Raw genomic sequence first — 56,155 nt, forward strand, 5'->3', positions numbered from 1 at the left:
GCTCGGGATCAATTTAAATAATAAAAAATATTTTTAAATTTAAATTTAATTATAAAAAATATATTTTAATATAGGCTTTTTGGGCTGGTGGAGCCAAAAAGAGGCACAATTCTATTCGATACCATTCTACTTACATAATCGAAGTTATTTTTAGCATTAAAGTTTAATGGGATTACAAAGATATCATTATACAGACATACTTAGTAACAATGTATTTCCTTACTATTAAATTTTAGGTTTAAGTTGACTATTGGAGTTATGGATGAGACCACTACAACTTTTTTTTGTGCTATTAGATGAATCAAAATTTGTTCTTGCAAGCATTAAGAAGTTTGTTTAACAAGTCCTTATTAATTCACAAAATTAAGCAATTAATCATAATTGATTTTATTAAAATTAATATATTATCTCTTTTACAATATATAAAAATTATATTAATATATAAAAGAATTAATTTATAAATTAAAAAATTATCTCTTTAATATATAAAGTAAATGTATAAAATTATTTTAAATAATAATATTTCAATTTTTCGTTTTAACATATTTTTCTATATTTTTCTTTCAATTTTTTCTATGTGTCATCAAGTCTTTTAAAATTTTTAGTATTAAATTAAAAATAAATGTTATTTTAATTAATATGTGAATCATACAGGAAAGAAACTAGTTTATATATAAAGAAAACATAGGCATGAATCTAAAAGAAAAATTAGATTAAAATTAGCAAGAAGTCTTTCAACTCATCACAAATTTAGAATTTAGTTCTTATACTTTTATTTCTAGAAATATGATCACTCACTCCTCAAATTTCAAAATCGATCCAACTATTAATATCTTTAAAACTATTTTGCTAAATCATTTTTTTAGTTACATATCCACCTAGTAGGGCCTTTTTTTATTTCAAAATGTTACACAAAAATTAAAAATATTAATAATTTGACTTAAATTTTAAAATTTAAAAGTAAAAAAAATAAATTTCTGAAAATAAAAACTATATAAAACCTATGATACAAAAGTTTTGTAAGACAAAATAAAACGATAAACTATATAAATAGTCATTTAATTATTAGTATGTTTTGTTTTGGCCACTCAGTTTAAAAATTTTTATTTTAGTCGTTAATATTATCGAAATTTAATATTTTAGTTACTTCTCCATTAAATCACTAGCAAGATGTTGACGTGACTTCTTTTTTATTGGCATAATAAAAAGTCTTCAAATGTTTACACGCTCTATTAATTTGGTCCTAATGCTAAAACATTTAATAAATTTAACCTCACTTTACACATTTTGTTAATTTAATCTTGATTCTTAAAAATTTCAAATATAAAATTACAAAATAAAAACTTTAAAAAATAAAAGTTTATTTTTCGATAAAAATACATATAAAATTATAAAAATATTTATAAATAAATATCTATTTTTCTTATTTTCTAACATGAAATTTATTTATTAAAATATTTTATAAATAAAACAATTTAAGAGAAAAAAAAGCCATGAAGAAGACTTGAGTAGATTCATCATTTCTCTTATTTTTTTCAACATTAATGACCACCATTTTTAGGTTGGATAATAAACTCTAGCTTGAGGCTGAAAATGGTAAAAATTGATGCTTTAGGTTGTTGCCCAAAATGAGTTCGTTGCATTTGAGGTTGTGTTTGAGGGTGGGTATAATTGGGGATATATAGGTAGGATGACGTCTTGAAGACCTAGTATTTGAAAGATCAAGCTAATAGCTCCACAACTGGTTCCTAGTTTGATGACATGACAGTGGAGGATGTAGAAATCGAGGAGTTTGGAGTAAGTTGATTGATGCCGGTGGTTGTGACGAAGGCGGTACTTAGCGCTTGACAAATTTGGCAAAAACTAATGAATAAGGCGAGACCTATAATAAATAGATTATTATTTGTAAAATAAAACTAAAAAAGAAAAAGGAAAAAATTAAATTTGATTCAAGTCTTTTTTGGGCTTTTTAAAAATATTTATTCATAATACATTTATTTATAATTTTGTGCTTATTTTAATCGAAAATGAACTTTTAAATAATTTTTATTAATAAATTTTATTTTAAAATTTTAAAAATCAATACTAAATTGAAAAATGTGTGAAATTGAAAGTTGAATTATTGAATTTCTTAAAATTAGAATAAAATTGATAAAATAGGGATAAATTTTTATAAAAACCCTAACTTTCATTTTTTTCAAAGAAATAATGTTGAAAGTAAGTGAGACTATAGAGCTGAATGATTGATAGGGTCTAGTCCACTGCCACCCTTGATGCACTTATATAATTAAAAGATGCTGTTACATGATATCTTAATGTTGGTGCTTTTGCTATAAGATTATTGCACCAGGAAATACACAAATTTTACACTACATGGATAATATTCTTTGTATATACATTGCACAGCAGCAGTTCTGGAACTTCAAACCAGGACCAAGTAAAGGTTATTAGACCTCAACTTTCATATGGGATACTTGATTTGACCCTGCATTAATACAATAATGAGTCTACCATGAATGACTTATTATATAATTATGTGTGAGATTATGAAATTTTCTTACCCTGGAAGTTTTCTCATTGTAACCCCATTCCTGGCTAAGATTTTGTGAAAATGAAATTAGCTACGGGGAAGTTAATTGGAGGTAAATGGGTGTTGAAGTTGGGGCCATATTGCAGTATCCATTGGCTTCACTGAGCATTGGGTCATTGTCCCATTAGAAACATTGCTATGCAGTGCAAGGTTTTGCTGCTGCTGCCCAAAAATGGCTGATGCCCAGGAATCTATTGTGGATATTGGATTTGCAAAATTGTTGTTTGATTGAAATATCTGAAAAAAAGAAAAGGGAAATTTAAAGAACTAAACATTGTTCTTTAGAGAAATGAAATAAATATATAATTGTTGACATTAAAGCTTAGACTTACATCCTCGGACATGACACTATCCAGCTTAAAATCCAGTCTGCTATTAACTGAAGCTAGCTTCATTGAGAGGAACTTTGCATGGAAAAAAAAAATGATCATAACCATTAGTCATGAAAATTTGTCTAAAGAAAAATTTTTGATCACTATATATGTTCATCAATAAATGTTAATCTACCTCAACTTGTCTCTGCAATGATTGAACGTATTTTATAATTTCATCCAGCATAACTGCTTTTCCAATGACCTGCAATTAGAGGGTTTGATCAGTAAGTTTTCACTTATCACAATGAAGGCATTTCCAAATTACCTTGTTGCAACCAGGAACAAGATCTTGCAGAAGCTTCATTCTTTCACTAATTTTCTCTCTACGGACCTGATCAAGTGACAAATTTATATAGCCTTTGTTAAATGCAAGAAAAACCCAGTTGGTCATGCTTGAATTCAGAACAGTATATATACGATTCTCACTCTTTCAGCTAAACTATGGCTGTCGGTTGCTTCACCCCTTCTTGCTCTAACATGAATATAGTCCTTGGGAGGTTCTAGAGGCTTAGTATTGGTATTAGTGTTGCTCTGTTTTTCATTTGATTCTTGGTTTCTTTCAGACCCCTGGAAATGGATATAATTTTAGTGTCTTAAATGTTGAAATAAATTTTCTAGAGTTGCAGTTTTGAGACCTTAAAGTCTATTATACCTTTGCAGCAATTGTTGGTGAAGCTGAAGTTTCCACTGTTTTTGTTCTTTTCCTTGAATTCCAATATTTTGAAGCTTCCAAATCAGCATTGGGATTCAGTAATGATTCATTTTGAGAAGTGACAAACTTTGATCGACCCTGCAATGGAGAAATGTTGTTGTTGTTCCCTTGAAAACCACCAACTTGAGATGGCATTGAACTCAGGGGAAAATGGAAGTGTAGACCATAATAATCAGTTGGTTGTTCACAATGTTGGGAGCAATTCAGCTCGGTTGCATGAATATCCATGGCGGAAGATAGGTAGTAGGAAGCTGATAGGGAGGGTTCAACGTGGAATGGTGGTGCATTGAGGGAAAACTGGTTGTCCATTGAAGAAGGAAATGTTATTAGGTGAATGTGAAAATCCAGATGAAGAAAGGGGCAATTTGAAAAAAAGAAAAAAAGAGTTATAAATAGTTTGATAGTTGAGCTTTGGATTCTTTATGTTTGGGAAAGAGAAAAGAGGTGAACTGTGAATGGAAATGAATGTGCTGTATTTGTGAGATCAAAATGATTACATTACTCTTTTATATATAGAGAAGAGAAAGAAGAAGATTGGTTAGGTAAGGAAATGCTAAGGAGAAATAAATAAAGAAAAAGAACGAGGAAAAAAAAAAGGGTTAGGATCATTTTACTTTTAATTTTATTTTTTATCGATCAAGTGCTCTGAAATTATTTTATGGATCATTCCTATTAAATTATTTATGGTTTTTTTTAAAAATTATTTAATGATATTTCAGTAATTTTTGTCATGTTATTAACACATCTTTTTTTGTAATTTTTTTATCCCGAACCCTAAACTTTAAATCCCAAATCCCAAATCTTAAACCTTAAACATCAAACGTTAAACCTCAAACCCTAAATTCTAAACCCAAACTTTAAATTATGAACCCCTAAACCCTAAGTTTAAGATTCAATATTTAGTGTTTAGGGTTTAAGATTTAGTGATTGAGTCTGAGTTTAAGGTTTAGGATTTAGAGTTTTGTGTTTATGGTTCATGTTTTGGGATTTAAGTTTTAAGATTTAAGTTTGAGTTTGGGGTTTAGGGTTCAAAAGTCAAGGTTCAGAGTTGAGTTTGAGATTTATGGTTCAAGGTTTCAGAGTAAAAAAAAATCAGAATTACTTGTTAGTGACATGAAAAAATTGCTGAAATGTCATTAAATAATTGGAAAGGGATTGTGGATGATGTGCTGGAAAGAGTTCACAAAATAATTGCTCCTATTAAGACACAATCCAATTAATCTATTCACTATTAAATAGTTCAAATTAATTTTATAATATTAAAAAGAATTAAATAAAGTTAAATTGGAATAGGATTAATATTTATTGTTTTAAAATGATATGATTTTTTTCATTTACCATTCAATTCCAAATTGAACATTTCGTCAACAAAATCATAAAAAAATGTAAATTTTAAAGAAACTAAAAGAATATTTTTTCATTTTGTAATTTTTGCAACGGAACATAAAAATGTAGATGTGACAGTTCAGTCAATTTCCTTTTAATGAGATAACGGTTGAGAAATTATTCTAACAACAGTGACTAAATTAACAAAAAAAATTAAAATAACGTAAATATAAACAATTTAGTCAATGATTCATATCGTTCCTATTTTGATAGCTCTAAATTTAATCCAATCAATGGTACACATAGTACCAATTTAATCACTAACTACGCACTTACGTAACCATTGACATATTTTGATTACATGGAATTAAATTTTTATTGAAATATGATATGATTTTAAAATGAATTAATTAAAATTAAATTAAAAGAAAAAATTCATGTGAATATCTACATCATGAATCGAATGAAAGCGCTTCTATTCTTTAATTTGGTACCTAAACTATGAAAGTTTGGATGGTTATTGTAGGATTCATTTTTAAAAGAAAGATAAATTTATGGAGTAGAAGATAATGAGTGTTGTTGATGAAGAAGATGGAGTTTGGTTTTTGTTATTATTATTTAATTTTAGTTAAAAATAAAGCTTTGGTGTAATTATTCTTTAATCCCTTCAAATTGTTGTATAAAAAAGTTATGTGACCAATTGTGCCATGGGTCACATTTTAATTGTAAGCATGCCATATCAATGAATTTTTCACTATTTTTTAATGTCAAATTAAGGAAATATTCAATACCACAGCATGTAATCTAAAAATTCAGTCAGACTCTTATTTGAGCATATTTGAAAGTTTCAGGCCTATATTTGAGCATTTTGAAACGTTGTAATCTTATGTGAGCAATCCCTAGAAGATTAGACCTTATTTAAATATTTAATTTAAATATTTTAAATGGAAATAATTTTTTTGTCTATACCCATTATTGAACTTGATGTTTTTTTTTCCAAAATTTCTCAAATATTAATTAGATTTCGTATTTGGACAAATAATCTAACCTTTAAACCTATTTAGTATTTGTGAGAATTTTTATTCTTTTTTGGACTTGATAATTTTTGGGGGGGCCTTAATTTGATGAATAAATGAAAATGTATGAGAAATAAATTCAATTGAAAAGGGAAAATTCCATGGCTGACCCGGCACATATATTTGCTTAAATATTGGTTATTCGTCTCTTTCTTTGAACACACTTGCGTTTTTCCTTTTGGATTTAAATGAAGCATCAAGTGTTTGCCAACCCTTGTGATCTCTCATTTATGTTCTTCACTTTATACTATAAATAACAAAAAAATTTGCATTCTTCATCTAAAAATCTAAGTGTTATGCGAACGCTACAGTATCTGATTTTATTATCACTGTTGTTTTTAAACTAACCGTGGATAAATGCACCGTCCATCCAAACTCAACTTAATTAGGATTATATAAAACTTATTAATTCAATTGTTAAGATGTATAATCATTTTACTGCCTTGTAACTTAATACAACATTTATTCTTTGTGTACAAAAATTCTTCTTATCTTTTCAATCATAGAAACAATCATAGAAACAGTTGATGTCTTGGTTGTTGGTTTAATTCTTCACGCATTCGTATTTCACGATTAATTATCTATACAACCTTCAGCTACATACTCTTTTCATCAATCAAGGTGTTCTCACTCTATAAATCTACGGGGCTCTCGCAAAGTCAAGAGATAAAATCCAAATCTAAGACAATATCTTCAATTGTTAAAGGTAACATCAGCTACCTAACACACGAAAAAATCGAAAAGTTTTCCTACAAGAATCAATTCCCCTTAACATAACCCATAAATATCACATACGAAAAAAATTATAAAAACTATATACAATTTTTAATATTTTATATATATGTAGAAAACAAATTTAAAATCCACTTCTCAATTTTATCTTTCCAAACATAGCATAAAAATTATCTTGAAAGTTGGAAAAAAATGATGAGGAACTGAAGAGGACATGGTTAATTTTAATAGATAATATCAACTCAATCAGAATAGATATATATTCATGCAGGATGTGTGAAATAATAAAGGTGGTCAAAATTCAACTACTACTACTACATTAAATGGTGGTCTTGTGGCATGGCTGACCAGGCAACTCCCACGGTCCTATCACATTCAACTACTATCTCTACTTCCAACTTTTTTGTTTTCTATTATTTTGCCAACACTTTATAAATTGATTATATCCCTCTATCCTACTATCTGCACCATCCACAAAAAGGTGGTCAGCTCGAGTTGATATTATATAGGAAGCTCAAAATCATAGGTTTATAGTTCCAACTAGTTAATGTCTTTACTGCATATATTAAAAAAGAAGAGGGGGAGAGGGGATGCAGTCAGCAGCTTTCGAAGATAAAATGTGTACAAATTAAGGGAGAAAATGATATAAATTATTAAAATGTGAAACGAAAAAACTTTAATCACTAGAATTTACGGTGAAAGACCACCTCTATCAACATAATAAAGGTTTTAGTCTCAATATCAATAAAATATTATGATATTTTGACAATTAGTTATGTCACAACTCAAGCATAACATATCTAAAATGATTGTAAGTACTTAATATGATAAGAAAATAAGTTCCGAATGGTCCAAAGTGGTGAGTAAAAATCGACGAAAGAATCAAGCATTCACCAAACTAGAGAAAACGACGATAAAATCATCCCTAAAATCTCTTGTAAAACTAGCAAAACTGAAAAACGTGTTATAAGAACAGACAAAAACTTCTAAAACTGAAGACTTATTAAATAATAAAAATATAAACAAATAAAATATAAAACTTAAGTTTAATAAAAAGTGACCGCGAATACTATTTGCTTCCTTGAGTTGGTGTGGCTTATCCATATTTGCTTTAAAGCAATGGGAATTGGGAGGGCAAGACCCAAAATTGACCAATATATATTCCCAACGCACGCCACGCATTGCGGGATAAGAAGTTCCCCTGAAGCCCCACCCCAATCAGATCTCAACTTTCCTTTTTGGGCTTCGAGTTGGGTCAATACTTAAATGTAATGACTGCTGAGTTTTGGTTTTATAATAGTTATAGTTTAGGGTTTCATAGCCAAGTTTTGATGGAAGCACTAAATTTGGGTCAAGGTTTACAACGAGCTTAATAATACTAATTAGGAACAGAACTCACCAATGGGCCTTAATGGATTTTTGGAATGAAGTTGGAGAGGTAATTTTCCAAATAGGGAAGATTAAATGATCACATCCTCTACAATCTACATTTGGATTTCAACACCTCTTTTGCCCACCTTCACGTAATGCCCCCGTCCTCATATATAACGACAAAATCCCTCACTTAATTAACACCACTCTCTATTTCAAACCCAACCCAAAAATAGATTAAAACAAAACCTATTAACCCCCCCCCTTTTCATGGATGAAGTGATTGTGTAATTCAATAATTGTATTTCTCAGGGTTTGCGTTCAATCGAATTGGATAAATTTTTTTTGAGTTGATCGAGTTCATAGGTTCTATTTTATTATTATAGTTTAATTTAATTCTAATTTATTTAAAATTTTTTCGAATTGAGTCAAGTGAAATAAAATTCAAGTTAAGTCGAATCAAGTGAAATTATTCAATTAAATTAAAAATTAAATACATCAAATAAAAATATCGTTACAATATAACTAATTTTATGTTAGAGCACATAAATTTGAAGCCATATATATTTGAAAAAAATTCAAAGAAAAATATTAAAAAAGATACTTGAGTATGATAATTTTGAATCGTTAATTAGGTTCTGAAATTATTATTTTAGAAAATTTTAAAATTTTAATTTTTAGCATTTTTATAATTTTTAAAAATATAAATTTTGGAATTTTGTAAATATTTTGAATTTTAAAATTATTTTGAATTTTTGAAAATTATTTTAATTTTTTTGTAATTTTTGTTGTGGGAGAGACCAATTTACTTATTTTCAAAGTTGACAAGGACCAAAAGAGTATTTACACTAATCTGTTATTCGAGTTATTCGAATTGTGAAATTCAACTCGACTCAAACTTGAAATTCAAATCGAGTTATTTGAGTTAACTCGAATAATACGAATAACTCAAATAACTCGATTCGATTAACTTGAAAATTGAAAAAAAAATTTAATTTTTTCCAATCAAATCGAGTTTTACTCACCCCTAGTATTTATGCAGCTAGAAGCAGGGATGAACAAAACTCGATTAGATTCAAAAAAATTGAAAAAAAAAATAAATTTCGAGTTAATCGAATCGAGCTATTTGATTTTTTCAAGTTTAACTCGAATAAGTAATTCGAGTTCGAGTCAAATTGAATTTTACAATTTGAATAACATATTGGTGTAAATACCCCTTTGATCTTGTTAGTTTTGAAAATGAGCAAATTGATCTCTCTCAACAAAAATTATAAAAAAGTTCAAAATAATTATAAAAAATCCAAAATTTGTAATGTTTAAAATTTTAAAAATCTAAAAATATATAAAGTTAAAAGTTTAAAATTTTCTAAAATAATAATTTTGAAACTTAAATAAGTTAATAAACTATTGAAATTTATTATACTAAAAGGATCTTATTTTTCTTATTTTCATTTTAAAAATTCAAATATCTATAGTTTTAAATTTATGTGTTATAACACGAAATTAGTTATATTGTAATAAAATTTTAATTTGACATGTTTAATTTTTAAATTTAACTCGGACAATTTCACTTAACTCGATTTGAAAAATTTCAAATCAATTTAAAATAATAAAATAAAAATTGTCAACTCAATTAATATAAATTTTTACTTGATTCGATTAAGCACTAACTCTAATCGGAATCCCAAAAGCACCATTCTGTTTCTCTCATCACACAAACAAACACTACAATCTTAGGGGAAAGATGAGTTAAAAACTGATGCGTACATACAGGGGACTATATTCTTTTGACAAGTTTGTATATAAGTGGCGCAATGATAGTTGTCCCTGCCTGATGGGGATTAGGGTTATGAACACATGGAAATTATTGCATCCCATTCAGAAAGCTAAACTCCAAACTCCATTTTATCCACTGAACTCATGCCATCCATCCATCCATTCATTTATCACACTCTCTATAAAGCTATAAAACAAGCAACACTATGTATCTTTGTCCTCAATTCAAGGCAAACAAAAGATTCCCATCACTCACATGTCTTGGACTTCAAATTGAAACCTCCAAACAATGACATTTTTTACCCACTTGACGGCTATTACCTGCGTGGTAGATTTATAATTTAAAAGATTTAAGTAAATTAAGACTAAATTGACATAATATATAAATATTGAGGGTTAAAATTGTTATTATGTCAATTTTAATGGTGTACTTGATTGGGTGAAAAAGTAGAAAGAAAATAATTTTAAGCGTGCTTAATTAGAAGAAAAGTGAAAGGAAATACGATCATTTTTCATCCTGATGTATAAAAAAGTACTTCTTTCAAATTAGAATGATGAGATGAGAGAAAATAATAAAGACGTGCATGTTAGTTGAAAACTACGCATTTTTCAAATGTTTTATTTTCTTTCCTTTCGTTTTTCAACTCTATCAAGCAATGGAGAGAAAGAAAACTACTTTTTCTTTTCGTTTTTTTCATATTTTCTATCACGCACACATATGAAAAGACAAATTATATTCTCCATCCTTCTAGTTTTCTACCCCTTTAATTTTTCATCCTTCCAATTTTCTTTCCACTCATCCAAGCAAAGCCTAAAAGCCACCACTATTAACCTATTGGCGACCCAAAAAAGACAAAAATAAATAGTTGAGTGATTATTTTGTAATTTTTCATATAATTAGATGACCAAAAATGAAATTTATTTGTAATTGAATGATTACTAGTATAGTTTACCCAAAATTTAATGTCCCTTAAATAAAATTTTGGATCCAAATCTTATAGACATGAAAAACTATGTTGAAAATTTGTTGAAAGAAATAATTATAAACCCCAAATATAAACTACTGAAACAGACTTGTAAAATGTCAAAAAATTAATAATATTTATTTTGTTTTAAAAGTCTAATTCGACTTAACATAAAATTTGATGAGAATACTCTTTACCCACACAATAATTATATTTGAAAATATGCAATTAAAATCGTTCTAAAAAGCATGTTATAATATATATATATATATTCTTTTAATTATTCATAGTCTCTCTCTAACTCATAAATAAGAGTATAATGTGTTTTTGATAATGTGCTTTAACGTACTCAAAACGTTTTTCTGTATTGACAACAAAATTAATGCCAATCAAATTAAACGATAATTATTTGAGGATGATGTTACTTTCATTCTTCTTTCACATGATGTATCATTAATTTCAAAGATCCTCTCTAGTACATGATCCCATAAAAACTATATATTAAAAGACTGTTTAATTATTCAAACACCTAATCATTAACTTATATTAAATGTGATCCATTCAGAAATAAATCATTTATTTGGATCTAATTTATTCCAATTATTTTTTTGATGTTAATCAAGCAACTGTGTTTCTATTATTTTAATAAACATTGCCTAATTCCCTTCTAACATTTTTACAGCATTTAATTAAGAATCTCAACTTTACATGATTTTGAAGATACACAAAAAATGTGAGAGATTTGGGGGCTAATTGTATCAACCCAAAGTCTTTTCACCTTAAACTTAATGGTTAAGTTAAGGGCATAATTGTCATCAGCAATGGGATTTGACTTTCATCTTCAGTGCTCCCAAGATTTTTCCACTTTTTTTTTTTTGTTTTCTATTTAAATTTTTAATAAATTAATATTTAGTCATATTAGTGGAGATGATTATAGTTGTTGATCTACTCTAAAAATTATAGGATTTGAGTAAAAATATATGATTAAAAAGTAAATTTGGACAAAAAATAAGACTTGTTTTCTAAACCGATTGAGTCTTAAATAATTTTTTTGGCTCAAGCCCAACTCAATTTGCAAAAAAATGTTATTTTTTACTATTTTAATGTCATTTCACTATTATATTGTTATTTTTATTGTTATTATTTAGATATTGTATAATTCTTATTTTATTATTAATTTTGTTACTAGTTTAGAGATATTTGCTTGTTAAATTACACTTATCTTATAAATTTATTTTAATTTATTGAAAATATTTATTTTAATGTTTTTAATTTATTTGATGTTTTATATTTTTAAATTTATTTTATATAAAAATAAATTAAATTAAATTTAGTATGAATGGACCAAACTGGATAGAATTTGAATAAAATTTTAAACTTATTTTTCGGCCAAATTAAATTGAATCCAAACCTATAAAACAGATTTAAAATTTTGTTTACAATATGACCCGACTATGATCACATCTAGAGATGACATATATATAATAAAACGTGATTAATACATAATTTTAACTTAATAGTAGTAATGTATTAAAACCACTATAGGAACACGTGTTAGCAAAACTCTAATATAATAACCATTTTATTTTATTTACATTTAAATAAAATAATATTTAATAGAATATTAGTCTATTAAGTCCTAGAAATACATTTTTAGCAATGCAGATGGTCCTTCCTTGAGATTTGAGGAGACCCTAAACTAAAAATCAGCCGCGATTTCTGTTGAGAAAACTATGGATCTTGACTTTGACCCAAAGTTCTATAAGTAATTGGTTGGGACTACCTGCTATTGGTGTTCTCCAGTTCAGCTTATAATTCCCTCAACCCCTTGCATAATTTCCTACCTCGTCTGACATGTACCGCCATCTCTTGCCACTGTGTGCCACGTGTTATAACTTTCATTTCATCTACTTGTACTAGATTGATGTGAACTTATGCCACGTTTCCAACGAAACCATTAAAATTTTATGTTTTAAATTTTATTAGATCGGGTTTAAGTCAAGCCTATATAAAATTTTATATTCATTTTTAAACTTCGACTCAACCTAGCTTGAAAATAGACTTAAAATTCTACTCAATTTTGACTTAAATTAAAAATATTAAATTTGAATTATATTAAATTTTTTAGATTACCTTTTATATAAAAATAAATTTTAAAAATAATATATCAAATATATTAAAATATTAAAATAAATATTTTCTAATAGATTAAAAATACATTTAGAAAAGGCTTTATATTTAAATAAGATTAAGAAAGTTATAACTTAGTAAGCAAATATCTCTAAAATAGTAGTAATATAATAAGAAAATGACAGTAAAACAATAACAAAAAATAAAGTTGGAGTCGAACTGAGCTCGGGTAAAAAAAATCCTACTAAGACCTAATTTATTTAGAAAACGGGTTTTTTTTTGTTCAAACTCATTTTTTAGACCTATATTTTTACCTAAATCCATTCACTTTTTAGACAAACTTAAACGGGTGGCACGACCCATGACGAGTTATACTAAACCTCATAATTAGAAAAAGAAAAATATTTAAAAATTTTAATTTATTATTAGCATTATTTCACTATATATTCAAAAAAAATAAAATGATATTTATTTAATAAAAATAAAAGGCAAGCGTGTTGCCAGCTGTATGCATGTTGGCGCATGTGGGTCCTTCATGCATTATGAAGTACATAATTTTTCTAAAAATTAATTTGGTTTGTTAAATTCAGCCAAATAATGTGTTTACATCATAATTTAAATTTATCATTCATCCACACGTGATATATTTTATACTTTACTCATCTTAAATGTCCAGAACCATGTTTTTTTAAGACCAAATCCGTTTCAATGTAATTGTTCTTACATGTTCAACAATTTTCAAAATTAGGATGGCTAAAATTTCTCAATAAATAAATTTTCAAAAAAATATCATGCAGAAAATATAAAATTATTCCGTGCATTAGTTGTAGGTATTAATTATAAACTATTAAATTTATTTTAAAAAAATTATACATTTTCACAAAAAATTATAAAATAATATATTTTATACGGATTCAACTTTTGACGTATGACTCTTTTTGTGCTTAATGAGGACTTGTGGTGGGATTAAAGTCGTACAATCTCTAGCACTGTAAAATTACATTTTTACCCTTATTATTTGGAAAGGGCTTAAGTAGGAATAGATTCAAGCTTGAATACAAAAGGAGCTTAATCGAGTTCGATTTTGTGTACGAAATTTAATAAATGAACTTGATTGAGCTCAAGCTCTAATAATCCGATTAAATTTTAAATCAAACTCAAATTTATAAATTGATATTCTATCAAACTCGAACTGAGTAGTGAACTTTAAATTTTGAGTTGAACTCAAACTTGCCGCTATTCGAGTTGAGATTGAATTGGTTGCATCCCTACTCATATTTTATAAAAACTAAGAAGTTAGTACATAATTTCTTGGTAAACACAATGAACTTAAACTATAGGTTTTGCTAATTTATTATATAAATCACAGAACCGTTTATTATGTTTAACTAATTTTTCATGTAAATTATAAAATTGTTAATTCTCGTATTAATAAATTAACGAAAAGATTTAGCAATTTATCAATTTTAGTAAACTAGAAGAATGAATTTCATAATCAAGTTTTTTTTAAATATATAAATATAGAAATATGAAAAATAACATAAATAAATATATATAAAAACATACGTGGCGAAATCCCAATTAAACGCAAAGGTGGACAGAAAGGCATTAAAGCGGCGAAGAAACCTCCCACACTGCTAAGGGAAAAAGTTGAAAATGAAAATAAAAACATAAAACAATTATTAATAAAAAACAAAATAAATAAATAAATAAAAATGGAGTGCGGTGAGCAGTAAAAAAGAAGAAGAAGATGGCAGAAAAGTATTAAATTGTCGTTGTTTTTTTTCCTTTTTAATAAAATATCCGTAGTTCAGAATAGAGAAAAATGAAACAGAGTATTCTCATTCTCTGTTCTTTTCTCCATTGATAAATTTGTTTAACGGCTTTGATTTCTTTTTCATTGGGTGGGATGGCGAAAACGGGGGTGTTGAGTTCGGATCCAACGGTGAGAGCGAAGGCAGTGGAACTGAAGAAAGAATTGCAGAGACTGGTTAGGACTATCGTCGACGACGATGAATACAGCATCCATGCCATCGATCGAGCTAAAGATGCTCTTTGTGCTTTGAGAGGCCTCATTATGTTCAATAAACGATCCTCGCCGGCCACCTTTAAGTTACGTGAAGCGGTGCCCTGTCCTGAAGAGTTCAAATGTCCTCTTTCTAACGAGCTTATGAGAGATCCTGTTATTTTAGCTTCTGGTCAGGTAATGAATGACCTTTGCTTTTGGATTGGTTTCTTCAAGATTGAAAGGAAAAGAAAGCGATACTTTGAGATTTCATTTTTGGGTCTTTTCTTGATGAAGGTGGTTAGTTGGTTTCACTGTTTGGTGATAAGAAAATGTGGGTGCATGAAAATGATTTTTAGGTTGACATTCTTTGTATATTTTTCTTGTCTGCATTTCCGGTTTCAATAAGAACTAAATGGCCACTTACGCGTGATTCAGATTAATTAGTTGAACTTGAAGATTTAGAAATACTACTATCTGAAGATTTCAATCCCTTTTTTTCTCAATATATATTTACTGTACAATATTTCAATATGGCGAATGTTATTGCTCGATCTTTCTGTTTTAGAGACTTGAATTCTGGGAATGCAAGAATTTGATTATATAATATACTGAGGATTCAAGTTCACCAGTTGGATTGGTTGTTCTAGTTTATGTTAAAAATGGATTTATTGACTCTTTGTGGAGCTTGGTTCTTGATTTGGTTTCATTTGGATTTGCAGACATATGACAGACCCTTTATCCAGAAATGGCTGAATGCGGGTAATAGGACTTGCCCTAGAACCCAACAAGTTCTTTCTCACACGATTCTCACTCCCAATCACCTGATCAGGGAGATGATATCGCAGTGGTGTAAGAGTCAGGGGATAGAACTGTCGAACCCTGAACAGTGTGGTAGGGAGGAGGGCATCACGGAAGCAGAGTGTGACCGTTTCTTTTCCTTGCTCGACAAGTTGTCTGCTGCAGTGCCTGAACAGAAGGAAGCAGCAAAGGAGCTTCGTTTGTTGACAAAAAAGGTGCCTTCATTCCGAGCTCTTTTCGGTGAATCCGTTGACGCCATCACTCAACTGCTCACCCCGCTTTCTAGATGCAACTCTCAGAGTGGTGTTCACCCTGATCTCCAGGAAGATGTGATTACGACACTCTTGAACCTTTCGATCCATGACAGCAATAAGAAGCTTGTTGCTGAAACACCAATGGTTGTTCCCCTTCTTATGGAAGCACTGAGATCTGGAACTATTGAAACAAGGAGCAATGCAGCTGCGACCCTTTTCACTCTATCAGCACTTGATTCTAACAAGGTTCTTATTGGTAAATCTGGTGTCTTAAAACCTCTCATTGACCTTCTAGACGAGGGTCATCCGTTGACAATGAAAGATGTTGCTTCTGCAATATTTAACCTATGCATTATCCATGAGAATAAGGCAAGAGCTCTGAAGGATGGTGCAGTAAAGGTCATTTTAAAAAAGATTATGGATGGTGTGCATGTAGATGAATTATTGGCTATCCTTGCAATGCTTTCGACCCATCAAAGGGCTATTGAGGAAATGGGGGAGCTTGGAGCAGTTCCTTGCTTGCTTCGTATTGTCAGGGAGAGCAATTGTGAACGGAATAAGGAAAATTGCATCGCAATCCTGCACACCGTCTGTCTTAATGATCGAACCAAATGGAAGGCACTAAAGGAAGAAGAGATTAGCTACGGAACAATATCTAAGCTTGCTCAAGATGGAACTTCGAGATCCAAGAGAAAGGCTAATGGAATTCTCGAAAGACTAAGAAGGGCTATTAATATTACTCATACTGCATGAAGATATCACTCGGTGCAATATCGCCAAGTGCATCATCTGTAAATTCTGTTTCCAACACCCGGTCACCACTTCCGCGTATCAGCAATCTGATCTTGTAAATTCTTGTCCCTCATCAGAGTTTTAATCTCTGGTTTAATGGTTAGCCGCCGCTGTTAATAAAAACGTTGGGAGCTTATGTTTATGAGATGTTCTCTTTGTTTCATCCAATAACTTGTAAGTTGTTTTCCTTTGCATCCACACACACCTGTTCTTATTTGAATACAAATCATGCATTAGATTCTCTCTTTTTTTCTTTTCTTTTTTTTTGTGTAGATCCAACAGTTTGTACACAATTCACATGGCCATTTTTAGCAGCTTTTTGAATTTTACTTGCCATATATAAACTTGAACCCTTTTTTCTACACTAGTTGCATGATATCTCATCCTTCATTCTTGGATTTATGGCAGAAAGATTTAATCTTCTAAGTTGTGCATTGTCCTTAGTGTTGTCCATAACCAATTCATCGTATGACGACGTAGATACTTTGAAATTTTGTTGCATTAGTACATGCTGACTCTTATCACTCGGAGGAATGAATGGTTCTTAGATATGGAAGGGGAAGAATGTGTCCATATTGAATGGTTTGTTGATTTCTGGTGTTGTGGTCCAACCAATTGGCAGCCTGCCAAAGTCTTCAATGTAACAGTTACCGCCCTAAATAGAGCGATGCAGAAGCCTAGTTCCTTCTTGTTCTCGTCTCCTTAACCTCCTTGGTTGAAACTGGGTTTATGATAGTGACTTGTATCCATCATTTTCATAAATGTATTATTTCATTGCATTACTTGAAAATCCTGAAATGTTGGTGCCCAAAATTTTGAAGATAATGGTAAAAGTACAGAGAGAGGTCGTTAATGGTGTATGGTCGTTAATGGGTCTACCATGTGCCCTGCCAACTGCATTGGTCGATACTTGCTCCTAGCCTTACAAACTGAAACGCGCATGCTTTGTCTGCCCGCTGCTCGCATACCCTTCATTTACACAGGATCCGATTGGTGACTGCTGTTTGTATCAATAAAATATATCAAATTTCAAGGTTTTGGCTTAAGAAACTTGGGTTTTCATGTTTAAATCTCACTATGTATGGTTTTGAGTCATAGTTTAAATCAATCAATGTTGTTTGTAGTTATCTGGATGATGATGATGAATCATTGTTGTTGATGTGATACACTATAATTGGTTCATGTGCTGGCTTTTCTCATTGCAACTTCCAAAGCATTTGTGAAAGACATGAATATAAATAAATATCCTTACATATGTAAGAAACAAAATCATGTGTATTGAAGTGACCTTACTGATAAGAAAGCAAAGAAAAGGAGTGAATTAGGTAGGATTGCAGAGTCTTTTCTCACCCATTATCCACACATAAATGCAATTTCCTAACTTTCCCTTTTTCTATATTTTAACTTCCTCTGGGTTCTCTAGGAAAAAGCCTTCTCTGGCTTTTACTCAAATTTATCCCAAAAAATATTCTGAATTTTATCTTTCTACTTTATAGAAATTAGGAAATTAGTTTTATTGTGAGTACACACATCAATTACTTTTACTACTCTTAGATATCCACCGTTGAAATTACTTAAAATTGAATCTAAACTCTCATGCCTCACAACTTAATACTTTTATTACTAGGTTGTTGGCATGAATTATTAAATTTGTATATTTGAAGTAAGCTAATTAATGATAACATTTCGTATTATTACCCAATTAGACTGATCAAATTGTAATTAATTATTGTAAATACACTAATTCTTTAACTTTTATAAAATACATAGATAAAGTTTACAATTTAACCTTAAAAAAGTCTAAATTTGATCTTCTTCCTTTTTTGAAAACTGATCTTAGGTAATGTTTGGTATGATGAAAAGTAGTCACTTTCTTAGAAATTTAATCAATCGAAAAGTGATTCTAATGCTTGGTATGTCAATTTTTATTTACTTAGAATTTAACTTTCCCATGAACATGGTAATATGGTTTCCATGATAAAATGTGGGAAGAAAACTTTCCCATGTAGATTGGAAAGTTAAAAGTATTATTAAGACAAAATTAACCCTATTTTATATTGATTTATGGTATTGATCTGTTGATAAACCTAAAAAAAGAAACAGAGAGAAGCTATTGCCTGCTTCCTTTATCCTAACTCTTACTATTTGATTTTCTCTATTACTTTGATAGATTCTTCTAAATATTATATATACATAATTTTAAATTTATTCCAAAAACAAGTTTTATATATACATGATTTTTTATGTGTATTATTAAGACAAGAAACAAAATTGCTTTCAATTAATATTATAAATTAAAAATTAATTAAAATTTATTATTAACTATTTAATCCAAATATTTTTTAAGAATAAAGTTTATTATAAAAATTAAATACAAGAATATTATCTTTTATTTAATAAGGATAAATTCATAAATTACCATTACACTCCTAGGAGAGTACTTAGTGAATCAAATGTGCAACTTTCTTGGAATTTTAATCAATACGTTCTAATATATACCAAATGTTGTAAAGTAACTTTCTCAACAATCACATTCTATCGGAATTATAACATGGAAAGGCACCAAACGTTACCTTACAGCCATGAAAGAGTAGTTTGATTTGGCCAAAATCTATGGTCTTCATCAGCCGGCATAGATGATTTAAAATTTATTGTTTGCATATAAATTATGGAATTGTTGATTTTTATGTCATTGATTTAACGAATATGTTTAGCAGCATTACCTAATTGAATTAACTTTTTAGTTTTCATAAAATATAAAGACTAAATTATAATAAATTAAAATAAACGGACTAACTTATCAATTTTAGTAAAGTAGAGGGATGCATTTGAGAGTCAGAACTATACAATTTGAAGTTCAAAAGAATTTATGCACATTAAATAGAAATTAAAATGTCAAAAATAACAACCACCACACTGAATACTAGACATTTTCATACTTGGACATAGAGCTGATCATGGGCTGGGCGGCCCGGTCCGGCCCGGCCCGAAGGACCGCCCGAAAAATGGGAGGGTTTGGGTAAAAATATAGGCCCGAAAAATGGGCTTGGGCAAAAAAACGAGGCCCGTTTAGAAAACGGGCAGGCCTCGAGTAAGAGTTTTTGGCTCGGGCCCACTTTACCAATTATATATTAATATATATTTTTTATTTTATTTTAATTATTTTAAATTTTAATATAACTATTTTTATTATATTATTAATTTGTGTATTGTTTTAAGAATTGTTTGAGTATTATTTTATTTGTTTTAATATTTGTTTTATGTTTTTAAATATTTTTGATTTATTATATTTTTAAATTTTTATTTAATGAAATAAAAAAATTTAATATGGGCCGGGTCGGGCCGGGCTCGGGCTTAGTAATTTTATTTCGGGTCGGGCTTGGGCAAAATTTTAGGCCCATATTTCGGGCCGGGCTCGGGCCTAGTAGACGGGCCTAAAAATTTGTATGGGCCCAGTCCGAACCCGGCCCGGCCCGGCCCATGATCACCTCTACTTGGACAGAAGTAGGAGGATTAAAAATTGAGTTTAAGAAAAAAAATTAAGTTCATTATTATATAGGCCGAGCTTGAGCTTCAACCTTCAAGGTCTGAGCTTGGCTCGTTTTATATTTTTATGATTTTTTTATGTATAAATATACTCAAATTCATGTTCTCTTTTTGATCATTGCAACAATAATGTCAAATTAGACCTACTCATGGGTTGGGTTCCTCGGCCTGCTCGAAATGTAAGAGGGTTTTATAAGCCCGAAAAATAGGCTTGGACAAAAAATAAGGCCCGTTTTAAAAATAGGCCGGGACTAGGGTAAGGCATTTTTGGCTCGGGCCTAGCCCAGCCCGATTTCACTAAAGGACAAAAAAATCTATTTTTTAATATTATTTTCTTGTTATTTTCTCCTTATTTTGCGACCATTTTACTATTATTCTGCTACTATTTTATTGTTATTGTTTGAATATTGTATAAAACTTATTTTATTATTAATTTTGTTATTATTTTAAAGACATTTGTTATTTTTGTTATTATTTTAGAGGCATTTTTTGTTAAGTTGCATCTATCTTAATCTTATTTAAGTATAAATATTTTTAAAATTTATTTTCAATTTGTTAAAAATATTTATTTTGATGCTTTAGTATTTTTGATGTATTATATATATTTTAAAATTATATAAAATTAATATGGCCGAGTCGAATTAGACCCGAATTTTAATATTTTTATTTGGATCGGACTTGAGTAAAATTTTAAGCTCATTTTTCAAGCCGGACTCGACCCTAACAAATTAGCCTAAATTTTTAATTGAGTCTGGCCCGACTCTAACTAAAATTTAATCATATAAATATATAATTATATAAAACTACGTAAACATTAAATAGCAGACAACATGAAAACATTAAATAGTTGAGAAACAGCCAGACAAGAAATTGACGCACAAATTAATTTGAAACAAGGAATTAATTGAAAACATTAATGATTTTGATTTTTAAACTAGTTTTTCTTTAATTTTTTTTCCTGACTACGTAGTAAGTTATGATACGGGAATTAACAGTTAGGGTAAAATGGACAACGATTTAATAATTTAGGTACTGATTTTGATAAAAAATTTAAGTACTAATTTAGGAAAATTAGTATATTTTAAGTAACATTTTATTATCTAATGTTTTTTAAAAATTTTTCCAAAAGAGACATTGATATTCTTTTTCATGTGGGGGAATCATTATCATATGATCATAAGCACCCTTAAATAATAGTGATGAAAATTAGCTGATGGGTTACTTTCAATGACAACCCATTATACCAATCAGATTTAGGATATGGCCAAACTTCACAATCTATGCATTTTCGACCATGAATAGTCTTTTTTATTGGACCATTTATTATTATTATTATTATTATTATTATTATTATTATTATTATTATTATTATTATTATTATTATTATTAAATGTGCAAATTCAATAATGGAATTTTAAATTTATCAATTGTTAATAAAAAATTACCCAAAATTTATATATTTAATTGGAGCTGCAACATGCAAATATATAGATGTTAATGATGTCTCAGGGAAATAGCAAAATAAAAAATTAAATTCTGGTACTAGTATCATATTGTTGAATTCATTAAGTTTTATTTTTAAAATATGATATGGTAAACATATTATTATATCTGTGATGTCGTGTCAACTTTTTTATTTTTACAAATTACTCGCTAATAACTTATCATTTGCGTAAAGATTAAAATTTTAAAATTCGAAAAGTATACGAACTTAGAACAATCCACTTGATGAATATAGACTAGTTATTGAATTTAATCAAACGAATTTAACTACTATTATTTGGGTCAAAACTAAAATTTGATAAACTACTAAAATAGTCACTTTTGTTTGCCTTAGGTTATATTTTAGTCATTTACGTTACCGTTTTGTAACATTTTAGTCACTAAGTCATTAATTGCCATTAACAGTGTAACCAGAGACAAATCTAGGGGGTGGCATGGGCCTCGGCCCCCCTAAAATGAAAATTGCTACTTAGGCCATCTATATATTTTTTTAAAATTTTAAATTAGTGAAGATAAAATTATACTTTGGCCCCCTAAAATTATAAAAAATTTGATTTAATTCTTTAAAAATTATAAATATATAAACTATAAAAAATTAAAATTTCATTCACCCCCTAAAAAATTGTTCTGGCTTCACCCCTAGGTGCAGCAATAAGCTGACATGGCATGTTAAATCATCATTTCAAACAAAAAGTTTAGGTTAAATTCTACAATTGGTCCTTATATTTTTTCATTTTCAGCAATTTAATTTTTTTTATGTTCTTTTAACTTTCCTCTTTTGTTTCTCTCTTTGTTTTCTTCCCTTCTTCATTTCTTTTAACATAGCTTTTCTATGTTTTCTATTTGTTAAAACTAAACCATAAGTTTACCTCACTCAAAAAAATTTAAATTGTTCAAAAAAATAAAAGTATAGGGACTAGTTTTAACAAATGGAAAACATAGAAAAACTATGTTAAAAAAATGGAGAATGGAGGAAAACAGATAGAGACGTAGAAGAGAATGGAAAATAAAGGGAAAAAAAATAAAGTTAAAAGAACATAAAAGGGGAAAAAATAAATTACTCCAAATAAAAAAATATGGAGACTGATTATATAAATTAACCTAAAATTTTTGTTTGAAATGATGATTTAACTTTCCACATTAGTTTATCGTTACACCATTAACGGCTTAGTACTAAAATGTTACAATACGATAACGTAAATGATTAAAACGTAACATTTCAAACATAAGTGACTAAAATGTAACCTGAGATAAACAAAATTTATCAAATTAAAAAATATAAAAACTAAATTAATTAAATTAAAATACAGAAACTAATAGCAGAACTTAAGCCAGTTGGAAGTGAAAAGTTGAGCATGGCATTCACATTTGGTGGGCAAATGATTGCTTAGGTTGGATGGAGCTTTACCACTGCCATAAATGAATGGGTAGACTAGAGTGGGTGGGTGGCATAATTGAGTCCACTTAGACCTACAGCCTATATATGGCCCAAATCCATAATTGGTACTTGGACCAAGTCTTGCTGATTTTCCTGGTTGAAGGTTCTGCCTTCGGCCTCTTCTCATTTGGAATTTTCTTGGTGTCTGAATTGCCATCCAGACATTACTGAAATAGTCGCTGTCGCCGCCCTTTTGGGTCAAAATGAATTGGATTCGTCATTGTTGATGCTCGGTCCAGGGTTTCTTTAATCCTTTTATAAAAATAAGGGTAAATTCCAAAAACAGTCACTTTTATTTGTCTTAGATTATATTTCAATCATTTATGTTTGAAATGTTACGTTTTAGTCACTTATGTTATCGTTTTGTTACGAAGTAATCACTCTATCGTTAAGCTCCTTTACCTCCCTAACGACAATCCTACTTGACAGTCTAAATGAGCTTTAAATGCTAATTTGAATATCCAATTGGGATGAGAATAGTTTTTTCCAGTTAAAATGAAAAAAAAATTAAAAGAAAAAGGAGAGGAATGATTTTTCTTTTCTAGTTGAAGGAGTAATTACTTTAAAATTTTTAATTAATTAAAAACTTATTATTGTCTCGATTGAATATCTAAGTTGGCATTTAAAATCTACTTAGACTGCCACGTAAGATTGTGGTAAGGGAGGTAACGGAATTTAATAACAAATTGACTATTTCGTAACAAAACGATAATGTAAGTGACTAAATATAATCTGAGGCAAATAAAAGTGACTATTTTTATAGTTTACCTTAAAAATAATTACTGACGTGGTATATATGTGAATTGCTATGTTAATAAAGCTAACAAAAATTAACTTTTTCATCCGTTTCAAAGTATTTTTACAGACAATACAAGTTTAAAAATTAAAGGAGACGAAATATTAAACACGAAGTCATTTTAACGTTTTCTTTTATAAAATTAAAGGACCAAATAAATTATTATAACTTTATTTTAATAACATTTAGTAAATTATAGTTAAATTAGATCCATGGGAACCACATGGATCAGTGATAATAGACCTACTCTACCACATTTTAAATGCCTAAAACCTTGATAGGTGATACGTTCTTGTCCTGCTCATTTGTAGCTTCCTTACCCTGCTTCCACAAAGACGGTTCATGTCATTATCTTAATGCTGGTTAACTACCTTTACAATTATTAATTTAAATAATCATTTCATATTTATGCACCTAATACTCGAATTTAGAATCTTAAAATTTTAACACCTTCAACTTTATTATTAAATCAAAATTTAAAATATGTGAAATCAAAAAATTCTTTTAGGGGTTTAAACTAAATCCTAATTTTTAATAACAAATTAAAGGATCAAATCAAATTTTTATTATTTTTAAGAGGTCAAAGTATAATTTTATCTTTACTAATTTAAAATTTTAAAATTTTAAAGGGCCTAAGTAGACAATTTTTCATTTTAGGAAGCTAGGCCCCACTGCAAATTTATAATATTTAAAAGAAAAATAAAAATATCGAATAATATTAAAACTAAGTTGTTTTAAAAAGTGTTTAAAATAATTTTTTGTTTACATTTTAAAACATTTTAAAAATTTTATATTTAATGATAAAAGTTAAAAACATTTTAAAATACAATACAAAAGAAAAATCAAAAGTTTTATGCATTTTAAAAATTTTATAAAATTGAAATAATATTTTTAAAAAAATTTACAAGTTTTAAACTTCAAAATATTACTCATAAATTTTTTGAAATTTTTTTAAACAACTAAACAAAAAAAATCAAATTTTAAATAAATTACATAAATTTAAAACAATTTTTTATGATTAGAATATCGTGCATCACATTAAATAAAAATTAATTTAATAAAATATTATTATAAAAAATTAAAATATTATAAACATTTAATTGTATACACTACGAATTTGTGGGAATAATATAATTATAATTATTATAAATTTTAATGCATCCTATAAATAGGAAGAAATAAAAAAAAGTAGTAATTTTGATTTCTTGCGGTCCAAGCACGCACCTTTTCTTCTTGATTGTGTAACTTCTTTGAAACCCCAAAGGTTAGACCTTTAGAAGCGCGTTTCTTGCTGTTTTTCTATATGATAAAAAAATAAAAGTTAAAACTTTATGACTTTACCAAGCAAACACCTGACCACCATCACCACCCGCGGCTGAAACAACCCCTTCACGTTTTCTAGAAGCACCACCACCACCCAATTATTAATTTAAGTCTCGATAAAAAAAAAAGAAAAGAAAAGAAAAAGAGAATCCCATTGATTGCACGACGTCTGGCATTTACCGCCGGAATTGCTCACGAGGCGAAATGGCATTCAATTTTGAAAACTTCCTCTGCAAGAAATTTTATTTATTTATTTATTTATTAAATAAGAAGAAATATTGAAAGGTTGAAACTATTCCTTCCTTCCTTATAAATTGTTTGCCACCAACCACCTCCCCAAAACCCCAGGAAATAAACATTAAACCAGCCGGGTTTTATCAGCTTCCGCCATGATTGACGATCAACAACAACTCAATCGAAGACCACACCATTCGATCCCTACCTTGGATTTAGATCGCTTGGAAATTGTTACGGCTCTAGGACGAGGAGCGAAAGGAGTAGTGTTCCTTGCCAGAGATAAAGTGAAGGATGAGGTTTTAGCTTTGAAAGTAATATGTCGAGATTCGATCGAGAAGAAGAATCATAAAGCAGTCAAGACTAGTAATGGAAATGAGGGAAACGAGTATAGAAGAGTTAGTTTTGAACAGGAAGTTTTGAGGAATCTTAACCACCCGCTTTTACCTCGGTTGCGAGGAGTTTTGGCTACTGATAAAGTCGTCGGTTATGCCATTGATTATTGTCCCGGTCGTGATCTTAATTCTTTGAGAAAGAAGCAGACTGAGAAAATGTTCTCCGATGATACTATAAGGTATAAATAAACTGCTCTTCCTTTTTTCCAGTCTCATTTTTCTAGGTTTGAAATTGAATGAGATTCATTTCACGTTTCAAGAAAGCAATACTTAAAATTATTTTCTTCTCAATTTTTTTCCCCAGGTTTTATGCGGCGGAATTGGTTCTGGCTTTGGAGTATCTTCATAATTTAGGCATTGTTTATCGAGATTTGAAGCCTGAAAATATTATGATCCAAGAAAATGGCCATCTCATGCTTGTAGATTTCGATCTTTCCACGAAACTTTCTCCTATGTCGCCTGAAAAATCAATTCCTCGCAACTCAGTCAGTCAAACGCCCCCGGACTCAGTCAAGAAAAAGAGATTCTTCCCTTTTGTTAGGTGCTGTAACTCCGGAATCTCTCCGGACGACACGGCATCTCAAGAAAGTGTCAACTCGGAACGTACTACTGAGTCAGAACCAGTAGAGAAATCAAACTCGTTCGTTGGAACAGAAGAGTACGTTGCGCCAGAAATCATATCAGGCAACGGTCACGATTTCGCCGTGGATTGGTGGTCTCTAGGGATCGTCCTCCACGAAATGCTGTACGGGACGACGCCGTTCAGGGGACCGAACCGAAAAGAGACCTTTTACCGGATCTTAACGAAGCCGCCCGACCTCGTGGGCGAACCGACGTCGTTGAGGAACTTAATAAGAAAATTATTGCAAAAAGATCCAAAGCAACGGATCACATTAGAAGGAATCAAAGGGCACGATTATTTTAAGGGGATTGATTGGGATCTGATACTGCAAATGGATCGTCCGCCATATATTCCCGCACAATCAGAGGCTGAGATTTCAGTGGTGAACAAGGAAGGAATTAAAGGATTTGATGATGTCGAGTCATTTGTCCAAGAAATATTCGCCAATGGCGAAGATGGTGGGAAGAATAAAGGTAGCAATGATGAGAATCCTAATACTAACGATTCACATAATTTAAACAATAACATTTGTAAACCCCATTATCATCCTAATCCATTCTCTGTATTCTAACTTCACACATCATTCATCATTATTTTGTTTTTTTATACTACAGAATATGAATTGAACATATAATTTTCGTACGTTAAAATCAGTCTCAGATTTCATATTTTTTATTCATAAAAGAAAGGTAGAAGTTGTTTGGTTGTTGTTGCTGCTGCTGTAGCGTGGGATGTGATGTGTTTCCTGAAATCACGTGAATGGTCGTAGAATGCTAACTTTTGACTTAATAAAGATGGCTCAATGTGTTTATTTTAAAGTTTTCCATGACATAATTTTGTTTAATATTTTCCCCAAAATTTTGAGTTCTTCCACCAAAATAATACTAATTAATAACTTGTAGGATTGAGTAAAGAAATTGAAAAAATCGATTGGGTTTTGCATTATTCAATCTGGTTTCGGGTTGGTATTATCATCATAACCGCATAGTTTAGTTTGAGTTTAATTTTTTCATATGAAACTCATTTTATTCAAATCAAACTAAATAAAAAAAATATGTTTAAAGTATGGGTGTTCAAATTTCGGTTTGAATTGACAGTCAACCAATCTAGTTCGGCCGGAGGTTGTTTAAAATTTTTTTTAAAATTTCAATTAACGGTTAATTCAATTCAAAATTAGGTAATTAACCGAACTTAATAAATAATATTATTTATTATATATATTAAGCTATTACTAGTTTGATTAAGTTCGCTAAATTGATCAAATGAACATTTTAATAAAAAACATATAAATTTTAGTTAATTTCGTAAACCAAAATATTTCGGTTTAGTTAATTTTTTGAAAAAATTTGATTCGATTAACAGTTAAAGGATTAAAAAGTTCTATAAATTGATTAATATTAATTCGATTTGATTAACCGATCGATTAACTGTTTGAACACTCCTATTTAAAAGAATAATCATAATAGAATAATAAATTTACCATTTCAATATCTATATAAACTAATTCATTTACCTAAACTGAATCACAATTATCAATTTCAGATACTTTAATTTTTATTTTATATAATTTTAATTTCGGTTTTAAAAATAAAAAATATAAGGAATATACCATCTAAAATAGAGAATAAAACTGGCGCACACTGGGCTATCCTCTGTTCTATTGGCTATTGCTAATGCCTTGGAAATAGAAAATTTACCTTATTTTGATCACTGAATGGCCGAATATGCTTGCAAGAATAAATTAAGAAATTCAACGTGGCTTAACATATACCGGTTAAATATCGGGTTTTTTTTTACCTAAATAATATAAAAAAAAAAAAAAAAATACTGAAATAGGATAAGCTACATTATTTACCAATTTAGGTAAATTCAACAGTATTTTTTAGGTATTAATATTGGTGTTGTGGATTGCTTAGGCGCACTATAATTTTTTTTTTAAATTTAATGATTGTTTTAAATAATGAGGTGCCGTCGATTGCTCAAACGGTATCGTAGGAGCACTGTTTAATTTGCCTAGATTAGTAAATAATGGAAGTTTATCCTATTTTAGCATTTATTTTATTTATTTATATTATTCGGTAAAGAACCTTTAAATATTTTACTCATAAAAATCTTGATTTTATTATTAAATTAAAATTATTTTCAATATCAACCTCTTAAAACAGTAATTAGAATTTTTGAAAAAGAATTAATTATGTTATATATATTTACTTTCAAGAAATTTTAAAATATCTTTCTAATCTACTTTAAAAATATTATATTATTTTTTATTTAATAAACTATTCTCATCAAATTCAAAGATAAACTATAAATTATTTTTAAAATTCAAAATATTTATACTTTAATATTAAAATAAAAAATTTCATAGATAAAAATGATAGGCTAGAGGTTTATTTAATTACAAAAATAGTAAAAAAAAACTTATTTAAACAAAGAATAATTCTTTAAGGGTCTTTTTAATATATTAGCCAAGTTAACGGGTAATTATTGAAAACATTTTCATAAAATAACAATATTATTATGAAGATATTTTTATTGTTTTAAATAATGTAAAATTTTAAAATATATATTTGATGAGATTTGAACCCAAAATATCATTTTTAATGTTTTAATTTTTATCATTTCAACCAAAGACTTTATGTTTAATATATTTGATATATTTACAATATATACATATTTTTTTAGTATCATAAAACTTGATTATGCCACAAAATAAAGTGAATACTTATAATTAAAATCAATTATTACAATACACTATTGAAATATAAGTAAAATATAACTTAAATAGTGATAACTATGTGATGGCATGATAGTCAAGGGTGTTCACCGCCCCAAGAGTAGCCTAGGTTCGAGTTGTGTTAATCGCGTTGGTTGTTCAGGCTTTATTCTGTTATTGTAATTCATCAAAATATATATTAAGACTATTCATAATCCTTTCAACCCCTTAAATAAGAGAATAAACACACTGAAGCGTGTTTAAACTCACATCCTTCTATGCTAACAATAATACTTATACCAATTGAACTATGACTCAATTTGCAAAATTAGGGGTAAGTAGAACTCGATTTGATTAAAAAAAAAGTTTGAATTTCGAGTTAATTGAATTGAGTTATTCGAATCAACTCGACTAAGTAATTCAAGTCAAATTGAATTTTACAATTGGAATAGCTTGAATAATTTGAATAACAGATTGATGTAAGTACCCTTTTGGTCCCTGTCAATTTTGAAAATAAACAAATTAGTTTCTCTCTTAGCACAAATTACAAAAGTAATCAAAATAATTTTCAAAAATTTAAAATATCTATAAAAATTACAAAATTTATATAATTTTAAAAATTCTAAAAAATATATAAAGAAAGATAAAATTTTAAAATTTTTCTAAAATAATAATTTTGGGACATAAATAAGTTAATTAATGATTCAAATTTACGATACTAAAGTATCTATTATTATTATTATTGTTGTTGTTATTATTTTGCTTTGAAAAATTTTCAAATATATATCGTTTCAAATTTAAGTGCTCTAACATGAAATTAGTTATATTAACAAAGTTTAATTTAATTCGAATAATTTCACTCAATTCGATTCGACCTGAATTTCATTTCATTCAACTTGATAGGATAATAAAATGAGACTTATGAACTCGATTAACTTAAAATTTTTGATTTCGATTCAATAAGAGTGGAGCCTACTAAAATTTTGTAGCCATATAATTTAATATTTACTTCTCAGGGAGAATGGTGTATCAAATGCAGTGCATTGTAATAAAGGTTGGTCAAGTTGGAGAGTAATTAGTGCATGATTTTAAAACACAACTGAGAGGTGCTCCCATGTCCCACCACCACCCTTTATTTCCTTTCCAAAGAAACCCTGCAATATGCATTTAGGCACTTCCTAGATGATATTTATGTAAGAATAATTAATTCGGTCAAATATATATATATTTTCTAGAATAATAACATTTTAAGTTGTTGAAAATTTTGATTCCAAACCTCAAAATTTGGTAGGGAATATTGGGGATTTTAAATTGCAGCAATTTTAGCGGCGGGCAACAGCAAATGGCAATAGGTCAAATATACACAAACCATCAGACTGGTCCAATTCGAATGATGAAATCCCAGAAAAATTAGCATCTACATTCTAGAAGCTTGAAAACTTCCCAGTTACAACCTTAATAGCAATAATAATTGTAAATAATTTTTTTAAGGTGAGGGATTATTACAATCTAACAAAATGAGAAGTCGTGGAGAGATGAAGGGGAAAATAGTTGTACCAAATTTTAAAAAACAAGTGCGGTGACAGATGGCAGTGTTGTAGACAATAAGGGTTGAGAATTATAATTGTAGAAAAAAAGTTGGAGAGAAAATTTTAAGGTGTTAAGATCTCCCTAAATGAGACGCTCAAATTTCTATTTATAAGCTTTGGAAAAGGAAGTTATGAAGAGAAGATGGGCATGAATGTGCTAAAAATGGTTGGTAGTGAAATTGGAAGTGGTTACTTAAATGGCTATAATGACGATTAATGAAAGTTGTGCCCACTTGAAGTATTTTAGCAAGGAAGGCTTTTAAGTGCCAATGCAACGGATGTTCATTAAAGAAATAAGAAAAAAATACTTGCATTCCCAAAAAAGAGTTAAGAAAAAATTTTCAACAATTTTCGTATATGAGCTTATAAACCATATTCTCAAAAGTGAAATAATCCAACAATCCTGCTAACCTTTCAAGATTATTTCTAAAAAACCATTCTCAACATGAAATTGTTCTGAAAAATATTCATGCAAGGAACAAAATTTCTCGAAATTATTACTGATTGGATAGTTAGTAACAAAAAAAACAATTATCTAGAATAATAAATTATCCTTACTATCTAAGTAATTGGACATTAGGGGTTCATCAAATGTATGAAAAATCTTTTGGCCACACTTTATAATTTGTAAAATATATAAATAGAATTAGATGGGTAGAGTTGAGAAGAGGGAGGCAAGGGCAACCAACTATCATTTCTAGGAGTTAGTTTAACATGTGGTTTATGTTGTATTTAAGAAATAGGTATAGCCCACATGGTTTAATGGCTTGGGAAGCAATCGCTGCCTAACAAGCTATCTTTTATTATATAATAGGAATAAGGTTAAAATGTGTCATGACGTTATGCATTTGTGTAAAATTTGAGACTAAATCATTGTATTTTTAAAAGTTAAAAAATTTCAATTTTTTGATTTTCTTAATTTGAAAATTCTAATTCAACCATTATGGTCGTCAGTAGTTTTTGTCAAAATTTATCAATTTAGTATGTTTATTTTATATTAATCATATGCTATATCATATAATGACAACCTAATCAAAATTCAAAATTAACAAAATTTGAAATAAAATACTTACAATTTTAATTTTTGGATTGAGATTTTCAAATAAATAAAGTAAAACTTAATTTTAACTTTTTAAATACGGTATCTAAATTTTAAATTTTGTAAAAGTATATGAACTAACAACGAATTTTAACCTAACAATAATAAGAATTTACCTACATTATATTTCCTAATATGGGTCTTGAGTTAATCAGACGTCAACTCAAGATCTTGGGTCTTGAGTACCTAGATTCGAGACCTATCATACACAATTATATGCATAAGTCTCTAAATCCCATCATGTATAATTATAATATGTCCCGCTTTTATCTAGATTGAATTATAATATTATCAAAATTTTGTTTTTTCTTTTAACAAAACAATTTACACGAAACTAAATTTATAAATTGTTATACTTGAGCTTAGGAGTCAAATTTGTCCTTTCAATAAAAACTTAAATCTATTCTTTTACATAAATTTTCACCAACATTTTGAATGCATCATGATAAAACTCTTATTAAATTAATAATCTTAAAATTTAGAGTATTTCTTTATTTAAAAATGATAATCGATTATTTGTTTAAGGGATGAACCTCAAAATTACACATGAACTTTACTCGATTTGTAATTCGATATGTGACTTTTGGTTTGATATAATTATACACATGAAATTTTGATTTTGATTCAAATATATACGTGAAATTTTGGGTACAATGATAAAACACATTGCAATCCCAATGAGAGAATGCAAGTTTGAATCTTAGAGACCATATTGTTGGGAGATATAGCCACAAACCCTGAATATGAACCATAAAACGGACATGAAAAATACAAAAAAAAAATGCATCAATTTTTAATTATATTGTATAAATATAATTGCTTGTGTAATAACGTGTAAACTTAAAATGATATTATATCAATAATCGTGTTAATAGTTTACGATAATTGAATTAAATCAAAAATATTCTTCATACATTCAAATTAAATTTTTTTATAAAATTACACAAAAGCAATATTTATATATCACCTTCCAAAGTTAAAATAGAAATAATAAGAAAAATAAAACAATATACATTGGAAGTCCTAAGTAGGAATGTCTATGACTAATATATCTACATTTGGTAAAATTAATTTTAGATACGTACATCATCACTAGTTGGTCTTCACCAAATTACCTACCAGGTACCCTTATTTTCCCTTTTCCTTTAATTTCTCCCCTATTCGGTAGACTACATACATTTTTAGTGTAGGTTTTGTTTAGCCTTGCTTATCAAAAACACATTTGAGTTCACAAATGTGTCTTCATCAAATTACTCATAAATTTTTAATTTATTTTAATTTTTTCCTTTGAAAAAAAAAACATTTAAAGGGGTCATATTAGGACTATAGTTTTAGCCTATTTAAAGGGAGCCATTGTATCTAGTTTTTTTTTTCAGGCGACAAGATGTAGTCACAAATGTGTTTTGGTGAGAGTTTTCATGATAACTATGGCGATAATTTTGTCCTCCTTTTGAGAGAACTCTATGAGAGTTAGGGCTTTGTTTTCGGGGTATGAGTTTCTACGTTTAGGACATTTAGGTTTATTTTCTCCATATTGTACTCCTATTTGTTTACTCATTAGTGAAAAGCTGAAATCTCCTTTGCCCGTGGTTTTTTATCCTCTTGAGAAGATTTTCCACGTAAAATATTTGTATGTGTTCTTTTTCATTTTTATTATTTTGTTGTTTACACGGGTCGATCCCCAACATTTTAATTTTATCACATCAAAATAAACCCAATTGGAAAAAAAAATTCCCAAATAGGTTCATAGTACAATAAACCTAACATTTCATTTATAAAAAAATTATTCACTCTCAAATAAAAAAGATAAAGATTGTCGATTGAGTCTTAATTCGATTGACATGAGTATTATTGCCAATGTAGGAGGACGTGAGTTCGAGTGAGCTGAAATGCATTATTCTCTTATTTATGGGTTGAGAGAGGCCATAGAAAATTTTACACATGTGTCAAAAAAAGTAGATATAACCAAAACCTATAATAAAATTAAAAAAAAACATAAAACTTTATCCGAAACTTTTAAATTCCCATTTTTACCACAATATTAATCTTTTAAAATACATTTATTTAAATCTCATCATATACAAAGTTATACTTAAATCCGAGTCCACCATACGAAATTACTTAAATCATTACCACATGTAATTTATATTTGTGATTATACTCTACTTTTTCCTGTAAAAACAATTTTTATGAATTATCTTTCCTATATTAACTTGATAATATTTACAATTAAATAACATTTTCTTTTATAGTCGGTTGGATCTGCGGTGGAAATGTAACGAAATAATGGGCATTACATTAAATGCAATAGCAATTGCAATTGTTAACTACTTCAGTACTAAAAACTTTATATTTAAGTTGATTACGAGTTAATAAGTTTTAATTTTTTTAATCTGATTTGATATTTTCAAATCGAATCAAGTTGAATAAAATGAAATTATTTAAGTTAAATTAAAAAATTTAAACATGTTAAATTAAAATTTTGTTAAATATAACCAATTCCAAATTAGAGTATATAAATTTGAAATCATATATTTTGAAAAATCTTTCAAAGTAAAATAAAAGCAAAAAATATACTTTAATATTATAAACTTGAATAATTAATTTATTTATTTAGGTCCCCAAAATTATTTATTTTAGAATTTTATATATTTTTAGATTTTTTAAAAAAATTATAATTTTAAAAAATATAAAATTTGGAGTTTTGTAAGTATTTTGATTTTTTTTTTTGTAATTTTTGTTGAGAGAGAGTGATCAATTTGTTCATTTTCAAAATTGACAAAGACCACATGTGTATTTACACTAATCTGTTATTTAAGTTATTCGAATTGTAAAATTTAACTCGATTTGATTCGAAACTTGAATTTCATATTCAAATAGACTCAAAAAAATTAATTAATTCAAATAACTTAATTAGATTAACTTAGAATTTAAATTTTTTTTATTTTTTTTAGTGGAATCGAATTATGCTCGCCCTAAATAATATATTCCCTAGTGAATTATGAGGCTACCACCATGTGGAACCGTTTTATCTCTTCTACCATTACTTATCTGTCACCCTCAAATCAATTTCAATTTATTTGCAAATCACATTTTCTAGTTGTAACATTAAATTAGCAGAACACGTTTCTTGTCCAAAAACATAAGTTTTCGTAAAATTCAAAGCATGTACTGCGTGCCCTTTCTCGGCTCAACTTTAACCTACCTTCTTAATGGGTGGTGGGTATGCTAATCCCCCCATTATGGTGTAAATTGAACATGCAATGAATTGAATATGATAATACCTTAAAGTTAGTATGGTGCATGACATTTGATATAAAAACCCTAAACCCTAGATGGAGTAGGTGAAAGATGTCATTTTCCTGATTGAAACCTACATCTAACTGCGTATATTAAAGTTGATGTAGACAAATACCTGTGAGATATTTGTAGTGGACGAAATTATAAAAACCAAATGGATTGAAGATACTTGAAATTAGATAACTCAATCATGGTAGGGAAACATGCAATTCAAGTGAAAATAAAGATACTTAAAAACATTTGATCCGAAGTTCTGAAACTTACTAAACGATCAAATATTACCAAAATGCAAAACCAACATTCGAGGAGGATCAATCTTCACTCGTCTTCTTGGCTGCGCAACCTAGCCAATTTGTTGGTTTCAACAGCATCCAACTGTGCTGCTCGCTCGACAATTTCCTTCCTCTTCTTTGTTGAAATATCATGGGATATCTCAGCACAGGATGTCCTGATAATACATTAGCAACAAGTGAGAAAATGCTCAGAGATAATGTAACACTCCTCACCCATCTTGACGGTCAGTGCGAAAGCCAGATACCATTGAAGCATTATTGAGTAAGAAATCTCAAATTTTATTTAAGAGTTAAAAGTTTGTCGAAACCTTTTTTTTTTACATTGACTTATATTTTGAAAACAAAGATGGATTCGTCACCAATCACTTTCAGGATGTGTGATTGGGTTACCTTGAAATATAATCATTTTAATAAGAGATTTAATTTGTTAAAACAATGTTTTACAGTCTACAAAATCCAGAAAATAGGTTCGGGAGTCGGTTACACACGAAGAATGATTAGCACCCTCGTTTTGCCCAAAATTAGTAACTAATGTCTTTAGTGTCAAGAAATTGAAAATTTGAAAAGAGCTTAAGACATGACCCCACTTTGCATAATATTATTTTTAATTAAAACGTATGTAAAAGGGCCTTTTATCTCGAGGTAACAAAAGCTCACATCCCGTAAGTTAAGACACGACATCTTGAATCCTCGAAAAATAAGCTTGCTTTTTATTTTATTATTTAATTAAATATCATGTATTTTAATTTTAAAAGGATATTCGGTCATCTAAGTTCAACGAGAAAGTTGAAACCCTGTAAGTTAAGGCACGACTTCTCGAATATCCCAATATGGAACATTGCTTTATTTTTCTAAAAAAATCTATTCATCGAGTAACGAAAAATGTAATATTTAAAATAACGTGTATCTATCTTATTTGGGTATAATACAACAATGGGTAAATATGTCTAAACATGATGCATGACGTGATTTTAATGAAATAAAATAAAATGGTAATATATAAAAATAGAACGATGGTATACGAAAAGTAAAAATGTCACGCTTAGTGAATGACAATAATATAAATATACTAATGAAACCAATTCATAACAAATATAATAGCGATAATCACATAATATTTACTATTCTAATATTAATATAAATAAACAAAGAAAATAAATAAACAACAACAATAATAATAATAGGCGATAAAATATGCATATAAGAAAATAATACAAATTTTAAATATAAAAAGAATAAGGAAATAAATAAATAAATAAATATAAAGGAAAGTAGTTTATAAAAGATTGAAAATAAGAGACTAAATCAAAATGTAAATGAAATTAAGGGTGTAATTTGTAATAAAATAAATAAATAGATTAATAAGGATTAATGTGCAACGCGCTAAAAAGGACAGTGAGCAAATAGGAAAATATCCCTTGTCCTTATGCGCATCGTTTCTCAAAATGGTCCAAAATAAAACGCGCTTAAAAGGGCAAGGACCAGTTGGGAAATTATTCCCAAGCTCACTAAACGCACATTCTATAGGGGACAAAAATAAAATGAAACTAAAATTATAGGGTAAAAATTTTAAATAAAAGAAACGAGACCAGATTGAAAACCGCCTAAAAAGTGGAAGGACTAAGGTAGCAATTATACCCCAGTCACAAAAACAAGTGGATTTGCCAAGAAGTTGAGTCGGGTCGTTTGGTTGAAGGCCAAAACGGTGCCATTTTGGGGCTATTAAAGCCAACCCTAAATAACGTCGTTTACATCACCTATAAGAGCCATAAAATTTTACCAAAAATTCATTCTACCTATTGTTTTTTTTTTAAAAATTCCTTTCTCTCATATCTTTAAATCCGGCCTAAAGGTCCTCCGTTGGTCCGCCGCGACCACTGGTAGTCGGTGACGGTGGCCGCCGTCCCTGGTGGTTGAAAATTACGAAGAAAAGGCCCATTTTAACCTTTTTACTTCCCTCATCCCCGATTTGAGACCAAAATTCCCGAAAAGCCCACCAAAAAAAAGAAAATCAAAGGAAACCTTTCGGTTCTATCTTCTTTTGTCGCGACCATTTGACGAACCCCGAGGATCTGTCGGTCTTTCCAAACGGAGGGAGAATATGGTGATATAGGTAAATAGATTTCGTTTTTATTTTATTATTTTTATATGTTTTCAAAAATAAAAGATAAAAAAAATCACCTTTTGGATTTTTGAACTTTGTTTTTGATTACTCTTCTTTTTTTTGTTTCCCATATTACATTAATTGTGGTGGCTTTTATAACTGATTTACAACATTGTTTACTATTTTATGTTGTTGTTTCTATTACTGTTCTGCGTCTGTTGCTTGTGCATGGTCTCTGTCCTTTTTTCATTCTTTTGTAGGTATCCTTGGAGAGTAAACGATGATGAAAAGGCAGACCCTTGGCTATTTTGGTGAAACGGCGACAAAAAGAGTGTCAGGCCTTGGGACGAGGAGTGCTGACGTGGCAAAAGGGCAGCGGTGCCAGAAACCCTAGGGTTTTTGGCTTTCTGAAATTGGTTTAAGTTTTTGGGCCATTGGGCCCTCTCTTGTTTGGATTTGGGCTTGATGTAATTTGGACTTTAAACTTAATATTATTATTATTTTATTTTTTGATTTATTTTTTGGTTGGGTCTGGGCAAAAATGGCCCATTACAAAGTTCAAAACATTTTTTATTGTAAAATAATTAAAATATGTTTTAGATAAATTAAAATTTTCAAAAACATTTAAAATTATTTGGAATATTATGGCACTAAGGAGGGATTTGTGTGTGTAGCTTTGTTTGTGTGGCTTTTGATTTTAGTTTTTGGTGATTTGTTGGTACGGCTTGGTGCAATTGATTTGATCGATAGGTTCTGGTGATGATTATCGTAGGAAAAGACATTTCTTGTAGTGCCAGCGATCGGCTTCTACAATTATTTTTGTCTGTTTTTTCCTTTTTTTTTCTTTTGTTTCTTGGTGATTTTGCATGCACATGTTTCGACAATTATGTGTGTAGTGAATGTTTCATTTGAGATATTTCGCTGATAGTTTTTTTGCGGGTCCTACGGCTGCCAAAATAGTTTAGTTTTGTTTGACTTTTCTACGTTCCATATTCGTTGTTTCTATATGAATTAGGGGTTTTCTAAACCCCATCGTTTATTTTCTTTTTTTAATGCACGTTTGGTGCTTTACGTACGTTCTTTAATCGGTTTAGTTTTCCAAAGTCTGATTGCTTCATCTATTTCGTCTCCGGCGCAGTTTTCTTTGCGATTCTTGCTGGGACTTTATCTCTTTTTACCAGTGGTTGATTTTGAGTTTGTGGTTTTAATGCTTTCGCACTTTTTGTCTTGTTGTTGACATCCCTATTTTCGTACGTGTCTCTAGGATTTGCATTTGTTGTTGCGTTACTCGTAAGATTTTATGCATTTTATCTCTTATTGTAGTTTAGTGTTCGTGGGTTTGTCTTTTGTTTTATGTTTGTGGTTTGCAAGGTTTCTTTATCTACGGGAATAGGTTCGGGGCCTTTATCTTTCTCTTCTTGGTTGTCTTGGACGTGTTTATCGACTGGCCATATGTGTAATGGCCTAAATTCAAGGTTATCGGAATAGTGGTTTCGTAACCAAAAATCCGATTTAAAGAGAAATTTATTTCAATATTTTTGCATGAAAATTGATATGATAGGAAAATCGTATGAAAATATTGATAGAAAATTTTTTTACCGATTTAGTGGTTGGTTAGAAAAAGAAATTATTGAATAAATTGGGTAAAAACAAGGTATCAGGACCTCTATCTCGTAAAACCGAGTCGAAAATAATTTTATAAATATTTATGAAATGTTAGTAATGTGGTATTAAAATTTCGTTAGGAAATTTTAATGTTTGGGTAGTCAATTAAATGAAAAGGACTAAATTGTAATAGGTGTAAAAGTTTCTAGAATGATTAAATAGCTTAAAAGTCTAATGAGAAAGGATTTAAAAGGAATTAGACCCAAAATTTATTATGGCTGGACGGCAAGGGCATGAAATCAGCAGGAAAATTGATAAATTAAGGGCAAAATTGGAATATTGCAAAATTAACTAAATAAAACTAGGACTGAATAGGAAATATCTAGATTTCTCTTCATTTCTCTTCAATTCCAGCAGCTAAAAATGCCATAGGAGGGTTCTCTAAGCTGGTATTCCATAATTTTTGCACCAAGTGAGTTAATCCTTGCCTTTATCTTGTAATTTTGTGTTTCTAAGACTTTTACGACTAGGTCCTACTATTAAATTCATTAGTTTTTGATTTCATGGATGAAATTGAAAGTAACCATGGTTGAGTGCTGTAATTTTATGATGAAATATAATGAAATTAAAGCTTTAATTTGTTTATGAGATGATTTTATTAGGTAATTTCAATAGAAATTGATTTTTAGGACCTAATTGTGAAAATGCTTGGAATTAAAGTCTATTGCTGAAATTATGATTTCTAAACGTTGTAAACTAGTTTAAGGTGATAGAATAAAATGTTAATTGAGAAAAATCAGCTCAATTAATTGGCTAATTGAGTAGGGACGAAATTATCATTTTATTAAAAGCTTAGGGGAAAAATAGTAATAAACAGCTTGCACAAAAACAGTTTGGACAGCAGCAGTAGACTAACTTTGAAAAATCACCATAAATTGTAGAAATCGAATTAGAAGATGAAAAAATATGGAATTAAAACTTATTGAGTCTAGTTTCTCATAGAAGAAATAGTATAAGGAATGAATTTGTAAATTTTGAGATATAATGAATTTTGTGAGACAGGGTCAGAATGAATTCGGGTTCCCCTGTTCTGACTTTGAAAAATCATAAAAAATTTAAGAAAAATAATTATGGGCTTAAATTTATATTTCTAAAATCCTGAATGAGTCTATTTTTAAGAGAAACAAACAAGAACATCATTTGAATCCTGTATGAAGAGATAATTAATTTTTAGTGAAGAAGGGTCAGAACTGTCAGACAACAGAACAGGGGTGACTTTAAAGAATAAATTGTACTTATTGAATAAACTAAAAATTCTGAAAATTTTATGGTAAGAATATATGAGTCTAGTTTCAGGGAAAATTAACGGATCTTAATTTGGAGTTCTGTAGCTTTAGTTATAAATAATTTAGTGACTATGACTCAAATAGACAGCTTTGAATAAACTATAAATAATAATAGTTGAATTATAGAGAATGTTGCATATGAACATGAAATGTATTAAATTGATAATTAAATTTATTTATTTAGATCCATAAGATTCAAATACGAAGCTAGATCGAGGAAAGGAAAAAGTTCAGGATTTGTAGATTTTTGTACACGAACAAGTATTAAGGTAAGTTCGTGTAACTTGAATTATATTCTTAAATGCTTGAGATTGTATGTTATTGATGTGAATATGATTTGAATGTTCATTGTATGAAAATTAATGAAACATTGATATATTTGATAAAATGGGAAGAAATCCCGGTTGGATGAAAGGAAAAATTCGATGGATCTCTGAAAAGGAATTTACGGTAAAAAGGATCTAGCCCGGACAGGTGATCCTATCCTGATATAGCCCTCCAGAAGAATATGTGGAAAATAGATTTAGCCGGACGGGTAATCAATTAGGTTCAATTTAGCCTCGGACTGGTAATTCAGATCCAAGCTCATTAGAGTAATTGTCGTTGCGAGGATTTAGCTTTGGACTGGTAATCCCGACAATACTCTATGAGTTTATATTGCAAGGGATTTAGCCTGGACTAGTAATCCCGCTGCAAGGTTGAGGTTCGCGGGAGTGTGCTCTCTGAAATGGAAATGTGCGCACATGAATATGAATTGACGGACCCGGAATTGTACACTAAAAGTGTACCTCTGAAAATCCATCGAAAATTCCAACAAATTCAACGGGATAAATATAAATATATATATATATATATATATATATAAGGAATGAAAATGATGGTATTGATGAGTTCATCAATCATGGTATATATTATTGGTACATGGAAATTATTGTACTAACTTGAATGTTGAGTTTGTGTATATTAGGGTAATAATGCATTGAATGGATATATGAATGTTTATTGTATTGTATTGAAAATATTAGGTAAGTATAATTCTTGCTACATGAGCTTACTAAGCACGAAGTGCTTACCCCGTTTCCTTTTTCTCTGTTTTGTAGTGTTAAGAGCTCAGAGGTCGGATTTGGTCGGAGACACATCACACTATCAACCTCAGGATTTCGGTATATAAAGAAACTTTAATTTGGAAATCAATGACATGTATAAGCTAATAAAGTAAATGTTAACGTGAAATGAATGTAAAGTTAGCCATTAGTATGGTTAACAAACCTAGTTTTGGGTATGTGATGACGTTATCTTATAAATATGCATGAATTTAACTTGAAAATATGTTGAATTGGTTTGGTTGAAGTGGATTGGTCTCGATTTAATATTGTAGGGAAGGTTAGATATTTATAAAGGGGCTATATTGAATATAAAAAAAACCATAAACTCCAGTAATACCTCGTACCCTATTCCGGCAATGAATACGGGTAGGGGGTATTACAATATGGAGGAAAGGCCTGTTAAGGATTCGACAATAAAGACAGATGAGATAAATGATCCCCTGGAGAGGCTGAAATTTTCGGAAGAAGAATCCGTCCAAGTTATTAGCTCAAATGGTGGAGACAAAACCAAGGTTTTGAATCGTGGGCCGTAGGCAAGATCATGGCGACAGAGTCTCTGAATAGGGAAGCGATGTACAGGGTATTCAGGTCACTTTGGTATACAAAAGAGGAGGTGGACTTCGTTGCTCTAAAAGAAGGGGTCGTTATTGTTAAGTTCTGTTGCATGGAGGATCGCAGCTGAATCCTCAACCTTATGCCTTGGTTATTTGATAAATGCTTATTCTCAATGTTGCCATTTGAGAAGGGAAATGACATAGATACTTATGTGTAACGTCCCCTAACCCCATACCGTCGTCAGAACAGGGTTACGAGGCATTACCAGTCAGTACAGTACAATACAGACATTAATTAAATATAAACGTTCAGACTCATCATAATTTTAAGATGTCGTCCCTTTAATGGGCCCTCGCGGTCTAATATGAACAGTAAAATCAATTCGGAACTAATTTAGAATTACTACGAATTTTTCTTTCAAATTTCAAATTCATACTATATACTATTGCCAACCATAATTTACGTATTTTATCAATACTTTCACAACCTAAATGACTCTTATAAGACATCCTAGATACATGCCATTACCAATACTCAACATACTTCACCTCATTGAATTCGGGATCGGCCTGGGATGCTGATTCAACGGTCTAACCTTAACCTGCGCACGGAAACAAACCGTACGCTGAGTATACACTTAGTGGTATTTCTATAATCCGAACACTTAAACAATTATAAAACATATTAATTTTTTTATATATTGAACTATTCGAACTCAATGAGTATTCAAACATTCACTTTCCAACCAATGTTTTGGTCTACTTTAAATTCAAAATCATTTATTATTTTTCAATAGCAATTAATCAATCAGTAATATTCATTAACAATCAATCAATCAGAACGATTATTTATTCAGTAACAATCAGTTATTCGGTAACAATCAATTATTCAATGATAATCAGTTATTCAGTATCAATCAATTGATCGGTTATCCATAGAATCAATTATTCAAGAAAATCGATATACGTAACAATTAAATTATTCAATAATAGTTGATCTTTCCAGTTCCTTTATTTACCCCTATTAACATGACTTGGACCTAGACGGATACACGGATCCAACCAACACACCAATATGACACATAGTGCCTCATCGTCTGGCGGAACAATAACAAGAATAATGAGCGATGCGGTACATAGAGTACCTCATTGAACAAATCCAAACAAGAATAAAGAATTGGTAATAAGAATAATATCCGACACACAAAGTGTCAAATCGATAAAGAATAGTAATAAAGAATAATGAGTCGGCACATAAGTGCTCGATCGAGAATCCGCAAAACCCGTACTCTTCCATATCCTATGCCAACTATATTCGACTAGCCCGACTAGTTAATAGGTATTTAATTTACTTTTCAGTTTTCAATTAATTCATATTTTAATTAATTAATTATATATTTTCAATTCAATATAATTCCATTCACTTTTTACTAATAAGTATTCAATTTCACAATAATCACATTTTTCTATCAATTTCATTATTTCCCAAATCAATATATTTTTCAATATAACATACATTCATATTCAATACCACATCAATCACATATATTCATATAAGTTCAATAAATTCAACATATACCAATTAATCCATTTCAATCATAAAACGCAATAATTTTTACCTTAACATTTGCCATATACTTTAATTAAAATATAACAATTAATAACTAAGTTCGGATTATAGAAATACAAACCGTAATTTCCGAGCTAACTCCCGTTGTCTTTGTCATTTCTTTGTTTAGCCGAGATTTCCCGAGACAACGTTAGCTATGGAAATTAAAACAATTAAATATCAATACACTAACATTCAATTTTCACATTAAATATTTCAATTTCTATCCAAATTTTGCCTTAATTCCTATTTAGTCCTAACTAAATTCATCCATTTTCTATCTCAATTTATACCTTATTTCTATTCAAATTCTAACTAAACTTAAACTTAACAGCAAATTTTCAGCATAAAAATCATAATTTTGAATTTCTTTCAATTTAGTCCCTATTATACAAAATTTATAACTTATTCTACAATTTATTCTATCTCCCACTTCTAGTTAGAAATTCTATTAATTCAATCCCCAATTCACACCTTTACTCACTAAAATTTAATGTCTAAAAATCTAATATCTTCCAAAATTTCAGCACATACTTAATAGTAGTTTGTTCTAGTTTCATATAAACTCAAAATTACAAGAAAATGACTTAATTTAACTTACCAATTTGAAATTGAACCTTAAAATCCTTAAATTTCTTTTTTTTCTTTTTCTTTCTGCTTCGTCCCCTATTCTGCTTTCTATTTTCTTTCTTTTGTTTCTTTAGTTTATATATGTATAATATAATATAATATAATATAATATAATTAAAACATAAAATATCTTTATTATATAATAATATAATAATATACTAAACATAAAAAATCTTAGATTTTCTTCACGATAAACCCTTAATTTATACTTTTTGAATAATTTCCTTTTAGTCTTTTTATTTTCTTTTAATCTATAATTCAATTTTTACCCTTATTCAATTTAGTCATTTTTCTTAATTACTCTTAATTAAGCTAAATTCACTCAATTCAACTCTAATTAACCACTCGACTAACTTCATAAATATTTTTAATAATTATTTACTAATCTATTTTTCAGAAACGGAGACCCGAAAATACACTTTTCTGATAACCTTAAAATTCGGGTCGTTACATTATGAGTTCTAGCTATCGCCATTTTGGATAAGAGTCTACAACATCCCTATAGAACTTATGGATCGTCAAATGGCATTGGACGTAGGGAACACTGTAGGTGAGCTTGTGGCGATCGATTGGAAGGATAGAAATGGAGTGTGGACAAAATTCATGAGGCTAAATGTTAAAATCGAAATATTAAAACCCTTAAGGAGGTTTGTGAAAATAGCTAACAAAGGTGGTGTGAAAATGATAGAAGTGATAAAATATAAGAGGCTCCTCGATTTTTGTTATGTTTGTGGGTTGATCGGACACACTATTAAAAAATGCCAAAACAGTAAGGCGGGTGTTGGGGTAAATGACTCAAATCTCCAGTATAGAAGCTGGATGAGGATTTCTATTGTGAACCCGAATCAGGAAAGGGGAATGAGGAGAAACGGGGTGGAAATAGTGAAGACAACGATCCTTTCAAATAAGGACAAAGAAGAAAGTCAAACAAATACGGGGGATGAAAGTGGGAGTCTAGCTAGAAAGAAAAAGAGAAGTGAGGCGAAGAAGACTCGATATCGACCTCACCTGTGGAAAAAAGAAGTCAAAAGCTAATACGTGATAGCATGGGAAGTTTCAAAACAAGAGAGAGCGAATGAAGGGGATGAATGGAAATAACAGTGAAGAAAGCCCGTCCAAAATTGTTAGGAGAAGATTAATGGATAGTGTTTCACCCTTTAAGACAGCAGCTGGAGACTAGCCCCACCAAGAACCATGAAGATCATATGCTGGAATTTTCGTGGGGTTGGGAACCCTGCGACGGTTTGTGATTTGAAGTAACTTCTTGTTGCAAATGACCCGGATATTATTTTCTTATGTGAGACTAAAATCAATGCTAATAGATTTTCTTCTATTCGTAAGAAGTGTAGAATGGAGGGATGCTTGCCAGTAAATGCGGAAGGCAAAAGTGGTGGGTTGGTAATGATGTGGAAAGAAAGCAACAAGGTCAAGATTGAAACCTACTCCAGCAACCATATTGATTCGATGATCCATATTGAGAATGACAGTCCGATTCGTTTCACGGGCTTTTATGGAAATGTCGATCCTAATAAGAGACAATGTTCTTAGAATACGCTTAGAAGGGTAGGTAGGTCTGTTAAGGAAAAGTGGATCATTGGAGGTGACTTCAATGCAATTCTTGATAATGCGAAAAAAGAAGGAGGTAGGAGAAAGTCAATTATACTTATGGAGGACTTTCGTTCGATTGTTGATGAGCTTTCGCTGGTGGATTTGAAGACTGACAATGGGTGGTTTACCTGGGTTCACAATAGGGAGGGTACAACAAGGGTTAAAGATAGACTTGACTACTTCCTGATGTCTGCAAATGATGTGAACAGCTTCCTTTTTTCTGGAAACCAGGGTGATCTGGCAATCTAGCTTAGATCATGATGCGATCTTTTTAGACACCGAAGGTAGGAGGCCGAGAGATAGCCTTAGGGATCTCAGACTCTGTTATAAGTATGACATCTGCTAGGCTAGAAATGAGGAAGCTAAAAAGGTTATAAAGGAAGCTTGGCAGAATGACAATCAGGGAAGTATGGAAAAAATTAAAAATGTGGGCAAAGAGCTTGGAAGGTGGCAGTATAAGAAGCTTAAACAAATGCGCAACCAAATTGGTAATTTATAGGCAAAGATAAACAGAATTATTGATGGCCAGGGAAGCAATTGTGAGGGAAATAGGCTCAAATCTATGCGGTTAAAGCTTGGCAACTTACTGGATACAGAGGAAAAATATTGGGCTCAACGGTTGAGGATTAATTGGTTAAAGGAGGGGGATAGGAATACTTGTTTCTTTCACGTCAGAGCCACTAACAGGAGGAAAAAAAACAACATTGCTAGACTTAAAGATATTAATGGCAACTGGAGAGAGGACACTATTGATAACTGCAAGGCCATCAGGGAGTATTTTCAACTTTTATTTAAGTCAAATTTAAATTCTAATACTGTGCTTAACCTTGACTATATTGAGAGATGTATTTTAGGGGAGGTTAATGACAGGTTATTGAAGGATTTTACAGAAAGCGAAATCAATGAGGCCTTCTGTCAAATAGATCTTAGGAAAGCCCTGAAAATTGACGGTTTGTCGGGGAATTTTTTTTGAGAAAATTGGGACGTTGTTGGGGAGGATGTTATTAAGCTGTTCCTTGATATTCTTAGGGGAGAAAAAAATGTGGACTGTTTAAATGATACCATTATTGTTTTAATCGCTAAGATTAAAGAGCCGGTAGATATGATTAATTTTAGGCCCATCAGTCTTTGCAGGGTGGTGTACAAACTCGTTGCCAAAGTGCTTGCCAACCGAGTAAAGGAAACTCTTTCGTTATGCATTAGCCAAAATCAGACTGCATTTGTTTCAGGGAGGATGATCCATGATAACATTTTGATTGCCCATGAGCTGGTCCATTATCTTCAAAGTGCTAAAAATGTCCAAACAAAGGATTCGTTATTAAGCTTGATATGAGCAAAACATACGATCTAGTAGAGTGGACTTTCATTGAGGAGGTGATGAAAAAAATGGGCTATGCTGATGCTTGGGTGACGAAAAGTATGAGATGCATTCGATCGGTTCATTACGTCGTCAAGTGCAATTCTATCCTTTCTGAAACAATTATGCCAGAAAGAGGCCTTAGGCAAGAGGACCCTTTCTCTCCTTATCTCTTTTTATTTTGCATAGTAACTTTTTCAAAATTGTTAATTCGTGTTTAGAATAATAATTTGCTTAATGGTATTCGAGCTAGCAGAAATGGGCCTCGTATTAATCACCTCATTTTTTCCAGTGATGCTCTTCTTTTTGTTCAGAATAAAAAAAAGAACTTCGAGGAGATTGTCAATATTATTGCAATCTTAAATAGGGTTTTAGGCGAAGAGGTCAATAAGGAAAAGTCTATGATTAGTTCAACCCAAAAACCCCGATAGACCGTAGGCACCTTTTTAGCTCTATGCTTGGCATGCGTGCCGTTGATAAGCTAGATAGTTATCTATGCTTACCTCTACCTGTTAGTAGGAAAAAATCATTAGCATTTACTAACATTATCAAATGGTGTACATGCAGAGTTAGGAGTTGGTCGAAACACTTACTTTCATATGGAGGGAAAGAGGCTTTCATCAAGGCAATTATGCAGGCTATTCTAACTTATGCTTTCTCGGTTTTCTTGGCTCCAAAAGGCATTATCGAGGAAATTCACTCACAAATGGGTCGAATTTGGTGGAATAACAACGACAAAGCTCGCGGATGGGCCATAATGGATTGGGAAAAAATGTGCTATCCTAAGGGAATGAGATGTAATATCCCGAATTAGGGCCTAATCGGAATAGTGGATTCGTGACCACAAATCAAAGATAGAAATAATTATTTTATAATTATTTTGATGTTTATGATATGATTTCATGATTGTGTGAAAATTTCGTGATGAAATCCTATGCCTAAAGTGCTTAAATTGAAATTAGGGACTAAATCGAATAATTTGCAAAACTTGCATTCTAGGAGTTTTTAGTATGAAATTGTTTTGGAATATTAATGAGGAGGTATTAAATAGAAATTTGACCAATTTCTAAGTCTATGGACAAAAACTGGACATGGATGGAATTTTTGGAAAGTTTAGTAGTAAGGGCATTTTGGTCATTTAGTTATTAAAATGAATTAAAAACAAAATTAAAAGCCAATTTTTGTCCATCTTCTTCATTAGGCCAAAATTTCAAGGGTTCTCCATAGTTAGGGTTTGTTTCAACCTTTCAAGCTCCATAGTAAGTGATTCCAAGCCCCGTTTTTAATGTTCTTTACGTTTTTGGAATCCTAGTAGCTCGATTAAGCTTATGCTAGCAATAATTTAACCTAGGGTTCATATTTGGAAAAATACCCATAGGTGAAATTTGTGTATTTTGGTATTTTATGATAGAATATGAGGTTTTAAATTATGTTAGACAAATTGTACTACTCGGTTTTAAGCGAAAACGAGTAAAAGAGCTTAATCGGTAAAAATACCTAATAGTCATAAGTACATGTTAGAGTGTGAATTTGATGTTGCCATAGAAGGGAAAAATGATCACCATGTCATAAAACATAAGAATAAGGGATGAATTTTAATTCTCGAGCCTAGGGGCAAAAGTGTAATTATGCAAAAGTTTAGGGGCAAAAATGTAATTTTGCCAAAGTTCATATTAATTGTTGTTTTGATGAATGTATGTATTAAATAAGATTAATTTGGCATTATAGATCAAGAGAAACGAGATTCAAGTCGCGATCGAAGGAAAAACAAAGTTTACGAAGAATAGGCTCGATTGCTAATAATTTTGTATCGAGGTAAGTTCATGTGTAAATGTAGTAACATAATTGTCATTTTAAGCAATTTAATGTTGTTTATATGATATGATGCTGATTATTATCATGAAATATTATGCTTTGTGGTTATTGTTGAATAATATGTAATTATGTGAATTACTTGATGAGTATGAACTATCACCGAAGTATCGATTTCAATATTCTGTGGAAGACGGCAAAGATGTGTAATCGAGAAAAAATCCCGTTTGAACCTTAGGAATAGATTAGAATACAAGTGACATGTCACTAGGATGGTTGAGTTCCGAACTCGTTGAGTTGAGTCCGAGTTCGTGAGATGTAACTAGGTATCCGACCTCATTGAGTTGAGTCCGAGTTCACTTATGGATGCGAACGCCCGAGCTCGTTAAGTTGAGTCCGAGTTCACTTATGGGCGGGTTACATGGTAGCTTGGCTACATAAGTTCCGCAGGCTATTGAGTTTGTCTAGCTGCGGGTATGGCTCTTATGTTCATGAGATCCGCGTATTCGAATTATATTCCGATGTGTTCAACGGGTGAATCTTACGTGAATAAGAAGAAGGCCTAAAATGAAGGTGACATGTTGGTAAGTGTGGTAAATGAGAAAATTTGACAGGTATGTGCTTAAACCCTCAGGTTGAAAACTTGGTATGATGAAATCGTAGAAAGATATTAAATGTAAATGAAACATGAATGTCTTGGTGTTGTTTATGCAAATGATGTTTTATGTGAGATTGTGTGATTATGTTACTTGCTATTTGCATGTGAACTTACTAAGCATTTGTGCTTACTCCCTCCTTTTCTTTCATTGTAGTTTTGACAAGCCGGCTTGAGAATCGGAATAGGTCGAAGACTCGTTCACACTATCCGAAGGCCTAAATTGGTAAAATGGCTTGTGTGTTTTGAATGTGGCATGTATGGCAAAATACTTACTTTGTGTAAATGATCTTATGATATGGCTATGGTTTAGCAAGAAAAGGGTTTGTAAATGATTAGCCATTGGAATGGCCAATCTAAGTCATATTTGATGTTATGTATGTTTAAAATGCTATTTAGTCCATGAAAATCCTTAGTAAAGTGAAATTTGCCATAAAATGAATCGGCAAAGACGAGTGATGTAAATTTGAAAAATCACTAAAAATAGTAGAAATGGAATTAAATGATGAGTAAGTTATGAAATTGAATCTATTTTCATATGGATTGAAAAAAACAGGTATATGAATTATATTTTATGAGATATTTGAATTTTTGTGAAACAGGGCCAGAGTGATTTCTGGATCCCCTGTTCTGACTTTAAAAATTTATCATAAATTGTACAAATATAATTAGAAGTCATAATTTATATGTACAAATTCCTTATTGAGTCTAGTTTTAAGATAAACAAACTTCATACTCATTGAGATTCTGTACAGAGAAATATCTGATTCGTAATATACAGATGTCAGAGCAGTCGAACCCTGAAATAGGGGAGACTTTAACTAATAAACTGTACTAATTGGCTTGACAAAAAATTCTAGAAAAAAATTAACAAATAGATATCTGAGTCTAGTTTTAGGGAAAATTTACGGAATTGGATTTCGAGTTTCAGAACTCGAGATATGAATTTTTAAGCGACTGTAATGCAGATTGCTAGCTTGACTGGAAATTTTAAAAATAAATTGTTTGAGCTGTTTAAGTAATGAATTAAGTCTGTTAACACCTCGTGTTCAACTCCGGCGACGGTCTCGGGTACGGGGCATTACATGAGAGGCATGGGCTTTCGAGACTTACAGCTTTTCAATTTGGAGGGGAATACAACAACTGTATCGATTGGCTAGAGGATGTTTTTCATGAACAGGATAAAAAGATGCAGCTGATTTTTTAACTCTGCTTTAGAACAACTGGAATGATAGAAACAATAAGGTTTTCAAAGGGAAAATGGATGAAGCAGTGATAGTTTGGGAAATGGCGCTTATTTTAAACAAGGACTTTAAAATTTATAACCTGACTGAGCCTGCGATTATACCCCCGACTATGATGAATAAGGAATGGAAAAAACCCCTTTCTGACTACATCAAGTGAACGTGGTTGCTATTGTTTTGAATGGGAGCAGTGGTTTTGGCACTATCGCGAGGGACAAGATGGTTTCATTCTCGTGGGCTGCTATAAGTTTGTTGAAAAGTTAATGGAGGCGAGTTGGGCGGAGCTGGAAGCGTTTAATGAAGGCTTAAAACTGGCTGCTAGATTAAAGGTGGCGCGGCTAATTATGGAATCTGACAATGATATGCTTGTCAATACGGTCAATAAGAGGACCAAAGACATTACTATTTTTGGACAACACATTAAGCAGGCTTGTAAAGCTTTTGATTTGTTTGTTTCGGTCCAAGTTAATTGGATTTGTCGTACCAGCAATAATGTAGCTGATTTACTTTGTAACTTAGCCGTTAAGAACAAAGTTGATTTGTATTTTGATATGGATTATCCGTTAGATATCCATTACATGATTATTAAAAATGCAATAAGATGAAGTTGAAGTTTAGCTCGTTTTTCTTTCAAAAAAAATTAGTGAAATGCTGAAACAGGCGTGAAGTAGCGACTTGCGACTTATGACACTGCGGCGTGACTGATTAAGTAAGGATATCGCAATATGTGGAATGTAAAGTCACAACGTTGAGCATCAAAGTTGCGACGTTGCAACTCTGTGGTTGCAACGTCACTGAGTGTCCCTAAAACACTTCACGAATACTCTAAAACATCCTTAAATACCATCAAATCATCTCATGGCTCCAAAGCATTTAAAAAAAATTAAATCATATTTAATAATAAATCTAAGTCATAAACATGTTAAAACCAATTTATAATTCAAAAACTTAACTTAAACTTTCAAGGAGGTTACAAACAACACTTGATTTTACAATTCAAAAAATTTATAAACACTTATGATAGTCTTAGTCTCTATGTACATGCCTATAACATATGAAAATAACATTTAATAATTAAAGAACATCCTTAAAACTTGATGGGTGATGTGAAGCTCCAGAACAAAACTTCAAGTTTCTGTAGCAACATCCTTTACCTAAGCGTTTTTAAACATCTAATATGTGAGCTTAAAAAGCTCAATAAGTATCAATGGATAAACCTACTTATCTTATGCTTTATTAGTGTTAAGCCCTTCTTAAACATGTCTTTGTCAATTCGTTCAAGCCACATTTTAATTCCATTAACAAATTAACTAATGCAATCAATACAGGGCTCAACTTACCACTTTATAGTTCGTTAACTTATCACATTATGAAATTCATATATAAAACTTTCGTGAACGGTTCATATAGTATTTAATCTTTTGTACCTTAATTTCCAACATTTTCATTCATTCATACATATATATATAAGTTTTCATACATTTCCTTCCTTTATTATAAGTTTCATCCCTTTTCCTATTCTAAGGTAAACAAGACAGCCAATTACTATAATTTCATTAAGGGTAAACTCACATAGCCCACATACGTGTACACTTAAACTTATTACCGTTTCAATTCCGTAGTAACATATTTTCAAATTAAATTCTTATTAGCTCAACCATTCATTTGCATTCTTTTCAATTCATTTAGTAATAACACTTTTTGTTATAACCCAATGTTTTGTTATTAGCGACTTATATTCACTTCTGCCATTATCATTTTCATTTTAGTTCATTTTTTACCATAGTAAACTTTGGCAAAATCAACTAAGATTCACGGGAATTCCATCCTATACAACCAAATATGAATATAATCATTGCACAAATGTGCCTTCCAACCTATACAACCAAGCACTATGAGTGCTCTAACTCACACAACCAAGGTTCTCTGTAACACCCCCTACCCATATCCATCATCGGAACAGGGTATGAGACATTATCGAAACTTATCGAATCATTATTAATTAGGGGAAAAAGTAAAACAAAGTAAACATGTAATACTTAATAAATTCGTATAACATGGTAATTAACTTACCACTTCTCTATATTCAACATAACTATGCAAAGCATAATTATTCGAATTGATCATGAACCCTAATATCTATTCTTATCACATTGTTAGTCATATAGTTCATATAAATATCAAGAAACATGTATGGGCTCAACTTTCATTAAATTTCTCATATGCATATACTTTTACACATCATTTATTCACATAACTTATAACAATCATATCTATGTATTTTAAATACGCTTTCATAACAATTTGTCTTGATTTCAGACTATCTCACATTGGAGCTTCACTCATCAAATCATTTGAAATACTATCTTTATACAAATAGTAAACTTGAGTTGCACAATTCTATAATTATGAAGGAACATATTTATAAAATATATTCATTGTTCATATATCATCGTCTCATGTATCCATATATCAAATATATAACAATCATTTTCTTGTGTTTTAGATAAATACATATAACCATACATAAGCATGCCATTCGCTATTTCTTCCTGTCTATCACAATTTCAAATGACAGATTCATATGAATGAGCTCAATAATAATCATGAAAATACTTATCACATTCTTTCACACATATTCCACTTATAACATATTTTTTTTTATATTTGGCTTGACATTTACTAAGCAATATTGGGTATTCATTTATTAGGCAATATCAAATATTCAAATTATTCTTTAACATATATAACATTTAATTCAAACATGAATTTATAACATTTTCATTTTAACAAAGTTTAACATTTACCAAATATAATTGAGCATGAGATCAATTTATGCATAAGTCACTCACATATTTTCCTCCTCCTCCTCTCCATTCCACATCCTTAATGTATATAATACACTTGTAAGTAACATTATCTATAATTTTTACTATTTACTTATATGAATATTCAAGCTGTCTATCTGTGTCATAGTCACTAAATTATTTTTATCTTGAGCTACAGAACTCCGAATTAAGATCCGCTAATTTTCCCTGAAAATTTTCAGAATTTTTGGTGTAACAAATAAGTACAGATTATTCTTTAAAATCACCCCTGTTCTGCTGTCTGACAGTTCCGATCCTTCTTCACTAAAAATTAATTATCTCCTCATACAGGATTCAAATAATATTCCTACTTATTTCTCTTGAAAATAGACTCATTCAGGATTGTAAACATATAAATTTAAGCCCCTAATTATTTTTCTTCAATTTTTTATGATTTTCAAAAGTCGGAACAGGGGAACTCAAAATCATTCTGACCTTGTCTCATAAAATTTATTATATCTCATGATTTATAATTCTATTGCTTACATAGTTTCTTCTATAAGAAACTAGACTCAATAAGCTTTAATTTCATATTTTATTCATTCCTAATTTGATTTCTACAATTTTTGGTGATTTTTCAAAGTTAAACTACTACTACTGTCCAAAACAGTTTAAATGCAAAATGTTGATTTCCATTTTACCCCAAATGTAACAGTTCATACAATTCAGTCCTTACTTAATTACCCCTCAATTGAGCTAATTTTTCTCAATTAATACTTTAGTATATCATTTTAAGCTACTTTATTGTAACACCCCTTACCCGTACCCGAGGCCGGGATAAGGTACGAGGCGTTACCGGACAAACATACAAACATTAAACTAAAATACGGGCCATAAAATTTCATTCATATTTCAAAACGTTCATTCACTTACACATAGCCCCTTATTTGAGTCTACGAAGCCCAAAACATACTTTAGAAAGGGTTCGTGACTAAACTGAGAACTTATGAAAATCTTAGAAATTTCATGCTTTAAGGCTCCACACGCTCGTGTCCCAAAGTCGTGTTCCATACACGGCCATACACGACTGAGACACATGGTCGTGTCTCTGCCTGTGTGGAATATACCTAGGCTATTTTTCAAGCTTTGGTCAACCTTAATCTCTTACACACTTATACAAAATCAAAAGCATATAACATGGTATTCATTTAATGATTAAATATTCTCAATTAAACCACAAACATAGCATTTGTATGTCATTATACATGTGTCTCTCATACTCATTTTACCTTGTTTATTATAGTTCCACTTATAAATTTATACCAAGATTATCATCTTACAAAATATTTTCAGCTTAATCATCAAGCATTCATATTTAAAACTAGATCATATCTTTACAAAATACCACAATTCAGATACGCAAAATAACATGTTTGCCTGAAACATTTCAATTCAACTCCATACCCAACAAGCATTACATTGAGACTAGTCATATATATATATATATATATATATACATGTCATGATACATATCATTCTCTTTCTGTTTTCTTATAAACACATATCATTTATTTCATTATATCAATATTTCATATACCATAGTTTCCATGTATTCCACATATATTTATTTTCCTCCTCCTCCTCTCCATTCCACATCCTTAATGTATATAGCATTCTTGTAAGTACGATTTCACAATTTACTAATAAATGCTCACATCAAACTGTCCACACGAGTCATAGTCACTTACTTATTTATAATTCGAGCTACAGAGCTCCAAATTAAGATCCGTAAATTTCCCCTAAAACTAGACTCACATATCTTTCCACCATAAAATTTTCATATTTTTTGGTTTAGCCAATTAGTACAGTTTATTCATTAAAATTTTCCCTGTTTTACTTTCTGACAGTTCTGACCTCTCTTCACTAAAAATTAATTATCTCACAGTACAGAACTCGGATA

General features: G+C 30.1%; 2 protein-coding genes and 2 long non-coding RNA genes across 4 annotated transcripts; 3 read left to right on the forward strand and 1 right to left on the reverse strand.

The window, feature by feature from the left end:
* Positions 1-2,240: 2,240 nt before the first annotated feature.
* LOC108486359 (uncharacterized) lies at positions 2,241-4,156 on the reverse strand. The gene is made up of 5 exons (XR_008286095.1): positions 3,617-4,156; positions 3,098-3,531; positions 2,923-2,994; positions 2,562-2,827; positions 2,241-2,485 (listed from the first exon to the last, which is right to left on the reverse strand). It is a non-coding gene; the product is annotated as an uncharacterized LOC108486359 (long non-coding RNA).
* Positions 4,157-14,664: 10,508 nt separating this feature from the next.
* On the forward strand, positions 14,665-17,954 carry LOC108472624 (U-box domain-containing protein 9-like). Its single transcript, XM_017774207.2, has 2 exons — positions 14,665-15,255; positions 15,780-17,954. Exons 1-2 carry the CDS (start codon positions 14,962-14,964, stop codon positions 16,863-16,865), a joined length of 1,380 nt encoding a protein of 459 aa, XP_017629696.1. The 5' UTR covers positions 14,665-14,961; the 3' UTR covers positions 16,866-17,954.
* Positions 17,955-25,497: 7,543 nt separating this feature from the next.
* Positions 25,498-27,411, forward strand: LOC108472392 (serine/threonine-protein kinase OXI1-like). The gene is made up of 2 exons (XM_017773899.2): positions 25,498-26,318; positions 26,444-27,411. Exons 1-2 carry the CDS (start codon positions 25,900-25,902, stop codon positions 27,330-27,332), a joined length of 1,308 nt encoding a protein of 435 aa, XP_017629388.1. The 5' UTR covers positions 25,498-25,899; the 3' UTR covers positions 27,333-27,411.
* An 8,179-nt stretch (positions 27,412-35,590) lies between these two features.
* On the forward strand, positions 35,591-38,502 carry LOC128295510 (uncharacterized). The gene is made up of 3 exons (XR_008285984.1): positions 35,591-36,020; positions 37,611-37,871; positions 38,123-38,502. It is a non-coding gene; the product is annotated as an uncharacterized LOC128295510 (long non-coding RNA).
* Positions 38,503-56,155: the final 17,653 nt, after the last annotated feature.

Source organism: Gossypium arboreum, chromosome 7, assembly GCF_025698485.1.
Source record: "Gossypium arboreum isolate Shixiya-1 chromosome 7, ASM2569848v2, whole genome shotgun sequence".
In the NCBI taxonomy this organism is placed as follows: domain Eukaryota; kingdom Viridiplantae; phylum Streptophyta; class Magnoliopsida; order Malvales; family Malvaceae; genus Gossypium; species Gossypium arboreum.

Bases quoted from the DNA above. Each gene is read 5' to 3' on its own strand.
- LOC108472392 (XM_017773899.2), top strand. From the start codon at position 25,900: ATGATTGACGATCAACAACAACTCAATCGAAGACCACACCATTCGATC. The intron at 26,319-26,443 runs GTATAAATAAAC...TTTTTTCCCCAG, and splicing joins TTCTCCGATGATACTATAAG to GTTTTATGCGGCGGAATTGG.
- LOC108472624 (XM_017774207.2), top strand. From the start codon at position 14,962: ATGGCGAAAACGGGGGTGTTGAGTTCGGATCCAACGGTGAGAGCGAAG. The intron at 15,256-15,779 runs GTAATGAATGAC...TTGGATTTGCAG, and splicing joins TTATTTTAGCTTCTGGTCAG to ACATATGACAGACCCTTTAT.